The sequence below is a fragment of the Triticum urartu genome, chromosome 6A (genome assembly GCF_056163025.1).
Source record: "Triticum urartu cultivar PI428250 chromosome 6A, HENAU_Tu73, whole genome shotgun sequence".
In the NCBI taxonomy this organism is placed as follows: domain Eukaryota; kingdom Viridiplantae; phylum Streptophyta; class Magnoliopsida; order Poales; family Poaceae; genus Triticum; species Triticum urartu.
The window spans coordinates 519,337,125-519,405,729 of record NC_141878.1 but is presented as its reverse complement, the minus strand read 5'-3'; the positions used below and the strand labels follow the sequence as shown (position 1 = coordinate 519,405,729).

The window sequence follows — 68,605 nt, the reverse complement described above, 5'->3', positions numbered from 1 at the left end:
ATGCACCATGCTGGTATGAGATAGTCCTTGGTTGATTTATAGAATGCTCTTTGCACTTCACTTCTTTTGAGTATGGCTTTATAGAATGCTTCATGTGCTTCGCTTATATCATTTGAAGTTTGGATTGCCTGTTTCTCTTCACATAGAAAACCAACATTTGTAGAATGCTATTTTTCTTCACTTATATTTGTTAGAGCGTGGGCATATCTTTTGTAGAAAGAATTAAACTCTCTTGCTTCACTTATATCTATTTAGAGAGATGACAGGAATTGGTCATTCACATGGTTAGTCATAAAATCCTACATAAAACTTTTAGATCACTGAATATGATATGTTTGATTCCTTGCAATAGTTTTGCGATATAAAGATGGTGATATTAGAGTCATGCTAGTGGGTAGTTGTGGATTGTAGAAATACTTGTGTTGAAGTTTGTGATTCATGTAGCATGCACGTATGGTGAACCGTTATGTGATGAAGTCGGAGCATGATTTATTTATTGATTGTCTTCCTTATGAGTGGCGGTCGGGGACGAGCGATGGTCTTTTCCTACCAATCTATCCCCCTAGGAGCATGCGCGTAGTACTTTGTTTCAATGACTAATAGATTTTTGCAATAAGTATGTGAGTTCTTTATGACTAATGTTGAGTCCATGGATTATACGCACTCTCACCCTTCCATCATTGCTAGCCTCTCTAGTATCGCGCAACTTTCGCCGGTACCATAAACCCACCATATACCTTACTCAAAACAGCCACCATACCTACCTATCATGGTATTTCCATAGCCATTCCGAGATATATTGCCATGCAACTTCCATCATCATCATATACATGACTTGGGCATTCATTGTCATATTTCTTTGCATGATCGTAAGATAGCTAGCATGATGTTTTCATGGCTTGTCCATTTTTTTATGTCATTGCGATGCTAGATCATTGCACGTCCCGGTGCACCGCCGGAGGCATTCATATAGAGTCATATCTTTGTTCTAGATATCGAGTTGTAATATTGAGTTGTAAGTAAATAAAAGTGTGATGATCATCATTATTAGAGCATTGCCCCAGTGAGGAAAGGATGATGGAGACTATGATTCCCCCACAAGTCGGGATGAGACTCCGGACTTTAAAAATAAATAAAAGAGGCCAAAGAATCCTAAATAAAAAAAGGCGAAAGAAGCCCACCAAAAAAATGAGAGAAAAAGAGAGAAGGGGCAATGTTACTATCCTTTTACCACACTTGTGCTTCAGAGTAGCACCATGTTTTTCATATAAAGAGACTCTTGAGTTATCACTTTCATATACTAGTGGGAATTTTCATTATAGAACTTGGCTTGTATATTCCAATGATGGGCTTCCTCAAACGCCCGAGGTCTTCATGAGCAAGCAAGTTGGATGCACAGTCACCTAGTTTCCAGTTTGAGCTTTCATACACTTATAGCTCTTAGTGCATCCGTTGCATGGCAATCCCTACTCACTCACATTGATATCTATTGATGGGCATCTCCATAGCCCATTGATACGCCTAGTTGATGTGAGACTATCTTCTCCTTTTTGTCTTCTCCACAACCACCATTCTATTCCACCTATAGTGCTATGTCCATGGCTCACGCTCATGTATTGCGTGAAAGTTGAAAAGGTTTGAGAACGTCAAAAGTATGAAACAATTGCTTGGCTTGTCATCAGGGTTGTGCATGATGTGAATATTTTGTGTGGTGAAGATGGAGCATAGCCAGACTATATGATTTTGTAGGGATAACTTTCTTTGGCCATCTTATTTTGAAAAGACATGATTGCTTTATTAGTAGGCTTCAAGTATTATTGTTTTTATGTCAAATGATAGACTATTGCTTTGAATCACTCGTGTCTTAATATCCATGCCATGATTAGATATGTGATCAAGATTATGCTAGGTAGCATTCCACATCAAAAATTATATTTTTGTATCATTTACCTACTCGAGGACGAGCAGGAATTAAGCTTAGGGATGCTGATACGTCTCCGTCATATCTACAATTTTTGATTGTTCCATGCCAATATTCTACAACTTTCATATACTTTTGGCAACTTTTTATACTATTTTTGGGGACTAACATATTGATCCAGTGCCCAGTGTCAGTTCCTGTTTGTTGCAGATTTTTTGTTTCGCAGAAAATCCATATCAAACGGAGTCCAAACGGGATAAAAACTGACGGAGATTTTTTTCGGAATATATGTGATTTTTGGGAAGAAAAATCCACGCGAGACGATGCCCGAGGGGGCCACGAGGCAGGGGCGCGCCCTAGGGGGTCAGGCGCGCTCTGGGCCCTCATGGCCACCCCGTAAGGCGGTTGATGCCCTTATTTCGCCGCAAGAAAGCTAATATCCGGATAGAGATCGTGTTAAAATTTCAGCCCAATCGGAGTTATGGATCTCCGGGAATATAAGAAACGGTGAAAGGGCAGAATCTGAGAACGCAGAAACAGAGAGAGACAGAGAGACATATCCAATCTCGGAGGGGCTCTCGCCCCTCCCATGCCATGGAGACCAAGGACCAGAGGGGAAACCCTTCTCCCATCTAGGGAGGAGGTCAAGGAAGAAGAAGAAGGATGGGGGGCTCTCTCCCCCTCGCTTCCGGTGGCGTCGGAGTGCCACCGGGGGCCATCATCATCACCGCAATCTTCACCAACAACTTCACCGCCATCATCACCAACTCTTCCCCCCTCTATGCAGCGGTGTAACTCCTCTTTTACCCGATCTAATATCTACTTAAACATGGTGCTCAACGCTATATATTATTTCCCAATGATGTATGGCTATCCTATGATGTTTGAGTAGATCCGTTTTGTCCTATGGGTTATTTGATGATCATGATTGGTTTGAGTTGCATGTTTTATTATTGGTGCTCTCTGTGTCGCGCAAGCGTGAGGGATTCCCGTTGTAGGGTTTGCAATATGTCCATGATTTGCTTATGGTGGGTGGCGTGAGTGATAGAAGCACAGACTGAGTAAGTAGGTTGTTTGCGTATGGGATAAAGAGGACTTGATACTTTAATGCTATAGTTGGGTTTTACCTTAATGATCTTTAGTAGTTGTAGATGCTTGCTAGAGTTCCAATCATAAGTGCATATGATCCAAGTAGAGAAAGTATGTTAGCTTATGCCTCTCCCTCAAATAAAATTGCAATAATGATTACCGGTCTAGTTATCGATTGCTTAGAGACAAATAACTTTCTCGTAACAAAAAGCTCTATACTAAAACTAACTTAGTTGTGTCTTTATCTAAAAATCCCCTACTTTCTATTTACATGCTCTTTATTATCTTGCAAACCTATCCAAAAACACCTACAAAGTACTTCTAGTTTCATACTTGTTCTAGGTAAAGCGAACGTTAAGCGTGCGTAGAGTTGTTATTGGTGGTCGATAGAACTTGAGGGAATATTTGTTCTGCCTTTAGCTCCTCGTTGGTTTCAACACTCTTACAAAGAGGCTACAATTGATCCCCTATACTTGTGGGTTATCAGCCATCTCGAGGCGGAACTTGGGCAGGAGCACTTTTGCCCTCCGCGCGAAGCGATTCCGCCAGGGGAACTTCCCTCCCTGAGGGGGAAATCATCGTCGTCATCATCACCAACAACTCTCCCATCTTTGGGAGGGCAATCTCCATCAACATCTTCAACAACACCATCTCATCTCTAACCCTAGTTCATCTCTTGTGTTCAATCTTTCTATTGGAACTATAGATTGGTGCTTGTGGGTGACTAGTAGTGTTGATTACATCTTGTAGTTGATTACTGTATGGTTTATTTGGTGGAAGATTATATGTCCAGATCCAATATGCTATTTAATACCCCTCTGATCTTGAGCATGATTATCATTTCTGAGTAGTTACTTTTTTTCTTGGGGTCACGGGAGAAATCTTGTTGCAAGTAATCATGTGAACTTGATATGTGTTCGATATTTTGATAGTATGTATGTTGTGATTCCCTTAGTGGTGTCATGTGAATGTTGACTACATGACACTTCACCATATTTGGGCCTAAGAGAATGCATTGTGGAGTAGTTATTAGATGATGGGCTGCGAGAGTGACAGAAGCTTAAACCCTAGTTTATGCACTATTCTATAAGGGACCGATTGGATCCAAAAGCTTAATGCTATGGTTAGAATTTATTCTTAATACTTTCTCGTAGTTGCGGATGCTTGCGAGGGGGTTAATCATAAGTAGGAGGTTTGGTCAAGTAAGAACAGCACCTAAGCACCAGTCCACCCACAAATCAAATTATCAAAGTAGCGAACACGAATCGAATCAACATGATGAAAGTGACTAGATGAAATTCCCGTGTACCCTCGAACGCTTTGCTTATTATAAGAAACCGTTTTGGCCTGTCCTTTGCCTCAAAAGGATTGGGCTACCTTGCTGCACTTTTGTTACTATTATCGTTACTTGCTCGTTACAAATTATCTTGCTATCAAACTACTCTGCTACTTACAATTTCAGTACTTGTAGACATTACCTTGCTGAAAACCACTTGTCATTTCCTTCTGCTCCTCGTTGGTTCGACACTCTTACTTATCGAAAAGGCTACAATTGATCCCATATACTTGTGGTTCATCACATGCCCACAAAGACCCCTGGTTTGCATCCGATTTGCGGAAAAACGGACAACCGGATCGGTTCATGGACCAATGGGGTATTGTTTGGATGACAAACTACATTCGAACCGCTCGGTTCGGAAGGTTTGAGGGTTTATGTTCGAGGTGCCCTTGAAGGAAATATGCCCTAGAGGCAATAATAATGTTATTATTTTATTTCCTTATATCATGATAAATGTTTATTATTCATGCTAGAATTGTATTATCCGGAAACATAATACTTGTGTGAATACATAGACAAACTAAACGTCACTAGTATGCCTCTACTTGACTAGCTCGTTAATCAAAGATGGTTATGTTTCCTAACCATAGACATGTGTTGTCGTCTAATCAACGGGATCACATTATTAGAAGAATGATGTGATTGACATGACCCATTCCATTAGCTTAGCACCCGATCGTTTAGTATGTTGCTATTGCTTTCTTCATGACTTATACATATTCCTATGACTATGAGATTATGCAACTCCCGTTTGCCGGAGGAACACTTTGTGTGCTACCAAACGTCACAACGTAACTGGGTGATTATAAAGGAGCTCTACAGGTGTCTCCAAAGGTAAATGTTGGGTTGGCGTATTTTGAGATTAGGATTTGTCACTCCGATTGTCGGAGAGGTATCTCTGGGTCCTCTCGGTAATGCACATCACATAAGCCTTGCAAGCATTGAAACTAATGAGTTGGTTGCGAGATGATGTATTACGAAACGAGTAAAGAGACTTGCCGGTAACGAGATTGAACTAGGTATTGAGATACCGACGATCGAATCTCGGGCAAGTAACATACCGATGACAAAGGGAACAACGTATGTTGTTATGCGGTCTGACCAATAAAGATCTTCGTAGAATATGTGGGAGCCAATATGAGCATCCAGGTTCCGCTATTGGTTATTGACCGGAGACATGTCTCGGTCATGTCTACATTGTTCTCGAACCCGTAGGGTCCGCACGCTTAAGGTTTCGATGACAGTTATATTATGAATTTATGAGTTTTGATGTACCGAAGTTAGTTCGGAGTCCCGGATGTGATCACGGACATAACGAGGAGTCTCGAAATGGTCGAGACATAAAGATTGATATATTGGACAGCTATATTCAGACACCGGAAGTGTTCCGGGTGATTTCGGAGAAAACCGGAGAGACGGAGGGTTACCGGAACCCTACCGGGAGTATTAATGGGCCATATGGGCCTTAGTGGAGAGAGAGAAGGGCGCCAAGGTGGGCCGCGTGCCTCCTCCCCCCTTGGTCCTAATTGGACTAGGAGAGGGGGGGCGGCGCCCCCCTTTCCTTCTCCCTCCCCACTTCTTTCCCCCTCCTAGTAGGAGTCCTACTCCTACTAGGAGGAGGACTCCTCCTGGCGCGCCTATAGGGGCCGGCCGGCCTCCTCCCCTTGCTCCTTTATATACGGGGGCAGGGGGCACCCCTAGACACACAAGTTGATCCACGTGATCGTTTTCTTAGCCGTGTGCGGTGCCCCCTTCCAACATAATCCTCGATAATATTGTAGCGGTGCTCAGGCGAAGCCCTGCGACGATAGAACATCAAGATCGTCACCACGCCGTCGTGCTGACGGAACTCTCCCCCGACGCTTTGCTGGATCGGAGTCCGGGGATCATCATCGAGCTGAACGTGTGCTAAAACTCGGAGGTGCCGTAGTTTCGGTGCTTGATCGGTCGGGCCGTGAAGACGTACGACTACATCAACCGCGTTGTGCTAACGCTTCCGCTGTCGGTCTACAAGGGTACGTAGATCACACTCTCCCCTCGTTGCTATGCATTACCATGATCTTGCGTGTGCTTAGGAAATTTTTGAAATTACTACGTTCCCCAACAGTGGCATCCGAGCCAGGTTTTATGTGTTGATGTTATATGCACGAGTAGAACACAAGTGAGTTGTGGGCGATATAAGTCATACTGCTTACCAGCATGTCATACTTTGGTTCGGCGGTATTGTTGGACGAAGCGGCCCGGACCGACATTACGCGTACGCTTACGCGAGACCGGTTCTCCCGACGTGCTTTGCACAAAGGTGGCTAGCGGGTGTCAGTTTCTCCAACTTTAGTTGAACCGAGTGTGGCTACGCCCGGTCCTTGCGAAGGTTAAAACAACACCAACTTGACAAACTATCATTGTGGTTTTGATGCGTAGGTAAGATTGGTTCTTGCTTAAGCCCGTAGCAGCCACATAAAACTTGCAACAACAAAGTAGAGGACGTCTAACTTGTTTTTGCAGGGCATGTTGTGATGTCATATGGTCAAGACATGATGCTAAATTTTATTGTATGAGATGATCATGTTTTGTAACCAAGTTATCGGCAACTGGCAGGAGCCATATGGTTGTCGCTTTATTGTATGCAATGCAACTGCGCTGTAATGCTTTACTTTATCACTAAACGGTAGCGATAGACGTGGAAGCATAAGATTGGCGAGACGACAACGATGCTACGATGATGATCAAGGTGTCGCGCCGGTGACGATGGTGATCATGACAGTACTTCGGAGATGAAGATCACAAGTACAAGAAGATGATGGCCATATCATATCCCTTATATTGATTGCATGTGATGTTTATCTTTTATGCATCTTATCTTGCTTTGATTGACGGTAGCATTATAAGATGATCTCTCACTAATTATCAATAAGTGTTCTCCCTGAGTATGCACCGTTGCGAAAGTTCTTCGTGCTGAGACACCACGTGATGATCGGGTGTGATAGGCTCTACGTTCAAATACAACGGGTGCAAAACAGTTGCACACGCGGAATACTCAGGTTATACTTGACGAGCCAAGCATATACGGATATGGCCTCGGAACACGGAGACCGAAAGGTCGAGCGTGAATCATATAGTAGATATGATCAACATAGTGATGTTCACCAATGAAACTACTCCATCTCACGTGATGATCGGACATGGTTTAGTTGATTTGGTTCACGTAATCACTTAGAGGATTAGAGGGATGTCTATCTAAGTGGGAGTTCTTTAATAATATGATTAATTGAACCTAAATTTATCATGAACTTAGTACCTGATAGTATCTTGCTTATTTATGTTTGATTGTAGATAGATGGCCCGTGCTATTGTTCCGTTGAATTTTAATGCGTTCCTTGAGAAAGCAAAGTTGAAAGATGATGGTAGCAATTACATGGACTGGGTTCGTAACTTGAGGATTATCCTCATTGCTGCACAGAAGAATTACATCCTGGAAGCACCGCTGGGTGCCAGGCCTGCTGCTGGAGCAACACCAGATGTTATGAATGTCTGGCAGAGCAAAGCTGATGACTACTCGATAGTTCAGTGTGCCATGCTTTGCGGCTTAGAATCGGGACTTCAACGACGTTTTGAACGTCATGGAGCATATGAGATGTTCCAGGAGTTGAAGTTAATATTTCAAGCAAATGCCCGAATTGAGAGATATGAAGTCTCAAGATGGAGGAGAACAGTTCTGTCAGTGAGCATATACTCAAAATGTCTGGGTATAATAATCACTTGATTTAATTGGGAGTTAATCTTCCAGATGATTGCGTCATTGACAGAATTCTCCAATCACTGCCACCAAGCTACAAGAGCTTCGTGATGAACTATAATATGCAAGGGATGAATAAGACTATTCCCGAGCTCTTCGCAATGCTGAAAGCTGCGGAGGTAGAAATCAAGAAGGAGCATCAAGTGTTGATGGTCAACAAGACCACTAGTTTCAAGAAAAAGGGCAAAGGAAAGAAGATGGGGAACTTCAAAAAGAACAGCAAGCAAGTTGCTACTCAAGAGAAGAAACCCAAACCTGGACCTAAGCCTGAAACTGAGTGCTTCTACTACAAGCAGACTGGTCACTGGAAGCGGAACTGCCCCAAGTATTTGGCGGATAAGAAGGATGGCAAGGTGAACAAAGGTATATGTGATATACATGTTATTGATGTGTACCTTACTAATGTTCGCAGTAGCACCTGGGTATTTGATACTGGTTCTGTTGCTAATATTTACAACTCGAAACAGGGACTACGGATTAAGCGAAGATTGGCTAAGGACGAGGTGACGATGCGCGTGGGAAATGGTTCCAAAGTCGATGTGATCGCGATCGGCACGCTACCTCTACATCTACCTTCGGGATTAGTATTAGACCCAAATAATTGTTATTTGGTGCCAGCGTTAAGCATGAACATTATATCTGGATCTTGTTTGATGCAAAACGGTTATTCATTTAAATTAGAGAATAATGGTTGTTCTATTTATATGAGTAATATCTTTTATGGTCATGCACCCTTAAAAAGTGGTCTATTCTTATTGAATCTCGATAGTAGTGACACACATATTCATAATGTTGAAGCCAAAAGATGCAGAGTTGATAATGATAGTGCAACTTATTTGTGGCACTGCCGTTTGGGTCATATCGGTGTAAAGCGCATGAAGAAACTCCATACTGATGGGCTTTTGGAACCACTTGATTATGAATCACTTGGTACTTGAGAACCGTGCCTTATGGGTAAGATGACAAAAACACCGTTCTCCGGTACTATGGAGAGAGCAACAGATTTGTTAGAAATCATACATACAGATGTATGTGGTCCGATGAATGTTGAGGCTCGTGGCGGATATCGTTATTTTCTCACCTTCACAGATGACTTAAGCAGATATGGGTATATCTACTTAATGAAACATAAGTCTGAAACATTTGAAAAGTTCAAAGAATTTCAGAGTGAAGTTGAAAATCATCGTAACAAGAAAATAAAATTCCTACGATCTGATCGTGGAGGAGAATATTTGAGTTACGAGTTTGGTGTACATTTGAAACAATGCGGAATAGTTTCGCAACTCACGCCACCCGGAACACCACAGCGTAATGGTGTGTCCGAACGTCGTAATCGTACTTTACTAGATATGGTGCGATCTATGATGTCTCTTACTGATTTACCGCTATCGTTTTGGGGTTATGCTCTAGAGACGGCCGCATTCACGTTAAATAGGGCACCATCAAAATCTGTTGAGACGACGCCATATGAATTGTGGTTTGGCAAGAAACCAAAGTTGTCGTTTCTAAAAGTTTGGGGTTGCGATGCTTATGTGAAAAAGCTTCAACCTGATAAGCTCAAACCCAAATCGGAGAAATGTGTCTTCATAGGATATCCAAAGGAAACTATTGGATACACCTTCTATCACAGATCCGAAGGAAAAACCTTTATTGCTAAATTTGGAAACTTTCTAGAGAAGGAGTTTCTCTTGAAAGAAGTGAGTGGGAGGAAAGTAGAACTTGATGAGGTAACTGTACCTGCTCTCTTATTGGAAAGTAGTACATCACAGAAACCAGTTTCTGTGAGACCTACACCAATAAGTGAGGAAGCTAATGATGATGATCATGAAGCTTCAGAACAAGATACTACTGAACCTCGTAGATCAACCAGAGTAAGATCCGCACCAGAATGGTACGGTAATCCTGTTCTGGAAGTCATGCTACTAGATCATGATGAACCTACAAACTATGGAGAAGCGATGATGAGCCCAGATTCTGCAAAATGGCTTGAAGCCATAAAATCTGAGATGGGATCCATGTATGAGAACAAAGTATGGACTTTGGTCGACTTGCCCAATGATCGGCAAGCAATTGAGAATAAATGGATCTTTAAGAAGAAGACTGACGCTAACGGTAATGTTACTGTCTACAAAGCTCGACTTGTCACAAAAGGTTTTCGACAAGTTCAAGGCATTGACTACGATGAGACCTTCTCACCCGTAGCGATGCTTAAGTCTGTCCGAATCATGTTAGCAATTGCCGCATTTTATGATTATGAAATTTGGCAGATGGATGTCAAAACTGCATTCCTGAATGGATTTCTCCAAGAAGAGTTGTATATGATGCAACCGGAAGGTTTTGTCGATCCAAAGGGAGCTAACAAAGTGTGCAAGCTCCAGCGATCCATTTATGGACTGGTGCAAGCCTCTCGGAGTTGGAATAAACGCTTTGATAGTGTGATCAAAGCATTTGGTTTTGTACAGACTTTTGGAGAAGCCTGTATTTACAAGAAAGTGAGTGGGAGCTCTATAGCATTTCTGATATTATATGTAGATGACATATTGCTAATCGGAAATGATATAGAATTTCTGGATAGCATAAAGGGATACTTGAATAAGAGTTTTTCAATGAAAGACCTCGGTGAAGCTGCTTACATATTGGGCATTAAGATCTATAGAGATAGATCAAGACGCTTAATTGGACTTTCACAAAGCACATACCTTGACAAAGTTTTGAAGAAATTCAAAATGGATCAAGCAAAGAAAGGATTCTTGCCTGTGTTACAAGGTGTGAAATTGAGTAAGACTCAATCCCCGACCAATGCAGAAGATGGAGAGAAAATGAAATATGTTCCCTATGCTTCAGCCATAGGCTCTATCATGTATGCAATGCTGTGTACCAGACCGGATGTGTGTCTTGCTATAAGTCTAGCAGGGAGGTACCAAAGTAATCCAAGATTGGATCACTGGACAGGGTCAAGAACATCCTGAAATACCTGAAAAGGACTAAGGATATGTTTCTCATATATGGAGGTGACAAAGAGCTCATCGTAAATGGTTACGTTGATGCAAGCTTTGACACTGATCCAGACGATTCTAAATCGCAAACCGGATACGTGTTTACATTAAACGGTGGAGCTGTCAGTTGGTGCAGTTCTAAACAAAGCGTTGTGGCGGGATCTACATGTGAAGCAGAGTACATAGCTGCTTCGGAAGCAGCAAACGAAGAAGTCTGGATGAAGGAGTTCATATCTGATCTAGGTGTCATACCTAGTGCATTGGGTCCAATGAAAACCTTTTGTGACAATACTGGTGCAATTGCCTTGGCAAAGGAATCCAGATTTCACAAGAGAACCAAGCACATCAAGAGACGCTTCAATTCCATCCGGGATCTAGTCCAGGTGGGAGACATAGAGATTTGCAAGATACATACGGATCTGAATGTAGCAGACCCGTTGACTAAGCCTCTTCCACGAGCAAAACATGATCAGCACCAAAGCTCCATGGGTGTTAGAATCATTACAGTGTAATCTAGATTATTGACTCTAGTGCAAGTGGGAGACTGAAGGAAATATGCCCTAGAGGCAATAATAATGTTATTATTTTATTTCCTTATATCATGATAAATGTTTATTATTCATGCTAGAATTGTATTATCTGGAAACATAATACTTGTGTGAATACATAGACAAACTAAACGTCACTAGTATGCCTCTACTTGACTAGCTCGTTAATCAAAGATGGTTATGTTTCCTAACCATAGACATGTGTTGTCGTCTGATCAATGGGATCACATTATTAGAAGAATGATGTGATTGACATGACCCATTCCATTAGCTTAGCACCCGATCGTTTAGTATGTTGCTATTGCTTTCTTCATGACTTATACATATTCCTATGACTATGAGATTATGCAACTCCCGTTTGCCGGAGGAACACTTTGTGTGCTACCAAACGTCACAACGTAACTGGGTGATTATAAAGGAGCTCTACATGTGTCTCCAAAGGTAAATGTTGGGTTGGCGTATTTCGAGATTAGGATTTGTCACTCCGATTGTCGGAGAGGTATCTCTGGGCCCTCTCGGTAATGCACATCACATAAGCCTTGCAAGCATTGCAACTAATGAGTTGGTTGCGAGATGATGTATTACGAAACGAGTAAAGAGACTTGCTGGTAACGAGATTGAACTAGGTATTGAGATACCGACGATCGAATCTCGGGCAAGTAACATACTGATGATAAAGGGAACAACGTATGCTGTTATGCGGTCTGACCGATAAAGATCTTCGTAGAATATGTGGGAGCCAATATGAGCATCCAGGTTCCGCTATTGGTTATTGATCGGAGACATATCTCGGTCATGTCTACATTGTTCTCGAACCCGTAGGGTCCGCACGCTTAAGGTTTCGATGACAGTTATATTATGAATTTATGAGTTTTGATGTACCGAAGTTAGTTCGGAGTCCCGGATGTGATCACGGACATAACGAGGAGTCTCGAAATGGTTGAGACATAAAGATTGATATATTGGACGGCTATATTCGGACACCGGAAGTGTTCCGGGTGATTTCGGAGAAAACCGGAGAGCCGGAGGGTTACCGGAACCCTACCGGGAGTAGTAATGGGCCATATGGGCCTTAGTGGAGAGAGAGAAGGGAGCCAGGGTGGGCCGCGCGCCTCCTCCCCCCCTTGGTCCGAATTGGACTAGGAGAGGGGGGGGGGGCGGCGCCCCCCTTTCCTTCTCCCTCCCCACTTCTTTCCCCCCTCCTAGTAGGAGTCTCCTACTAGGAGGAGGACTCCTCCTGGCGCGCCTATAGGGGCCGGCCGGCCTCCTCCCCTTGCTCCTTTATATACGGGGGCAGGGGGCACCCCTAGACACACAAGTTGATCCACGTGATCGTTTTCTTAGCCGTGTGCGGTGCCCCCTTCCACCATAATCCTCGATAATATTGTAGCGGTGCTCAGGCGAAGCCCTGCGACGATAGAACATCAAGATCGTCACCACGCCATCGTGCTGACGGAACTCTTCCCCGACGCTTTGCTGGATCGGAGTCCGGGGATCGTCATCGAGCTGAACGTGTGCTAAAACTCGGAGGTGCCGTAGTTTCGGTGCTTGATCGGTCGGGCCGTGAAGACGTACGACTACATCAACCGCGTTGTGCTAACGCTTCCGCTGTCGGTCTACAAGGGTACGTAGATCACACTCTCCCCTCGTTGCTATGCATTACCATGATCTTGCGTGTGCGTAGGAAATTTTTGAAATTACTACGTTCCCCAACAGCCCTAATCCCCTTCACCCCGTGTCCGAAAGTTCCTACTTTGCGCAAGCTGTGCGTCTCAGTGCTCAAATGTCTTCTCTTCACACAACTTTTTCGAGTGCTTCCTTCCCTATCATATTCTTTTTCACTATGGTTCCTTTTTCGTCGCTCCATGGCGGGGAGATGCTCCTCCTGGGTAGTTTCTCCTCCTATGAAATCCCCCCTTCGTCATTCCTCCTCTACCAGTCTTCCACTCCTCCTCTTCCACTATTTGTATGGGAAATGTTTGCCATCATAGACCTCGAGTTGGAGCGGTCTAAAGACCTTCATGCCTCTAAGCTCAGGGATGCTAGGGGAGCAGGGGAATGCGCCCCTGCCTCACCGTATCTGGCGAGGGAGGGGCTCGGGTTCGCCGAACACGTTGAGCTTCAGGTAACAAGGTCAACGGCCCAAATTTTGGTTGTAAAGTGATAACTATTCTGACATTCTAAGGTTGTGTTTGGTTTGAGAACTAGGTGGAATGGAATGTCATGGTTCCGTTCCACTAGAATGGGTTGGTTCCGTTACCGTGTTTGGTAGATGCAATTAGGTGGGACGAAACGGTTTCGTTTTACTGTTTGGTTGGACAGATGAAATCAAATAAATTTGGGCCGCCTCGCCTCATGTACAAGAATGATGAAATCAAATTGATTGGGTTCATCTCACGGTTCCATTTGTATATCACCATCATAGAGGACACTGCAATACTATGATTCAATTTGTGTAGAGGGCAAAAAAATCATCCTTACAGGAAGAACAAGAACTACACTATGCATTCATAGTTTCATACAACAACAATTTTTCAGCAGTTGTTGTTGCTTGTCTCACATCCAACAAATTGCAATGCTACTTGCCGTTGTTGATCCTCCTCTTTGTTGCTAGCCATCTTCTTGTGCTGCAAGCGCCATTGCTATGTTTGTAGCCAACCTGCTCGTTCGAGGGCATTGAGGAAGGGATGCTGACAGAGGGCGGGAGTAATGTGTCGCTCCATGCCCACCGCTACCGCCCAGCCTCCCTGCTCATTGTCGCTCGACTTCCCTGCACATCGTGCGCCCCAACAACCATGAAATTCCTCTTTCCTCCAACGCCCTGGCTCACCTCACTGCCGCCATGTTGCTCCAGATCGAGAGAGAGAGAGAGAGGGAGAGAGAGAGGGAGAGAGAGGGAGAGGGAGAGAGGGAGAGAGAGAGAGAGGTATGTTTCCCTGTTGTGCTGCAGATCGAGAGAGGAACAAGTCAGGCGACTTCAAGGGAAGGAATTGGGGAGGAACGATGAGATGCAGATCGAGGGATAGAGATGGACCAGGTGGTGGAGGCGCAACAGGGAGGAGATGCGATGGGGCTGGGAGTGTGAAGAGAAAGCCGGTTTCACGCCGTCCGCTCATTTTGGAGGTCTCACCCCGTTTCGAATTGGACCGAATATTCGGTCTATGGGAACGTGACCGTTCCATATATGTACTAAACATGAGAACGAGGCCCAGGAATGGGTTGGACCCGTGACATTCCAGTTCGTAACTGCAACCACACACACCCTAAATGTGGAATTTGATGTTTTCATATGTTGCAAGTTTTGTATGTATTTTGTTGCATACATGTGGGTGACATGTTGCAATGTCCCAAACCTCCGTTGTGAAGGTTGTGTTCCTGCTGCAAAGTTGTTTCACGGTGCTACATACATTGGCTACTATGTTGCATACATTAGTGATTTTCTCAATGATTTGCAGCGACCATTAAGATTTATTGTTATACATAAAAAATGTTGCATGTATCAGTATTTTGGGCACTCTGTGAAAGAAAATCTTACGACAATGTTGCACGCACGGAATATATGTTATATCACATGGGATTTTATTGTGGGCAATATAATCAATGTTTAGGCGGTCTGACTAGGGGATCCTCCGCGTGTCCGACATCCGAGCACGGGCCATAAAATACATTGCCATGGACGAAATTTGCATACACAAAACATTTGGGATATACCACACGGCAGGCGTGATGAGCAATCCTCAAATCGTTTGAATTAAAAATGACATTTAGGATATCCCAAACAAAAAAGAAGGCATTTGCTCGCAGGCTGCGAAAAGATGTACGGCTGGGGACGGTCTGTCGTCACCTCTACGATTCTACAGCCGTCCATGGCACGACCCTCTCCAGACACCACGCCCCACACCAACCCCGCCAGTCTGACGTGGCACCCCACGGTAGGTGGGTCATCTCCCTACTAAATCCACCGCTCGATCCCCCCACATGTTTCCCTGACCAAAATGCCCCTGACCTATGACACAGCCGAAGAGAGCAAGAGGGGGGCAGGCTGGGAAGGAAGGTGGGCATGCCGGGTCAAAGCCCGATGGGCAGCGCGGTAATTTCAGCCCAGATTACGCAACTACTCGGCAGCGTCTGGGCGTCCTGCGCTGCGCTGCCGGCAGACGCGCACGCGCACCCCCGCTATTTCAAGCCCGCACATTTCCGCTGCGATTCCACCACTCGCCGCCCCCCCAGCAGCCACCGGACAGAGAGCCGTAGCCGATCGCATCGCCGCGTAGTGGTGGCCGCGGAGCAACCGGCGAGCAATGGAGGCGGGCGTGGGGTTGGCGCTGCAGTCGAGGGCCGCGGGGTTCGGCTCCGGCCGCCGCCGGAGCGCGACGTACGGCGGCGAGAGCGGGGCTCGGACGGTGAGCTTGCGTGCCAGTGATCAGGTGGGGTCGCCGGCCGCCGTGCGGGCGCGCGTGGCCAAGCCCGTCGTCCCGCTCCGCGCCAAGAAATCGTCCGGGGGAGGTACATACATCCTCCTCCTTTTATCCCCTTCCGTGTTGCTTGTTAGATTAGTACGATTTGGCTGAAAGTTTGACGCCATCTTGGCCCAATTTTTGCGCTTTTTTCTCTCTGTGTGTGTTGGGAGTTGTTGAGTTCGGGAGGAAGGAAAGAATGGGATGTCAAATCGATTGGGATTACTAGAGAGTAGGAAAGGGGAAGAGAGAAGGTGTACGATATGATTTACCCTTATGAGAGAGCAGTAAAAATAAACTTGGCGTGTGATCTATGCGTTGACGAGATTCAGTGGAATTGACGTTTTCTCCGTTAATCTTGTGCCTCTGCAGGTCATGAGAACTTGCATAACTCCGTTGACGATGCCCTCTTGTTGAAGGTATTTAATAATATTCTGAATTTCCTGAGAAAACACAAAACAGAACCAGATTCGATGCTGGAGTGTGCATATATTGTGCCGCCATTCTAATACGCTTCCAATTTGATTTCAGAGAAAATCAGAAGAGGTTCTTTTCCAGTTGAATGGTCGGTGCATCTACCTAGTTGGTTAGTTCTTGATCCTCCTAAATTATCAATACTGAAAATGAAATGACCAAGTTACTGATGAAAGTTCTGTATTTATGACTGATAAGTGAATACATATGTGCAGGAATGATGGGTTCGGGGAAAAGCACGGTCGGCAAGATCTTGGCTGAAGTTTTGGGTTATTCATTCTTTGACAGGTTTGTGTTTTCTCACGAATCTACCAATAGCAGTTCGCAAAAGGAAAGTCAATCTTGATGCTTGGTACTGATGCATAGATACTAATGGCAAGGTTTGTTTTACTCTGCAACTTTTACAGTGATAAATTGGTCGAACAAGCTGTTGGCATGCCTTCAGTTGCTCAAATTTTCAAGGTTCACAGTGAAGCCTTCTTCAGGGATAATGAGGTAACGGTTGCTGAATTCATCTGTTAATAACTTGATCCTTCTGATTTGTAGCTTTCATTTGTTACTAGTGATCTGAATTGGAAGCTTCGACATATGAGTTTGTTTTCTTTTACTTCCGAGACTTAAGTGCTGATTTTATCTTCTTTTATGTTTTCCAGAGTAGTGTCTTGAGGGATTTGTCCTCAATGCGGCGATTAGTTGTTGCTACTGGAGGTGGTGCTGTTATCCGACCAGTTAACTGGTATTTTGAGTTGACCCTATTTCTCCTTGTGGAATAGTTTGTGCCTTCTCTTTTGCTGATAGATAACGGTGTGGTCTCTTGTTGTATTATCAGGAAAAATATGAAGAAAGGACTATCTGTTTGGTTGGATGTGCCCTTGGAGGCTCTTGCAAGGCGTATTGCTAAAGTGGGGACTGCCTCGCGTCCTCTTCTAGATCAACCATCCGGCGATCCATACACAATGGTAGCTACTTGATCTTTCAATTTTTGCCGTGTGAGAATATGGATATGAATAAGGTAGATTAATTTGGGCTAGTAGTGAATTTTTTTCAAGGCACTGTGTTTTTCTTCTATTCTGTTTCGAAACAGAGAACTTCAATAACGATCCATATACACAAGCTGTATCACAGGAGTCCAAGTTTTTATTTGTTGTATTACTGTACATTTGTCTGCATTCTCTGTTAGTGTTGGTATGACTGACCGACTGAATTCCTTCTATCTTTAGGCTTTCTCGAAACTCAGCACGCTCGCGGAGCAAAGGGGCGACGCTTATGCAAATGCTGATGTCAGAGTTTCTCTCGAAGGTATGATCTCCATAATAAACTCCGGTCTTGTGCAAACCCATGCCTTTCAATCTATCGAATATCAGAACATGTGATCATCATCGTTTGGGACAACAAATCTGCATTTACCATTTGCAGAGATCGCATCGAAGCTGGGCCATGACGACGTCTCTAAGCTGACGCCGATTGATATTGCTCTGGAGGTATTAAGAAACGAAACCCTTTCTATCACCATCTAATCGTTTGGGTGCCACCCGTATTTTCCATTTCCATTACACAAGTGCCTGAACATGACATCTCTGTCGCTCTGCAGTCGCTCCACAAGATCGAGAGCTTTGTCGTCGAAGACACCGCCGTCGCCGACCCACAAACGGAATCGCAAGCTCAAAGGATACATACCTTGTAGGATATGAATCCTTTTTGTACCATGTAGAGCGCGGCGCGGCCCAGCGCAGCTGAGTTATTCGTTCGTTGTGTCGACAAGGAGAAAGCTGGAGTATCCCTTTTCTTTGTAAGCTGTAAAATGGCGGAATGATGGAGCTAATATGAAGATCCTTGTGGGTTGAAAGAACACTGTCCTGGTCTGGTTTTTTGTTGTGAGATGCTGTTATGCTCCGGAGTCCGGTGAAGATCTCAACAAATGCAGAATGTGCGTGATCAGGTTCCAGAAAACAATATGTCACCTACCTTTGCTTCCTTGGGCTGGAAAAGCCAGGATCATTGGGGTTGGTTTTTCTCCGGTCAGCATCACGGGTTGGTAACGCCAATTCTTCCTCCGACCGACCGGCAGGACCGCCCAATTTAGGGGAAGCATCATCGTCCATATAGGACCGCAACACTGGGGCCTGTCTAGGGGCGAACGGAGACACTGTTCACCGTGCCTGATTGCTAAATAGATCTGGAGGCGCCCATACGCAGTGGCCAATGTCTCGTCCTGAATCTGTTTCGGGCCAACTCCATCGCGCGACCCTATCTTGTCCGGCCTCGTTCGTTTGGGGTAAAACGGACAAAGGAGGCGGCCCAGCGCGCGACGGCCCGGACCTGTCCGTTTTGTGTCCGGACCGACCCATTTCGAGCGCAAACTTGCGCCGGGTTTGGGTCGCGGCGGACACCTCGAAACCCGACAGCGCCGAAACCCTAGCCGAAGCCCTCGAGCTCGCCGGCCGCCCACCTCGCCATGGGGTTCTGGAACGGCAAGGGCAAGCACGACCGTGAGGCCGGCTCCTCCTCGGGGCGCCGCCGCGGCTCCGTGAAGAAAGAGGAGCTCGCGTCACCGCCGCGCTTCTCCCGTCGAGCCCCCGTCCCGGCCCCCTTCACCATCAACCCTAGGCCCGCCGGCGAGCGCGACCGGCAGTACCTCGCGGCGGACGTGTGCCGGAGGTACTGGGAGACGAGGACGCCGGTCCCGTGGAGTGACGTCCACCTCCCCAACGGATGGCACCTCAGCGGCGACCGGGTCCCGATCCCTCCTGTGCCGGCGAGCGGCCGCGCGCGCCGCGATGAGATCGAGCGCCGCCGCCGCCTCCTCCCGGACGACCTGTTCTACGACGACAGGTACGGCCCGGATTCCGACCTCTGGGACACGTGGCTCCAGGACGAACACGACACGCGCCGCGCGTCATACTTCGCCGGCACGGTGTCGGGGCCGCAGCGGCCACGTCGAGAGGTGCGTGGGCATACGCGCGTGCGCGGCGTCACGCCCACGCCGCCGCCTTCTCCATCGCCCCCTCCACCTCCTCGCATGTCAGCGTAGGAGGAGGCCCGTCTCCTCAAGCGTGTCATGGACGACTCCATGTACACGCACGACGAACGGCAGTGGGACGGCCTGGAGGAGGCCATGGCCCTCTCTGCAGCCGGGGACGTCGCCTTCCCGGAGCTGCAAATGGTGGCCGTGGAGGAGGAGAGGAGGAAGGACCCGCCGGCCGCGTTCCAGCAGCTGCTGGGCAAGGGGTGGGGCTGGTCCTGCACTGCTCCGGAGATGGCCGCCGGCGTGGGCGTGAACTGGTGCCCCACTCCGCCGCGGTCACCGGAGCAGGAGGCGTCGCCACGGGAGGAGGTGGTGCAGGCACCTCCGGCCGTCCAGCCCGACCCCGTCCACCACGCACCTCCGGCCCACCTGTGGACGCCGCCGGCCTACGTCGACCTCGTCAGCGACGACGACGACACCGGCGGCCAGTGAAGACGGCGACGGCCACGGCACCGACGGGCACGGCAGGAGCGCGCGGGAGGCGGAGGCGTTTTTTTATTTTGTTTTATATGTTAATTATGAAAACTGGGCCTTTTAAGTGGCCGTGGAAACTGAGCCGTTTTGTGGCTGTTCCCTATATATGTTTTATGTTTTTTTAAAATGCTTTTATTTAGTTTTTTAGTTATTTCATTCTAGTTTTTATTTTTTTTATTCACGTCCATTCCGGACACGATTTGAGGTGCGGTCGCGCGGTACGCGCACGCACGACCCATCTGACAAAGGCGGACACGGGCGAACCCATCGGCGCCCCAAAGGGATAAAATCCGGCCAATCCGGACATTCGTTTGGAGTCGTGCGGTGGAATTGGCCTCATAACTGGATTGCAAGATCATTTTTTACATAAGAAAGGACAAGAGGATAGGGCAGCTGATGGCTCATCCGGTGCAGGACACCTACGGCCATAGCAAGCTGTTTCAGTGGTACAACCTGCGTCGGTGCAGGAAGTGATCAATTATTATTATTCAGTGTAGGGCAGCTACGGATATAAGATGTTTTAACTTTTTTTTAAATCGGATGTAGGAGTACATAGACACGCTTTAGTGTTTTTGTTCCCTCATTTCAATCAGTATATAGTTCATATTGAAATAACCAAAACATCTTACATTTGTGAATGGAGGGAGTAGTTAGCACTCAGGATGGGAATGGGCCGACCCGGCCCTCATGGCCCCAAGGCCAATTTGAGAAGGCACGGGTCGACCCATATAAAAAATAGTCAGTGGCCTTGTTGGCCCGATGGGCATTCCGGGTCGACCCAAATTCTTGATTTACATTGTCTTGTGCACAAATGATGTTAAAATTAGACACGCTTTAATGGGATCTAACTAGTGTAAGAATTAATAAAATATTTAATACATGGTAATAGGAAAAAAATTAAGCCGTCTATTTGTGATTTTGTACATGCGCATTTTGATGAAACATATCAAGACAATTTTGTTGTTCATATACATGAGCGTTCGCCGAAAATTATACAACTGACTGCATTGTAAAATTAGCTCTTACGACAAAGTCGGCAGGATGAAGACTGCGGTTGTTGTGAGCTATAAGACTATAAGGCGGGCCGGCCCCGCTGAGCCAACGGCGGTCACTCGGTGCCGGCCCTGTTGACCCAAATCTTTTTTGAGGCCAACCCACATGACCCATTGGCCGTGAATTTTTGGGTCGGGTCAGTGACCCGGTGGGCCGACCCGGCCCATTCCCATCATGAGTTAGCACTGCGAAGTCCTAGTGACCAGGGATTTTTGTTGCACAATGACATCACTAAACAAGGGGAAAGAATGTGGATCGACTACATTCTCTGGAATTCAATCTACATATCAGACTCGATCTTTATCTATTCCTAAGGGTGCTTGGAAAGATGTCACCATGCACTTCGTTGAGGTGTTGCCAACTTCCTCACAGTTATTCTGGTGGTACTTGACAGATATACAATGTATGCACATTATGCTACTCAAGCATATTTGACAGCTCGAATTGTTGCCAAACTTTTCCTGGATAACGTAGAGCAACTCCATGGCATGGTAGCTGAGTTCTCCATTTCAAAATATTTGAAGTTTAGGTCTGTCCTAAGTCTAACATCTTTTGGTCTGACCAATTCTATAGAAAAATGTACTCAAAACTTCTTCTCATCCTCGGCACCAATTCTATAGAAAAATGTATTCAAAACTTCTCATCCTCGGCTGCGCACCTTATAAGGCATTGTACAACACCGAAGCCGTCTAAGGGTTTTACCTCCCTTATCTGACACTCGATCTACTGAAGTGATGAAGTGATTCAGGGCAGGGAAGGGAATTCTGAATTTCTGAAGCACCAATTGGCTAAAGCACAACTTCGTGGCTTCGAGGTAAGAAGGCGAAAGCGCGAAGCACAGAGGCATAGTCTCCTCTGCAAGTGGGTCCTTATTGTCCAACTATAAGTCAAAGTATGTAACGGAAGAATGTTACCATTGGAGAATGAAATCTGCAACCCTCCCCCAATCTCTGTTCCTAACACTCATCGCCATCTATTCTACAATCAGGGGCACGTCTATCTCGCGCACAGAGAGAACACCAAAGCAGAGATACCATGTTGATCGTAAAAGGAAAAAAAATAGCTTTGAAACATCATGCCCAGATACTTGGGAGTTTGGATGATAATGCACAGCTGATGTCACTCAACAACTCAACAATATACATCACTAGACATTTTATTCAAGGGCAATGAAAATAATAAGGGGTTTGGGGTTCCATCTTTACACAAAAATTCCCTGCTGCTAACCAAATAGAAACAATACATTCTAGAACTTCTCATGCTTCGCAGACAAACGCCAATAGGCCTAAAAGATGAACAAAAGAATGAGCAAAATAGAAAACAAATCCGTCTTTGTGGGTGCATTTACTATGTTCAGTACTAGCATGTTCTCACTGTCCAAGCTTCCCCCATATGCCTTTCTTTACTGTTAGGCACTTCAATTTACCAAACACGAACCCTGACTTTGGCGGATTGCCATCTATGAGGGAGTTCTCGTATATCTCCTTGCATTCTTGTACGACCTAACAAGCGAGTAGGATACAAGAATATGTAAGCCATTTTTTCAGCAAACCAGGAAAAGTTTTTTTTAAAGAAAACCTGAACTTATGTATAAATGGCGTCATAATTGTCAAAATTTCTCCTGAAAACCTAATTTGACTATCAACAAATTGCACACCAGATACTTATGATGTGAGAAACTTTGTTCCTACCTCCTTGGCTTCTTTCCGTGGAATGCCTTCCCGCAGTGCAACGAGCTTCTCAACAACCTCCGACTACATAACAGACAAGTCAAATTGCAGAGCATCAAAACAAATGAATGGGACGACAGAGTTTATGAACTGTAATAGTATGTGATCAAACAAGGGCAATTATAATGCTTGGAAGAAATTACCGGGCAGTCTGGTTGATGTTCCAGAATATTTGTGTAAATCAGAGTGAAACTATCCAGACTCTCAGCTGAAGCAAGCTCCCTCAGATCAGCCAGAATTCGTACTCTGTTTTCAACTTTCTGAACCACATTGCAAAGAAAGCATGTCAGAGAACTGGTCCACAATATAGAAGAATCAAACCAGAATGTGGGACTAGAATTCTAGGATAGGTGTTTGAACGCAAAAATACATTAACCTAAAAGATGTATTGTACCACAAAATGAATGCACCCTACTCTTGCAGAAAATGCTTTTCAATATTCATACTGCCACATAATGTTGTTGAACAAAGGAGTTGTCGCTGTGAATAGTATGAAACTTCCAGCAGTAATTATACTTACAGTCACACTAGTGTACTCTCTGAAGAAATCCATAAGCACTTCTTCATCTAGCCTCATCCTCTCAACCGTTTCTTCTTTTATATAATTTTTCTAAAGGTGCAAGCAATTGCAAGAGATAAGATGAAATGAAGTGTGAAATGATCAGTGAAATTGGTAAAAAATACTGTCTGAACCAAGAACACAAAAGAAAAAGCTCATTTCAGAATGATTCTAGAGAACATGGAAGGGTCCTCCCTTTGTGATGACTTTACATCATATATATGTTCCCACCATCCCTCCAAATCACAAGTATACAGATAATCTGAATAGTACCAAGGGGAGTTCTGCAAACCTGACTGAGAAGATGGTCAACATATACAACAATTGTTTCCTCTAGGCAAGACTCCACAAATCTTCGGAACGATCTATCTTCAATATATCTAGACAAATAAACCCATTTACAATTATAAGCAGAAAGATAAGATGAACCACATTTATCAGTGATAGCAAGCATTTGCATGCCATAACCCCCAGTATGGCTTATAGGAATATTACTAAATAGGATGGCATCTATTATAAAATAAATAGATAAAAATGATTAGTACACCCTCTGTAAAGAAATATAAGAGCATTTAGATCACTACTTTAGTGATCTAAACGCTCTTATATTTCTTTACGGAGGGACTACGTACTATTTTTGGAACTGATCAATTTGCACTGGAGTTCCCAAATTTGATGAACATGTATGAATATGATTTATGTTGAGATTTCAGGATCTAGTGATATAGTTCAGGTCATGGCACAAATTTTGGTAGATGTGCAATTTTTCAAAATTTTATGTCTTCAAACCAATTTGAAAAGTTCTCTGCATTCATAGCCATGGTATAGGTCAATAACACTTATTGTGTAAACTTACAGTTTCACATCGCCAAAATAATCAGCAAACGTGGCGACCAGATATTCGGTCACCATTCCATCCATCCAGTCTGATAAAAATGAACCACTGTTAGAAAACAACAATCTATCTCTTCAAGGAACACTTGAAAATACCCTTAGAAAAGCACTATGCCAGAGAATTCCTAAAGTATGTTAACCACAAGTAGAAGAGGTAAACAACTACTTGCATACAGCTGCCAACTACAGATGGTGATTGAATAGAAGCAACAGCGATAGCCAAAAAATCAATACCAGTCGATAAAATATGAATATCACCATTGTTACTGTGTAAGCATAAAAACATAAGAAATGTCCCGGCGCTTTTCTGGGTTTCTAAGTAAGACTCTCACAGATGTAGAGGAACTGCGTGTGCTTTAAATTCCAAATGATCAAGAAAATGACTCAAACAAAGGGCAAAGGGGAAAGGATAAATTTGTTACCCAAACAATACCAAGGAATTACCTTTTTGGTAAACCTTCGCAAGAAGATCCTGCACACCTGGGTCTTCGAAAATAACACTGACAGTTTGAAGGACCGCCTCCTGTTGGAAGAATCGGTAACTTTAGTTACAGCAGCAATGACCTTTTGTTGTCTATAGACGCAGTTGTATCAAATAATATTGCTTGGAAGATGAACCAGACAAGCTTGGCCAGTTCTCAGCACATGGGGCAAGACAGCTGAGTCGCCCACCACTCTTACCACCTGTCTCTTGGGCAGTACTGGACAGGGATTGGCCAGAAACCAGTGTCAATAACCAAGAGTTAACCAGTTCAGTGCTTGCTTTTAGTACTCGTATAAATATTTAAGCAGCTTTTCCAGAATTGTGGCAAAGTAATGTGGAAGCCCTTGGACCATAACTAGGTGACTCGGCAAGGGTTCTTTTCATTACCTCCCCACTCCTGTCCGACTGTTTCAGTTTCTACAGGGTAGCATGTATAGGCAAGAATCTCGGTTTCAGGACCACAACAGCGAAATCTCAACTAGCCGATAGCAGGTTTTGCAAACTTCTACACCAAACATTATTACGAACTTCCTTGGTTATACGCTGTAGCAATGTGTGCAATTAAGACATCCGTGCATGGTTTTAAATAGCGCGTTATAGGTACTTTGGTCCAAACACATGAACACATGTTTTAAATTGCGCGCTATAGCACGCTATACCGTTTAGAAGAGGTCCACCGCTAAGAGGCATAGCCCGCTATCTATAACTATGCATCCGTGTAGAAGTAAACATCAGACACCTAAAGAATCAATTTCACATTGATTAGCAGGTTGAGTTTCATTTCTCAAACCTAACACTAATGTTACATATACATATGTAATGTATCTTATGCATGCAGATTGTAGAACAAACCTTGGCAACCTCAAGAAATCCTTTGCAAGTGTCTTCAAAATTAACCTGCAAAACAGAATTTTACTCACATGTAGAGTCTAAAAAAAATGCTTAAGGTGTGCTAAAAGAAACACAGAAAAACTGCAATAATAACACATATTTTCAACTCTATGCTGTCATCAACTTCTGAATTTGCTTCACATTCCCAGTTTTCCAGTCTTAGCGCCTCACAGAAAATACCATGAAGTCTTACCTGTTAGTCAGTTTGCTCTCCCAGCAATGCATATATTTAGTCTGCATGTACAAACTATATCTAAAATACTAGAGTATATGTCCTACTCCCTCCGGTCCTTTTTAGTTCGCATATAAGATTTGACTGAAGTCAAGCCTCGTAAAGTTTGACCAACTTTATAGAAAAAAGTACCAACATTCACAATCTGAAATCAATATCAATAGATGTGTCATGACTTAAAGTTTCATATTGTATAACTTTAGCATGACAGATGTTTATATTTTTTCATATAAATACGGTCAAACTTTGTGAAGTTTGACTTTAGAGAATTCTAATATGCAGAGTAAAAAGGACCGGAGGGAGTACTTCACAAGTTGTGGTCCATGAGAATATTCTACCTCCAGGCTGAAAATATACTACCTCCAGGCTGAAAACGTGTTGCTTTAATTCCATGCACATAGAACAAGAAACTAAGCAAGGACTTTATACTCCCAACTTTTGATATAGTTGGGCCCTGTTGATTGTGCAATCGTCTCTTTGACATCAATAAGGTGGTAATTGCTACGAAGACCCAACAAGACTTCAGTTTGTAACACATAACCAACTTCCTAAACATCATGTATTTCAGACTAGAGAAAATTACTTTGATGTGCTATATAAACTATACCATATAACATACACAAATCATCTACCTCGATTTTTAAATTAAAATAGTCAGAATGGTTATTCATGTCCTTGATCCTTGCCATGGAGACTAGTTCTTACCAGGAAACTGAACCTTATGGTATGCAGGTACAGATACTACGGATACTTGGGTAGTATTTTCAGTAAAAAGAAACAGGGAGAATTCAATGATGTAATGATTGAAAACACATGAGGTCATCTCCAGAGCAAGTTCAAAAATGTGAAAGAATCTAAGGACCAGGCTTGATGACTCATTAGTACCTGTTCAGCATAGTTCGGAGGAAGCGCTTCCAATGTGCTGCTACTTAGCTCTGATGAAAGTTCGTAGCAACGCAGGTTGTTGTTAATCTGGTCAAATAATACAAGGACCATATAATAAGAAACAAGAGTAGCAAGAACTGACATGGAACAGCTAAATGTACATACTAGTGAAAGAAAACTACGGACCAATGCGCACAGAGTTTCCAGACCGACATCAGAAGCTGGCTCCTCAAGGCTTTGCCTCTCAGCTGCTTGAAAATCAAGCATAACCTGTGAAGGTACCAAAAGAAGATTGAGTTGCAACATTTCAGTAATTTATTTCAGATTGCACAGAGCAAAGCAAAGCAAAAAATAGTTAAGACTAAAATAATGTTGAGGGCAACTTGATAAGTACCTGAATAACTGCGAGAGCAATACGATATAGCATGACATCTGTGCTATTTTCTCTTACTATCTGCACTTGCTCTGTCAATATTCTGAATAGATCTACAGCTGCAGGTGTATATAGTTTTCCATCCTCTGTACTCTTTGGTGGTTGTGTTTTATCAGCCTCCAAAATGTTAGTGTACCATTTCTACAGAAGCAAAAAGGAGTATGAATAATCATGATTAAGGTCAATATGAATTCAAGAGATAAAGTTAGTACCTTAGTTGTTGCCTGCATACGCTCTACATACATATTCATGAGGGGATCCAATGCACCACTTTCTGAACAAACTTGGGCAAGAGACTCGTCCACACCAAGGCCAATAAGATTATCTTGATATTGCACAACCCAACCTGTTACCTACAGTGAGCAGTCAATTAATGTGCTTGCATTACAAGCGAAATAAAAGCAAACAGAAAAATATATACTGACAAGTGGTCATCACATGGAGAAAAAATATAGCAGAAACACAATGAATTTAAATATCACATACCTTCAGTATGTTTATATTTTGAATATCATTTGCTCTTTCACTGAGCAGTCTTAGCATATGAATGAACCTTTCGGTATATAGATTTACCAGGAGCTGGAAAATTTCATATCTTGTAGAAATAAGAAAATCAAAGCAGTTAGTGGATGATATGGAAAATATTAGCAGTTACATGTCAAAATGGCGAAGTAGAAAACCCCAGCCATCGACATTTCATAGAAGAAGAAAAATCATGTTTCTCACCAAAGGGATGTACTTTTAAGCAAATGGTATATTGAGAAGTTAGAATACAACACAGAGCATCCCCATATACTGAATTAAGAAGGCATATAGTATGGCCCATGATAGGAGCCCTCAACATATTTTTGTCTTCTTAATTGTTATGACAGAATATTAATTTCTTGTGCATATAGAACAAATAGTATTGGACATATCTTCCAAGGATAACTATCGTTTGTAATACCATCAACATACCTAGGAGGAAAACATGGTGCAACATAGTCATAGATATCGCCAAGCTCTTCTCCAATCTGTATTGCATTGAGAGCAGAATTTCATGTCAGTCAGATCACTAGGTAAATCCAGACAAGCGTACTTTCTTCTAGAGAAACACCAGACATTCTTTGTCAGGTCACAATTTAAATTTATAGAACAAGTAGGATTAAGATATATTTGTAGACAAGGTAAGTAACAAAATTTGAGGTCATCTACATCAAACGAGCGGTAAATTATGGAGCCAAAAAGCGTACACAGTAATACATGATTCATGATTACTAATGAACTGAGATATTTTGTGTTAAATTTCTTAACAGCCACGCCAGTCTTCTTTCAACATAACATACAATGGAAATGAGTAGGATACTTGAGAGCTGAGGTTCTTAGGTCCTTGAGTCGAGTAGCTGCCCCACTGGCTAGGAGACAAGTCGTACCAAATTGACCCATGTTGAGCCGACTACCTGGGGGGTGATTCTAGCTCGCTCAACTCAGGTGATCAATTACACGGAGTTGAGAAGTCCGGTTTGTACTCTCAGGAGGGGACCATTTAAACTTTTCTTCTCTTTGTGCTATGATTTACTATAACATGTGTAAAAGTCAAGAGTACTTACTGCCTTAGCTTCCTCCAGAGCTTCCATCATATCTTCTGAGAAAACAAGCTGCGTGATCAAAACATTAGTAACTGCTACAAATGCATGGACTGTGATAAGCACACAATGAAGCCTTGAATCCAAGATCATAGTGTGCTACCTCAGTGAGCAATTTGTCAAAGCGAGCCTCAACAGCCTTCCCTATGCACTCATAGCATTTATCCTTGTAGCCCTTTCCCTGGGTCTTTGATTTCTCTTGGGTGCTATTTCTTGGGGTAGATGCTGCCCCTGCACCTTTTCTGCCAGAGTGAACCAAAATCGTCATCAATCCATAGGAGATAACCTCACAAAAGAAGTACTACTTTGCAAGGTTCTCACATATGTTCTGGTTAGTGGTTTATCAATATTCAATAGACATCTAACAAACAATAGACTGAAAAGGCACAGTTGTATAAGACCATTAGACCAAGTGGTGGGACACGACGGAAAAGCAATACAATATAGGCGATTCAGCAAGCTTGTAGAAAGCAAGCAAGTCGACTACACCCACACAATGGCTCCAGAAGATAACCATTACAAGAAAGAAGAAAATAGGCAAGGTTGTGCAAAAGATAATATGATAGCTAGAGTTAATTGATCTGTCAACCCAAATCTAGCCAGTCTGCAGTTTTAACTAGTATATGTATATGTGAAACAGTACATCATACAATGACCATATGGACAATATACTACAACAGCTGACATGTTTCCTGCCCCCTTTGCAGATCGTGAATTCATTTACTGGATCCAGGCACAAGTTCATGGATGAGCGATTTCTTATCTGAACACGCAGTGCCTAAGTACTACTCCTATCTTATGTGCATTTAAGCTAGCACAAAAGTAAAGGGCATGATGACTAATAAAAGATGCAGTGTCCAAAAAGATGTTATAACTTTGCTACTCAAACATGAAACTGTATGAAATCATACTGCCTATTGGAACTGGAAGTGCAGAAAGATGTTCTATAGAAGAAGAAAAGTAGTGTACTTTGTCGTTCTACGTTGGTTTGCTATCGTCGCCATAGCACCTGCACCCTCAGCCTCAGCTGCTTCCTCTGCAACTTGTTGGTCTATGATCTCTTGCATTTCAACAACCCTGACATAAGAATTTGAGTTTGTACAATCATGTGCAGTAATATATGTGTGTGAACTAAAAGATAAACAGGAAACGAAGACAATACAACTCCTTTTCTGACCCCAAAAAATGTTATATTTCCAGTACTATTTCCCTGATCACAGATCAGAACTGATAAGAAGCGCAAATTGTCCCTCCTTAAAAGTAATGATGGGGAAACAGTATTCAACCACTCACTTCAACATTGACGTATTAAAAATAATTTAACTACATGGTAAGGATAAGCTATACCTTAGAGCTCGGACCAACGTCTGAGGGCTGCAAAAGGGAAAGAAAGAGAAAGTATAAATACTAGGGTGTGCTCCACATGTATGCCTTTAATAATAATTAGAGCATGTACATGCATCTTAGTTCACCTTTGGAATATTGATCACCCATATTTTGGAAAAAAATATACAATTAAAAATTGATAAAGTATGAACAGAACTTGTTTAAGAAAACTCTCATTCTATTGAAATGATGTGTTATAGTCTTGCAGAGCATAAGAAGATGTACCATGATACACCAGAGTTATATACTTATCATATTTGCAGCAAACCCCCGAGCGACAGCCCCATGCTTAACAGTAAAAGTTAAACAGGCAAGATAACAGCGCTTCAAACATAGAATTGCCTTGGTGTCTCCAACTCTACATTCTTTGCTTCATGTTAGACCAAGGATTTCAAGACTTACCTCATCCTTACTACAATTTGAATTTTGTCTTGCTTTAATCTTTCAAAAAATTAAAGCTATCATTTCATCAGGTCTTTGAAGTATTCTGCTTCTTGCAAGCTTCATTTAGTACATTCCACAAAGCATATATAAAGAATTCAAGATGGAACAAGAATACAAGGATGCCAACAAAACATCGCCTAGTTTTTATAACATGTGTACTTAAGACTATAAGACGATTCAGTCATTTACCATGTTAATAAAAAAGTCAAAGTTCATATAACAAAACTCAGTACCTCTCTTTTGAAAGTTTAAAGAAGTTAGCAATATGTCCCCATAATGTCTTTTCAAATGTTTCCCATGATCGATCAACATCTTCAAAGTATTCTCTGTGGGAAGAAAAAGAACCATCATGTGATTTACACATATGAATTTCATTGCAATACAGGCAACAGGCGAGATTTAAATAACATATATGGCTTATCCTAACAGCATTTACTATCATACTGCAGGCAATTTCAATTATACAAACTGTCTTAGAAAAGACCCATTGTGCCGATCTTATAAATCTAACATGCCATCCTAATGTGGATCCATAGAGGGTCATAAGTTTGCTTTCTTACACTAGTGTTTATTAGTCTTTACTAGGTCAGCGGTTATAGTACTTTGACTTCTGCAATGGTATCATACAAGATTGATGATAAATAAGCTACTCCCTCCGATCCATATTACTTGTCACTCAAACGGATGTATCTAGCACTAAAGTACGTCTAGATACGTCCATTTGAGCGACAAGTAGTATGGATCAGAGGGAGTACATGTTTTACAGATGGACGGAAATTCAAAAATAAACAGTGTTAGTTGATTACAGTTGCATGTGCAGTCAGTAGAAGTTTCTTTTAAACACTACTGCCATGTTTGATATTTGAGCTTAGGATGAACCAAATCTCGGTTAAAAATGCTTACCTCATTCTAACAAGAAAGGCAACGGTAAAAGGAAAACTAGGGATGATACGTCGCATAATTATCAATGGTACCTAGTTATACAGATTAAGAGAGGGGGTCCCACCTCAATCGGCCAACTTCTTCCTTATGAGATCCAGCAGCAGCTAAAGCAAAACGCCTCTTTCCATCAAGAGCTGTTAATCTCTAATTTCGTCACAGGCAAGATCATAGAGAAGTCAGATGACTAGAACTAACCATTATGGTTATCCAATTGTTGTGTTAATTGACAAGCCAAAGAAGAAGAAACAACCTCATAAGTGTGAATCAACTCTTTGTCATCGCTCAAGGAGTCACGTGCTGCAGCTGCTTCAACAGAAATAGACATCATACCTCCTACATCCTACCACACATTGACAATCAATATATCAATTTTTCGTGCTCAATAACTTGGTTAGCTCAACCTATTGGTAAGTTAGAAAGTATACTTAACACATAGCAAGTAGAGTCATAGTACAATGCTATTGTTAAATTAAGGTCAGCAATCAGCAAACCTTTAAAGTTGTGTTCAGGTTGTTTCTTGCATTGCTAAGGAGCTTGATCCTGTCGTGATTCTCGATTAATGTTTGACACTCCTGACACAACCTGCCGTCATTGATGATAAATAGAGCTGTAAGAAATTAAGGAAAACATAGATACAGACTCGAGAAGTGACAAGCATGTGGAAAGGTGAAAACCAAGATAACAAGCTTACTTGTCTATATCTATGAAGTTCTCACGTAGACTGTTTATTGTTTGTTGGGATATCGCAAGAGCGCTGATGCCAGCATGAGCTTGCTCAACCTGTCAATTTTGAAATATATTCACAAAAGGTATTTATCATCCAGCAGACAGACATGAAGGGTGCAAATGACTGGATCAGAAACTATAACTTAGGCAGACTCCAGCTGATCAATAATGGTATTCAAATGAGTAAGTTTGGCGATCATAGTAGATATCAAATTGTACCTGTTCTGCCACCATTGAACTGAGTTGAGTATCATTTGTCTGAAAGAATTTGTAACAAATAGCAGACAATCAGGAGTCGTATAAAATGATTCAACTAGTAAACATATTCATAATATCTCAATGGTAATCTTTGTATGTCAGTATCCTTTTGACACATGGCGTCTTATTTTTTTTACTTTCATGCAAAAAAAATAGCCATATTTATACCAAAAAATAAGAAATACTTTTGAATGAAATGTGAACTCAAATTCAGGCACTGACAGCTTGGTGCCCAAGCTATATTAACAGTTATGGCTTGCTTGCGTCTCAACTGGTGGTAGGAGCAGGAACGGCGCATCCGCACAGAAGATACAGATAACCCATGAAGAATTATTGTTTTTTGAGAGAGAAATAACCCATGAGGACTTGAAGCTACAGGTCACAGCCCCAGCTTCAGCTACCGAAAAAATTTGACTACCGAAAAGGACTAGCAGAAATCATGCGAGACTTGGTCAAAATCCAAAAAATGCAGGCTCAGATGAACCTGAAAGATCATATAAGCATTTCCTCAAGCATCATCAGTTCGCACGGACAGCTTGCTTGTGCTGAGACCCCTCGAACAATTCCCACACCTTAAGCAAGCGCAATTGTGCATAAATAGCTAGTCATCGACCGTAATTTAGTTATTTAAATCTAATCGTCACAATCTAAAAACAATATCCTTCCGCGATCCCAGCACGAAGTCAATCGCAGCAGAATCACGGGGCCAGAGGCAAACAGTTCCATTGTAAGGTCATCCGGAGCGAGTGATATTTTTCAGCGGAATGCAGGAGCCATTCGGGGCGAAATTCGGGGATGCATGCCTACCAGCGTCTACGGTTTCACCGAATCTACTCGCCCACCGCTACTTGAGATTCCGCCATAATTGGCCGCGCCCGCCAACGGAGGAGCGGACCCGCGGCGGGTCCGAGGGTGAGGGAGTGGGGAGGGAGGGAGGGATCGTGCGGCGTCACCTGCTGCCGCGAGAGGTAGTCGGCCTTGATGGAGGCGATGGAGGAGAGGAGGTCCTGGGACGGGAGCAGCTTGGCCACCTCGCGCACCGCGGCCTCCTTGGCCTCGATGCCCAGATCCTCCATGACCCGCTGGCACCGGCCGGCCGCCCGCGCGCCGCCGCCCTAGGCCTTGGCCTCCTCCGAATCGAGGCGGGCGCGGTGGGCGTGGGGGACGGGGGAACGGAGATCGCGACGAAGGCGTGGTCGGGTGTGGTGTGGTGTGTTTTAACCGGAAGGACGGGGGAGAGAGATCTGACACTTTCTTTCGACGAAACTCACTTCGCTCATAAACTCCACTGCCATCTCGTTGTTTTCTTCCCAAAAAAAATGTCTGCGTCTGGTCTTTGGACAGCATTATCGTTTCACAAATGACGGAAATTCAGGCGCAGACCGCGTGGTGTAGTTTCGGCCTGGCCGATGGCCAACGGGGAGAGGAGAGGGGTGCAATATCCACACTTTCTTTTCTGCGAAGCTCACTTTGTAACACTCCTGCTAGCGGTATTTATTTTATTTTATTTTGCGGAATAAACTTTTCATATATTCCTCAAACATCATGACAGTATAAAGAGCATCAGATATAACATAAAATGCATCTATATCCCTAGACCACCTAGCAACGACTACACACAGTAAAGCAAGCCGCAGTCGAGCCACCGTCATCGCCCCTTCTTTGCCGGAGCTAGACAGTCCTTATTGTAATAGACAGACAAAAAGTCATCGTGCTAAAACCCCAACGGATCAACACATCAGAAACAACAACCACCGTTGATGAAGATAAGCGTAGATCGGAAGGATCCAGCTTATAGACACATGAGCGCAGACAAACGAAAACCAGATCCACAGAGGTCCACCGAAGACAAACACCAACCGAATCCCGCGAGATGCCAGAGACACGTCTCCGTACATCCTTCGACGACACGAGATGCATCACCAGGACTAGGGCTAGATGGGGAGAACCATATTCCATCTTCAAGGAGCCGTCGCTGCTTCGCCTTCCTAAGCATGACACAAACCCTAAACGGATTCAGACAAACACCTAAAATGAAGCATGAGCACTTCCATTGACAAAGTCCGGGATCCTGGTCCTAAGGCCATAAAAGATGAAGCAGATTGCCTGCAGGCGCTGGCGAAAGGCGAGAAAATCTGAAATGCCTGTGAGCACTTCTTTCTTTCTCTAGGAGAAAGAAAACATTGGTACTTATTTTTTACGAGTTTTTACATGTCAAAACTCGACGACTTTTCTCTTTCTTTTATAAGCATCATTACCTTGTTGGTTCTCCAAATACTCTCCTATTTAGCTGTAGTTTAATACAAATCTCTTTGTAAAATCGGCAGCTAGTCCTTGAAAACGAGTTTTTACAAATGACCCGTGAACATAATGTTGTGAAATAGTATTCGCTCTTCTAGATGTTCTCTTGTTTTATTTCATTTTTACTTTAAAAATTTGTGCATTCAATTTTTAACACAGAGTTGTGCGCAAATGAAAAAAAAAAGCAAATCCCGTGCGGTTCTAGTTCAATAATGCAAACAAAATTACTTCATGAACTTTTCAGATGCTAGAATTTTGCATAAATATTCATTAATCAGCCTCCAGGCACTTTTTTGTGGCATTTATCTTTTCAAGCAACCTGGCGAGAACAAAAAGGGTGTGAAATCTTTGAACTTCTTTTGACTTGACTTTTCATAGAACTTACAAAATTGTTTATCTTAGTTGTTGGCTTGTTCTCATAACTAGGGGAATGAAAAATCCAACGCTTCTTTTTGAGAAAACGCACCATGTGATACTCTTTCACTCTTCTAGAAATTCTACTATCTTTAACATGGGCTTCTTTGATTCACATCTAGTCCTTGAAAACGAGTTTTTACAACCCATCGATTTTTTTTTTTACAAATGACCCGTGAAGATTATGTAGCTAAATAGTATTCACTCTTCTAGAAGTTCTGTTGTTTTATTGTTATTTCAAATTTGTGCATTTAGTTTTTGAACACAAAATTGTTTATAAATGGAAAAAAATCCCTTGTAGTTCTAGATTAATAGTGTTAACAAAATTACTTTATGAACTTTTCAGATGCTAGATTTTTTTAATAAAAATCCAGTAATTAGCATCTAGGCACTTTTCTGTGATATTTATATTTTCAAGCTACATGGCGAGAACAAAAAAGGGTGTGAAATCTTTGAACTTCTTTTGACTTGACTTTTCGTAGAACTTACAAAAATGTTTATCTTAGTTGCTGACTGGTTCTCATAACCAGGAGGATGGAAAATCCAATGCTTCTTTTTGAGAAAACGCACCATGTGATAATCTTTCATTCTTCTAGAAATTCTACTCTCTTTAACATGGGCCTCTTTGATTCGCAGGTTCCTCAAAACACATGAATGGGAAATATGGAATTGGACTATTGGAGTAGGATAACCTCTTAATTCTATTCGAATTAGAGAACCATAAATTCGGAAAGTGTTTGACAAGACAGAAAAAACAAAAGGATTTGTAGCAAGACATTTGAGTGGAAGGGAATTTTCCTCCAAAGCAGAGTGCAAAGAAATCCTTATGGAAATATCTCAACAATTCAAATTATGCATAGCGGACTACATAGAGAAAATTCCCAAGGATCTGAATCCTATGAATTCCTTTTGAATCAAAAGAGCCATATGAATATAACCAATGTGCATTTAGTCTACTATGGATCTCTGTGCCGCTGTTATATCTTATCAACAGATCGGAAGAATTATTCGCCAAAAAGAAAATCTCTTGAGTGTAGAAGATTGTCCAAGTTGTAACAAACCAACACATGTAAGCCTCGCCCTATCGCGCTGTCTTTAAGGTCAAATTGTGGTCTTGACAGCCAATATTTTTATATAAAAAGGTAATATATTAATATCAAAAGTTGATACAAATTAAATCTTACTTTTGCAACAACAGGATATCCAGAGCCACTCAAGCAATCAAGATTGCACACATATTAGAAGGAAAAAGAACAACCTGAAAAGGTCGAGGCGAGACAAACAACCTGTTGCAACATATCGGTGCATGAACACCATCGCCATCAGATCCAACCATATGAATCAGATCATGGATTTTTCACTCAGGGAAGAGAGTGCGAGCAGACTCAACGTTTGGTACAACCAATGAAGCCAGACCTAGGGTTTTCATCCTGAAAACTTGATGCTAGACCTAGGGTTCTCACTATAATTTTTTTTCGAAACGGAAGCAAAAGTTGCCTCATCTATTAATTAAGCAGAAAAGAATTGACCAATTAATTACGGAAAACCGGACAAAAACAGAACAACAAGAGCCGGGCCCACTCGCATAGACTGAAACACACAGGGCAAAGCGCACCCTTCTCGGCGACATGTCGACCTGCGGACAGACAACGCAGCTCCGATTCTGACGGAGAACTCAGAAGAATGAAACCAGGCACGGCTGGCGCCACGGAAGATCGCCGAAAGGACACCTGGAACCAGTCATCGTATACCACAGGGCCTCGCCGCCGCAGCTTCGACTCCACAACAACAAACAAAACGAGGCAATATCATGGACACGCCGGAGAAGAGCCGACTATCGCAACCATTGCCGCGTCGCTGACATCGCTCCCACCATCATCGTTGCCACAGAAGTCTGGACGCCACAGTGATTTTCTCGGAGCCGCCGCCCCGACATCCACCGCTCCGTCGCGCCCAGCGCAATCAACCGGCACCACCTTCCGGGGCCGCCGCCCCGACGTACCACCGCTCCGCTCGAGCAGCAACGCCGCGCGACCCAGCTGCCCGCAGCCCACGCTGCTCAGGGCAACCGCTCGTAGACCACGAACGTCGCACCACATCCGGGGCCGCTGCCCCGACGCAAAGTCAGACCGCCCCCTCTGGAACGCGTCGACCGGACCGACAAGCCTGCCACCCAAGTGGCCCAAGATTGCCACCCAAGTGAAGGCCGAGCCACCGCCCCGCCCCATGGAGCCGCACCGCGCATCACTTTCCGAGGCCGCCGCCTCGGCGTTCATCAGCCGTCCGGGGCCGCTGCCCCGGCATCCACCAAACCCGACGTAGGAGAAAACCAAACGCACCAAGCACAAGCTAACTCTCCCAAGCAACACCCCCAAGAGGGAAACGACGAAGACGCCGCCGTCGCCCGCTCCGGAAAATCTGGAGCTTAGGTTTTCACCCGGAGAGCCCGAGCCCCACATAGAAGAAGATGAGTTCCACAACGACGCCTCCAAGGAGGGAAACGACGCCCGAAAGCGCCGCCGTCGACGGCACCGATAAAGTCGGGTCAAGGCTTTTGCCCGGAACACACACATCCCTATGGAGGCCCGCAGATCTGATCCACCCAGAAGCGTGGAGATCATTGGAGCCATTCCTGTTGCGCCTTGCACTCTCCAACGCCGACCACCAAGCTTCACCGCGCACCACCCTCAGCAGCAGCACCTCAAGCTGCGAATGAGAAGCGAGCGCACATGACACCATGGCCAAAACGCCATGGCTTCCAGCACGGGGCCGTCGCCCCGGCTTCCTCCTCGCGTCACGCCCGCCTGACGAGCCCGCCTGACGAGCTTCCCTGCCCGACGCCTCCCGAGCCGAACCACCTCCCGCCCACGCGCCCGACTTGCGCCGCACACAACGCACGCACCGCGCGAGACGCCCGCCCGCGCGCATCCGCGCCCTCCCCTTGACGGCGCCCCTGCTAGAGCGCCAGATCCCGCGCCCTCTCGGACCGCCCGCGCCGGAGCGAGCCCCCCGCCGCGCCGCGACACCCCTCGGACCGCCGGAGCCTCACCAGCCCAAGCCAGAGCCGCGCCCGCGATCCCGCCCAAGCTCGCCGCGCCCGCGCGCCAGATGCGCCCTCGCGCCTCGCAGAGAGATGCCCCGCCGCCACCCTCCCTGGAGCCAGACCGGCTTCGCCGGCAAACTCCTCAGGCGGCGGCGAGGTGGGGGGGTGGAGGGAGGAGGGAAGGTGGCGACGCCGGAGTGGTTCCCCCCGTGCCGCCAGGGAGAGGCGATGCGGGGGTCAGGCATAGAATACGAGAGAAACCACCGATGCAGTTTCCACTACAAAATTTGATGCCGCCACCAACTTGCCACAAAGATGTAAATCGTTCAATGATGGAATGCATGTGAACCAGGTAAACATGGACACCCACGGGAAACAAAGCACAACAAAGGCAAACGATAACCGTTCTCGACTGTTAATACTCCAGAGCCGGACCTGCCGGTTTTCAATACAGTAACATGTTCCAAACAAAACAACAGGCGGCAAACTGAGTCATGATGAAAGCACAGTTAGTTCACGCACTCATGGTGCCACATCCAAGGCAGGCACCGTCCAAACAAAACAAACAGCTCCGTCCTGGACGAGTACTCGCAGCGCACCGGCACTGCTTTCCACAATTTATGGATACATCTACTACGGATTTGGACACGGTACAAGGGTAGAGTAACGGCAGCGAACAATATAAGGCGCGCCTTCGCTCTAGCTTACTTACTCCATGGATCGGTCAGGCTTATTAGCTGCTGGCGGCTGACGACTGTCATCCTTTTGGCCCCCTGAAGACGACGACGAGCCGACCTTCCTGAAAACCCTGCCACCAAACAGGTCCTTCCCGAGCCTCCCCTTGAAGGGGAACTGCTTCTTGAAACGGTTCCGGAACAGCGAGCCGCTGCGCGCTGGCGCGAGCGCAGACTGATTTCTCTTCAGCACATGGTCGTTGCGAGAAGGGTTTGCGCTGCTGCTGCTACCACCCGCATCACCAGAAGAAAAGCGAATGCCATGATTCCTGCGAGCGGATCTGAGGGCGGCGTGAAGAGGCTCCGAGAATGATACACATCCTTCACTATCGGGAGCTCGCGTGCACAGCGGGCAAGGTGGTTCATGGGCTTCACTCTTCGGAGTACTTTCCTCCAGGCAGTCTGCGTGGAAGACGTGTCGGCATGGGAGGACTGCTGCTACTGGCATATTGGTATTTCGAACTATCCGGTTTGAGCTCCATGGCGACTTCTGCCTGAGGAATCTCTCGCATAAGCCACATTTCAGGAAACTCGTTGAACTTGTTGGGGACCTTTGGGAGTCAATGCTGATATGGTCTGAAATGTCAATGGCATCACCATCATATCCAAAATCATAGCTGCTAGCACTGCTCCATCTGAATCCTTCCCTCCTAGAGCTTGTGTTCGGCTCAGGAGAAGCCTCCATCTTCCGAAGTTCACTCAGTGTGTCATGGAACTTGAGCTCAGGACTCGCCAAACTGCGCCTCCACACAGGAGAAGCCAGGCTGTCATCACTCGGTGTGGTACGCCCAGCATTACTAGCCTCAGCCACCCCCGAGGCTTCTGCTTCTGACACTGGATTGCGGAAGACTAGCGGGTAGACTGGTGTTGACATAAAGGATCGCCTTCCCAGATGATTGCGAGGTAGATGTGAAGCTGGTCGTTTACCAGAAGATGCCAGCTGACTTGTTTCTGAGAATGGGGATGCAGAACTGAAACTGCTCACAGCAGTTAAATGTCTCTGCAGCACACAATGAACAAAAAAAAATCAGCACTATGATACAGAGGACACGCCTATATGTTTATTTTGGTTAAAAGCATGCTAGCTGACAGAGAACTAGGGGGATTAAGTAAACAAAAATAAAATGGAGCTTGCCTCGCTGGATTGGAGATCGGAACTTTCAGGTTTCGGTCCTGGTCCCAAAGAGTAGAGAAATGGTTAATTAAACAGGAAGCTAACAAAGGAACACTAGCACTATAGTAATGACTGATCAGTAATCATGAACATGGATGAAAGAAAAATTCAGGTGTTGCAGGGGTAGCTGTTTCTAACGTGTACCACTGAGCGCTGATGCCCATGTATACGGTTAATTTTTTTTGCCAAAATTTCCAATGAAACCAATTGACAAAGTAAATGGTGCTGTATGAAAACTAATACAATTAGAAACCGAGTAACTAAATCTGCAAAACCAGCTCTCATAATGTGCCCCTGAATCACATCAAAATGTAATTCGTCAATGAACTTGTATTTCATCCAATTAGGGCATGTGTTTACCAAGTTCCTTACTATGCAATTCTTCAATAAACTTGTATTCATCCGAATATGGGTACAGATTTGCTTTCTTCATGCCATACTCATCTCACCTTGACATGGGAATAATATTCTTTGGGTTCAGATCTTGTTGAAGACTTATGCTAGACAAACCAGACATAATACTTACTTAGCACGTTTGATACAGAAGACTTTGTACTGTTTAATGAAGCATTCCATGTATGAACGGGACAAGACACAATATCAGACAAAAACGTTAAGAACTTGGGAAGACATCAAGAGTGTAGCAGGATCTTTTCAGAAATAATTAGACCATCCAAATGGCGCTACATATAGGCAAATTACCATATGAACAGGCAGATGAATCAAGCACTTATAGACTGTTGAGACAGTGATTCACAAGCCATGTTTCAAGTACTATTTGCAAGGAAAGCCAGTCAATTCAGCAAATTTCTTTCGTACTAACACCAAAACAAGCCTATGTTACAACATAATGCAATGCTTCCAAATGTGTTTACGATGCAGCTACTATCATGTTCATTTTTTCAGTGACAGACTCCATTCATTATACTGTGAAGAGATGTGCATATTACACAAATAGAAACATGGCAAAACAGCATCCACGGTATGTAATCAGGAACAAGTATATATATACCTCCTCCAGGTGTAGAGAACTCGCCAAGATCAAATCTTTGCAGAGAGGGTGTCCAGCGTGGAGCCTGAAGGCTGTCAACAGGACTACCAAAATAAGAAAGTGCTCCATCAGATACAGAGTGGTGGTGATTCAGGTACTGGTCACTGCCAAATGCACTTCTACTTCCTTTACTATGTGATGATAGTGATGACACATAAGGTGGATGATCGTGTGGAGCATCAGGAGTCCTATGAGGCAAACCGTCTGATGAGTACATGCAGTCCCATCCCCGCGACGGAGGAGAGAAGCTCGAATTCATCCGCCAACGTGGCTCTGTAGGATCCATGGAACAGTCTCTGCTAGCAGGATTGGACTTTGTCCCATGTGGCCTAGCGGCCACGCAGCAAAGAGCGCCCGTCTTGACTAATTTGCCCAATCACGTGCAAATACTACTAGCTTATTTTTGCTTGACAAATAAAGCTTACTCGCAGCGTCGATAACTTGTTATTTTCAAGTCAAGAGACAGAGGGCTTCAAACAGTGTCACCTGTGGCATTTACAGAACAAGTTAGCAACGACTGAAATAGTTTTTTGTTCTAAATTCAAAGGCTATTATCTTGATCTACAAAAGGTCACTGACTTAAATAACAAGGACCTCATCAAACCCACAACATGTCTCTCGCATACAAATCAGCATATTCTGCACCAAGCAAACATTTTATGCGTAGTAAAGTTTGAGGTTCACCAGGCTGACTAGTTCTTTCTTTTGTAATGTTCCAATGACGTTTTCCTCCCCCCACCTTAAATATGCTTATGTTTCAAAGCCACGAGATTCAACACTACCTGCAATAGCACATAACAGCATGGTGTGCGTGTGCGCAACACCAACCTAGTTCTGAAAGCGGGGGCAGACTCGAGGTTCAGTTAAACCCTCAATTTCTTCTGAAAATAAGAGGCTAGTTCAGGGTAACAGGCACCAAAATACGTATACTTGAATATGAGCTCGGACAGTCCAATGGCGAATCAATCCAAACCCGGACAGATCTTGGCTCCACGCCAGTCCACAGTCCAGAGGACAGCGGAGGAGGGTTACGCCTACGGGCTATGCGACACCAGTTCTGGTATACGCCCTATCTGACCTCACCAAACGCCGGCAGCCCCCCATCCGTCTTCCCCAACCTCTAACCTAATACCTCCTGCTCATCCTTCCCCGCAGCCCCGTCAGCACCCCCAGCGGCTTCTCCGCCTAGCCGACACCCCGGCACCGCCGCCCTCGGACTTTTAAACAGGAACTTCCCCTTTAGATTAGAATATTTCAGAACTTTTCTACTGTCTAATAGAAAAAAAGCATAAGACTTTCGACAGGAAACCCCGATTTTCAACGACGAACTGAAATGTTTCGATTCGATTCGTCTTTCAGCGGGACGCGTCGGGGGGTTCTCACCTGCATGCCACGAGTCTGAACTCCCGATCGAAGCGCCGGTCGGCGGCGACGCTTTAAGCCAGGGGGGAGACGAGGCGCGCGCGCGTGGAGGGGGTGGGGGTGGGGAGGCGCGCGGCGGGCCTAGGAGCAGCGCCCTCTCCGGCGGGGGGGGGGGGGGGGGGGGGGGGGGGCGCGGAGGCGGCGAGCAGGTCCGCGGCGCGTCGGGCGGCGGTGGGTGGCAGTGGGAGGAGGAGGAGGGCGAGGAAGCGGTCGGGATGGGAATGGGAAGCGTATCATCACCCTTTCCAGAACAGTAATGTGACTCCGTTGGAATGTAGTTTGGGCGCCTCGGGGCCGTGGGATCGGGCCACGGACGGCCCCGATCGGCCGGTGGCGAGATATTTCGGTGCAGGTGCTAGACTTACCAACGAAGGCACAACACCTGACGGGCTCGTGCCGTCGTGCAAGTGCGGTTTCAACGTAGCAACGCATGATTGGTAGAGCCCAACACCGTCACTGGCGAGAAAGAGGAGTAGGCAAGGGTTTTGATTGCTATGCCTTTTGTCATGGTCCACTGATTAGTTCTTGATGAGTATAGTATATCATACGATATTAGAGCAAGTATTGTTATATTTCTCTTATAGTGGCTTTAGAGCATCTACAGCGGCATATGATAAATATGACCCCTCAAATGTGCGCGGACTCCTCAAATTAGCACAACTATATCAGGACATCTCATACTAGATTCTCAAATCCAAACAAAAGCATGCAAACGAAATAACCTACGTACGACGTAGATGATCTAGCTACTCCTTGTCGGAGATGTTCACTATATTCGTGCCCGACTCCGACTACATGGGCGGTAGCTGCATCTTCGGCTGCTCCGCTCCGGCCTCCACCTCCTCTATCTCTGCGTCGAGTTCGATGAAGAGCGCGTCGGACGCTGCCTGCTCCTGCAGGAGGAACTGCCGGTTGGCCTCCACATAGACCTCATTCTGGATGGACTCCAGGATGGCCTGCTACCCTGCCATCTTCGTGGCTTGGGCGAGGGCGAACTTCGCCTCCGCCTCCGTCATGTTGAACCCCGGAGAAGGCTGCTCCGCCTCGTCCTCCTCCGGCAACGATGAGAAAAGTGTCGAGGAGCTGTGCGAGCGAGAGAGGTTAAAAATAGCTTGTGCAGTTTTGTTCTATTGATTTAAAGACTAAGAATCGGTTTTAGTGAAGAAAATATGTTGATAGTTCTTAGGGCATCTCCAATGTCGCCCCTCAAACCGTCTGCACACGTCCGGGTCGAGTTGTCCGGACATAGTTTGAAATCCAAAACGGGTCGGTATTTCCCCACAGACGTGGATGCTTGTACGTATTCCCGCAAACCATACACAAACTGGGGGAGAGGGGATGCGGGCGTCCGGACCTCACCACGTAGGACTTCGATACCCCTAGCCCCACTCAAATCCCCTCTTGGACCACATTTCTTCACTCCGCCCATGCTTCCCCCTTTCTCAGCATGTGCACCCTCCTCGCCCGCTGCCACCTTTGTACCTCTCCAGCCGCCGCCCAGGCATTGCCGAGCCCGTAACCCAATCCACGTGCATGCCCATGTTAGACTACGCCGCCGTGCACCTTGGATCCGTCTGCAGCCAAGTACCCTCCGCCCCTGCCGATGATGTCCATGGCGGACACTACGCCCAACAGGTCTTCGATCAAATGCCACTGAGCTTTCTTTTGACCTTCTCGTTGTTTCCTAGAGTAAGCACGATGGTGGGGTACTTGGTGATGGAGGATGAGCTGATGTGCGATGCGTGTTTAGTCCTATCTACGGACTTTGTAGGCATGAGACATGGGGCTCGACCTTTTGGCAAAACATGCATTCTTGGTTTCATGTGCAAAAGCACTTCGCGCTCCTACGACTTGGATGTGATCCATGAAACACAATGCAAAGTTCCTAGCCCATCGATGGTGCACCATCTTCAACTCCGTCATGAAGTATCACAATGCGATTACACAATCGGAGAGAAGACCACCGGGTGCGTCAATCATGGAGATAATAAGTTTTGCTTCTTGTTGCCCTACATGTTAGTCAATTCATTGATTCACTCAATGTTGCAACTTGGTAACCATCACATTATATAGCCCAGACGTGCTGCCATGTTGTATCACAAAACCGAGGGCAGGCCATTTACGTTAATACATTGTTGGATGAAACTCAAGGGGCATAGTGTTGTGGATCGGCATGTGTGAATTCCGACTAGAGTATCATTGATTTCGGAGTCGATGAGTTCGAAAAAAATTGTTGAACATCCTGTTATCTCTTTTTTTCTAAGAAACTTTCAATCTATTCAACTTCAATCATGATAGTACAAAGAACATTAGAGGTAATAAAAATACAACCAGGTTCGTGGACCACCTAGCGATGACTACAAGCATTGGGGCGAGTCAAAGGCGCGTCGCCGTCATCACCCATCCCTCGCCGAAGCCGGGCAAACCTTGTTGCACTAGACAGTTGGGGAAGTCAACGTGCTAAGGCCCCATAGGACCGGCGCACCAGAGTAGCAACCATCGCTGATGAAGAAAGTCGTAGATGGGAAGGATGAAATGTGTAAACATCCGAACGAAAACCAGTTCCAAGCAGACCCACCGAAGACCAGCACCTACCGGATCCCCTGAGATCCAGCGGAAACACACCTCCACACACCCTCCGATGAAGCTAGACACACCATCGAGACGGGGATAGAATGTGGGAGACATTATTCCTATTGAGGGACATCGCCGCCGTCACATAGCCCCAATCAAGACACTAAACCTAACAAGAACGAGAACAGGGTCCCTCCCGACACGCGGGGGGGGGGGGGGGGGCTCGGCACCTCCATGGCCCAGAGGCCATTGGAGATGAGGCGGACCGGCGGCGACGCCGCTGAAGGAGGAGGAAAGATTGAGATCTTTTCTTGTGAAGGAGGAAAGAGAAGGTGTAAGGAATATATTTGAACTATTGTTGTACTAGGGATATTTGCATGTTATTTATGGATGAATTTTGCTTTTTCTATAAGTATTTTGAGTGGTACGGATTAAAAAAACCAAGTGCAGACGTTTAGGGGATAAGTTCTTTTTTGGGGGGTGACAAGCTTTAGGGAAAAGGTGAGATAATTACACGATAGTACCACATTTGGGGCGATGGTGGCAAATTGGTACCAAGTTTGGTACTTTTTACATGTCAGTAACAAGTTTGGGGTGAACCGTTGCAAATCGGGCTAAAATTTGTATTTCTATATATTGACGTTGGAACTGACTGCCCGGACCCGCGCGTCAGCTGCCACGCTGGCGAATCGGCACCCGCCCACTCGCTCGATAGGTGCGGTCCGGCTCAAACCGGCCCGGCCCGTGCTCTGTCTCCTCCTTCTCCTCTCTTCCTTCGTTCATCGATGAACGACGAACCCTAGCTCCGCGCCTATACAGCGATGGCGGCGGCGACCCCAGGCGGTGGTGGCGGCAGCGACAGCGACGACTATGATGACGGCGCAAACATTCCCCTCTTCGGCAGCGGCGCGGCAGGAGCATTCGAGGGCGGCGACGACTACTCGAGCTCTAAGTATTCGAGCGACGACGACGAGTTCATGGAGCCAGCACTGTCGATGGAGCAGCGGGTACGGCTGACACAACTTTGGGTGGCGAACCCTAGCAATAGCCACGAGCTGACCCACGGGCCCGGCGGCGTCCTGTAAGTTTTTGTCTTTTTTTCTTCTCTTTTATTTTCTAATTAGGGTTATAGTGTACTGATTAGGTAAAATGCATGTGAATTGTAGTTTATATGAAGACATATGGGACGGTAGGATCCATTTTGACAATAACGATCTGTTAGAGAGGAAGCTTAGCAGTTCAGATGTGACATATCTGAATATGGTTGCATTGATGGAAACACAAGGCTTTAGTATTGATGATTCACTAATGTTTTACATGGAGACCCCAGGAGAGCAGGGCTTGGAATTGGTTGATAGTAATGTTAAACTACAGTTGATCAAGAGGCAGAATGAGGAGAGTTTGGTGCTTAATTTGCTATTTAGGGCTTGTCCACCAGCTGTCAGTGTAGCACAGAAGGGTTTTGTAGAGAAGCAAAATTTAGATCCAATTGTTTATTCTAAGCCCGTTGTTTATGATCTGGCTGATCCACCTGTTTATGATGTTGATCAGCAAGGTGTTGCTTATGAAGGTCAGAGTAGCTTCTCTATTGCAGTTGTAGGTCTTGTTGTTTTAACACAAGGGGGCAGGAGTGTTCTAAATCCAAAGTTAAAAGAAGTTGTGGAGGAAGAACAAGATGGCTATGATGGCAGTTATGCATCTTCATCTGAAGGGCAATATTATAGTGACAATAACCCTTATTATGTGGGGGATTTAAGGCCTAACTACAATGAGGAAATGATTGATGTTGAAGACATGGAGATGGAAGAGGGAAACGGACAGAGAGAGGAAGAAGTACAAAAACTAGATGAGAAAGAAACATAGGAGGAAGAATCAGAAGAAGAGACAGAGGAGGAAGAACAAGTGCATTATGACGGTGACACAGAGGTAGATGAATTATTTGATTTGGAGGATGATGACCCTATTGTTCCAGAAGAGGAAGAAAAAATATCTGTGCCAGCAAAGAAGAAGCAAAAGGTGCAAGTAAGGAGGGGACCAACAATAAGGTCACATTCCAGTGTTTTAGAAGAAGTGCAACCTGATTGGAAACCATCATCAGATGAAGAAGATAATAGTTTACTGAAGGACAATGAAGATGATGGATTTCAGCCACTAGCATTTGTGCTACCTCAAAGAAGGAGGAGCGGGGCAAAAAAGAGGCCACCTAGAGTATGGTACAATGAGGATTTGGAGCAACCACACCAACTACTACAACTTCATATGTGTTTCAAAGATCAACATCAATTCAGAGATGCTCCATTGAGCTTGCACATCACTCGGTGCAGAGACTTCAAGTATCACAGGAACTCAGATCAGAGGATCATTGTGCATTGCAAGAATTCACAATGCAAGTTCTGCATTGTGGTAGTTGTTATAAAAGGGGAAAACACTTTTGCAATCAAGAAGATGAGAATACAACACACTTGCCCTAGTTCTACTGAAACAACCAGGGTAAGTGCCAAGTGGCTTGCAAAGCAATATGAGCCACTATTCAGATCTGATGTCACTTGATAAAGGCGAAGGTGTCCCGATGTTTCGATGAGATAGATATCGTTTTCTGTGGGAGTCGACTTTGACAATCCGACTACAAACGTGCGAAGACGTCGCGCCTTAGCAATCGCTAAACCATCTTCCGAGGGTTATTGACCACGCCAGAGCACGATCAACCTGACCACGAGGGTCTATTTCCTGTGAGCAAATGAAGAACAAGCAAGAAACTGAGATTGCAATATGGATATTGCGAATAAAAGAGGAAAGCTTTATTAATGAAGGTGGGGTTCTGTGACGTCTTGGTCTAGTCGTTGGACACAAACGAAGTACGCGAAGTTGCAACTATGGCGAACTTTTAATCTAAACAAAACCCAAAGTCTAAACGACGCCCTAAGGACTGTATATATGGAGGAAGAGGGTGGAATTTCGTGGCCCTTGGAGGAGGGGTCCGGAACCAACCCTAACTCTTGTTTTCCCACACATACGGACTCTAAAAACAGCCTATACTTAAGTATTTCGAAAATACATGGGCCTGGCCCAATAATAAGGTGATGCAGCACCTAGAATAGCCTCTGGACGAAATTTATGAAGTGGCATCTTGTATATTTCATCCAAGGCTTCATGCACTCCTTATGGTGGCTTCAAAGTTCTGAAATCATCACTTGTAACTCCGTTCTTGATCCCCTTGCGCATGCCATCATCTCCATGCTTGAACTTGCTCCAAGGTTCATCTTTCTTGTCCAAGCTAGGCCCTTCATTTGTAAGCAAAACAAATGTATCCAATTTAGGCAACATCATATTCTCATGAACATTAGAATCGTTACCAAGAAATGAAAGTACCTGATAATTCAATTGGCGTGCGTGAGCTCTAGTAATTGGTCCAGTATGTATAGCCGTAGGGGCTGTGGGTGTAACAATGGTATTGATGTCCTCATCATCCTCCCCTTCTTGAAATGAAGTCGTCCTTGACGAAAGTTCATCATCCTCACCCAAATAAGGCTTCAAATCTGCAATGTTAAAAGTGGGACTAACCCCAAAATCTGCAGGCAGCTCAAGTTTATATGCATTATCATTTATTTTGTCTAACACCTTAAAAGGACCATCATCACGTGGAATTAGCTTTGATTTGCGCAAATTAGGAAATCTATCCTTATGCAAATGTAACCAAACAAGATCTCCAGGTGCAAACACAACATGTTTTCTACCCTTATCTCCAGCAAGTTTATATTTAGCATTCATACGCTCAATGTTTTCCTTAGTTAACTCATGCATTTTTAAAATCAATTTAGCACGTTCTTTAGCATCAAAATTAACCTTCTCCGAAGATGGAATATGCAACAAATCAATAGGTGCACGAGGTAGGAAACCATACACAATTTCAAAAGGGCACATCTTAGTAGTAGAATGCAATGAACGATTATAAGCAAATTCAATATGAGGCAAGCATTCTTCCCACATTTTCTTGTTATTCTTCAAAACAACCCTAAGCATAGTAGACAATGTTCTATTGACTACTTCAGTTTGTCCATCAGTTTGAGGGTGACAAGTAGTACCTAAAAGCAGTTTAGTCCCCAACTTAGCCCATAAACATCTCCAAAAGTGGCTAAGAAATTTAGTATCACGATCTGAAACAATAGTATTTGGCACACCATGCAAACGAATAATTTCACGAAAGAACAAATCAGCAACATTAACAACATCATCACTTTTATGCCATGGTATAAAGTGTGCCATTTTAGAGAACCTATCCACGACAACAAATATGCTATCCCTCCCCTTCTTTGTTCGAGGTAAACCTAAAACAAAGTCCATAGATATATCCTCCCAAGGAACACTAGGTACAGGCAAATGCATATATAAACCATGAGGATTGAGCCGTGACTTAGCTTTTTGACATGTAGTGCAGCGAGCAACAAAACGCTCAACATCCTGTCTCATCTTTGGCCAAAAGAAATGTGTAGCAAGTATATCCTCCGTCTTCTTGACGCCAAAGTGTCCCATTAATCCTCCTCCATGCGCCTCCTGCAACAACAAAAGACGAACGAAGCTAGCTGGAATGCATAGCTTGTTAGCACGAAACACAAATCCATCGTTAAGAACGAACTTGTTCCAAGTTCTCCCTTCCTTACAATTCTGCAATACATCTTTAAATTCAGCATCATGCACATATTGATCTTTGATGGTCTCCAAACCAAATATTTTAAAGTCAAGTTGTGAAAGCATAGTATAACGACGAGACAATGCATCAAGAATAACATTTTCTTTACCCTTCTTGTGTTTAATGACATAAGGGAAAGTCTCAATGAATTCAACCCATTTAGCATGTCTACGGTTCAGTTTTGCTTGACTTTTAATGTGTTTCAAAGATTCATGATCAGAATGTATAACAAATTCCTTGGGCCATAAATAATGTTGCCATGTTTCTAAGGTCCGAACAAGAGCATATAATTCTTTATCATGAGTAGAATAGTTCAGACTAGGCCCACTCAATTTTTCAGAAAAGTATGCAACAGGTTTGCCATCTTGTAATAACACACCTCCTAATCCAATTCCACTAGCATCACATTCAAGCTCAAAAGTCTTATTAAAATCAAGAAGTTGGAGTAAAGGAGCATGTGTCAACTTATCTTTCAATAACGTGAAGGCTTCTTCCTGTGCAATACCCCAAACAAAAGGCACATCCTTCTTTGTAAGCTCGTTGAGAGGTGCAACAATGGTGCTGAAATCTCTCACAAAACGCTTATAGAATCCAGCGAGGCCAAGGAAACTCCTCACTTGTGTGACCGTTTTGGGTTGTGGCCAACTCTCAATAGCTTCAATCTTGGCTTTATCAACTTCAATTCCCTATGGAGTAACAACATAGCCAAGAAAAGATACTCGGTCGGTGCAAAAGGTGCACTTTCCAAGGTTACCAAACAAACGTGCATCACGTAGAGCAATAAAAACAACACGTAAATGTTCCAAATGTTCCTCCAAAGATTTGCTATAAATCAACATGTCATCAAAGTAAACTACCACAAATCATCCAATGAAAGCACGTAAAACTTCGTTCATTAATCTCATGAAAGTACTAGGTGCATTAGTTAACCCAAAAGGCATGACTAACCACTCATATAATCCAAACTTAGTTTTAAATGTTGTTTTCCATTCATCTCCCAATTTCATATGAATTTGATGGTATCCACTACGCAAATCAACTTTGGAGAATATTGTAGAGCCACTCAATTCATCAATCATATCATCTAGCCTAGGAATAAGATGACGATAACGAATAGCAATATTATTAATGCCTCTACAATCAACGCACATACGCGACGTACCATCCTTTTTCGGCACTAAAATGATAGGAACAGCACAAGGACTAAGGGATTCGCGTATATAACCTTTGTCGTGCAGTTCTTGTACTTGACGCATAATCTCCTTCGTCTCCTCTGGATTGGTAGGTATCGTGCACGGTTGGGTAATGATGCACCGGGAATTAAATCAATTTGATGCTCAATCCCTCTAATAGGTGGTAATCCCGGTGGCACATCTTGTGGAAAGACGTCAGCGAACTCCTGCAAAATGTTAGTGACAGCAGGAGGCAAAGAGGAAGGCACGTCATCGAATGAAAATAATGCCTCTTTGCACACAAAAGCATAGCAAACAGATTTGCTAAAATCTAGATCATCTATATCAGATTTGGTGGCAAGTAAACATGCACTTTTCAATTTAATTTCAAAAACAACACTAGATGGTTTATTATTAGGCTTCATTTGTTGCTCAATTTCTTTTGCCACAATCTGATTTTCACTCTTATTTTTCTCCTGTTTTGCTTTATTAGCTCTATTAATATCGCCTTTCAAAATGGAATCAGGAGTCATAGGAAGCAAAGTAATATTTTTATCCTTATGAACGTATACTGATTGTTCCTACCATGGTGTACAGAATTTTTATCAAATTGCTATGGTCTGCCAAGTAATAAGGAACATGCTTGCATAGGTACCACATCACAATCAACATAATCAGCATATGTAGAGATACTAAAATGCAAACGAACAATACATGTTACCTTAACCTTGCCGTTGTTGTTGTACCATTGGATGTAGTAAGGATGTGGTCTTGTGGTGAGAGATAGCTTCTCCACCATCTCCATGCTAGCCAAATTATTGCAGCTCCCTCCATCTATGATGACGCGAACAGAACGTTCCTTCACAACTCCCTTTGTATGAAACAAATTATGCCTCTGATTTTGCTCAGCTTGTGTAACCTGCACACTCAAAACACATTGAGCAACTAAACATTCACACCTGTCAGCATCTTCAGCAGCCATGTATTGCGTCTCATGATCAGAATCCTCTCCACCGTGTTCTTCATGTGTAATAAGAGCCAAAGTCTCCTCATCATAGTCACTAGCGGACCCATACCCACCATCCTCAGTAACAATCATCACACGCTGAGATTTGCATTCTCTCACAAAATGTCCTCTTCCCTTACAATGACGACAAATAATATCACTTGTGCGCCCTGTTGATGCCATGGAAGAAGAAGAACTCTGTGCAGGCCCAATAGGTGTGCTCTTGGCAGATAGTGATGGTTGTGCTTGCTTTCTTGTATCACGGCTGGAGATGGAACCTGATGGAGGTGCTGGTGCAGTGGAAATAGAGGAGGCACGTGGTGTCCATGATGAAGATCGACTTGCAGAAAAGTTAGTTCGCGCCAATGCCTGTCAATCTTGCACTTCACGTTCAGCTTTACAAGCAAGATGGAATAAACGAGTGATATTAGTATACTCCTTATACTCTAGAATGGTCTGAATCTTTCTATTTAATCCACCCATAAAACGTGCAAGCATAGCTTCATTCTCCTCAACAATACCACATCTAATCATGCTAGTTTTGTAATTCCTGATAATATTCTTCTACAAAAAAAATTCCTTGTGTTAAACGCTGCAATGTTTGAAGTAATTCACGCTGATAATATGGTGGGACCCAACAAGTACGCATAGCAGTTTTCAAAGCAGCCCAAGTAGCTGGAATAGGATATAATCTACAATGTTCGGACCACCAAACACATGCAAAACTAGTGAAAGCACAAACAGCAACAGGAACATGTCTCTCCTCAGGATATTGTAAACATGTAAAATGTTGTTCAGTTTCTAACTCCCAAGTAAGATATATATCAGGAATATATCTACCTTCAAATGGTGGAATATTCAATTTCAGTTTAGGAAGATGGTCATGATCTCGTACCTCATATGGTTGTGCTGCCCTACCTTTGCGATGATATACCTGAGGACGACCTGGTGGTGGTGGTGTTGGTGATTGCACATAGTTCTGATTTTGATCAACCTCATCCTTGTAATGGTCCTCCACGTCGGCAGTAGCAGCAGGAGCTACACAAGCATCAACAGCGGCACCAGAATTTTGCCCAGGGTCAATGGGAACGTGCTGTGCTCGTCCCACTTGATTTGGAAGGCGATGTTGTTGTTGTTATTGTAGAGGTGCGTTAGGTGCAGCCGGTGGTGGTGGTGGAAAACGTGCGAGCAATTCATTAAACTTGTTATCGAGCTTTTTTTCGAATGTCTTCTCCATGCCATCTATCTTCTCCATGTCCTCTTTAAATCTGTTTAGCACATCTTGCACCTGTCCACTCATCATTTGCTGAAATTTATCATGCAACTCCTTATTCGTCATGTTCTCCCAGTTAGTCTCGTCGGCTTGTGATCCTGCCATGGTTAGCAGCAATAGAAACACACAAGAATATGATCCTACAGACTACTAACAAGAGGTGGTGGTGGGTGTCACAAATCCGTCAAGCAAATCTCAAATTCTTACCAGTTCTTACCCAGCAGCAGGCGGTGATCGGCAACCGTCGTAGTCAAAACTCTCAAAACTTGGATAGAGCAATTACCAGGGAGAGTCAAACGCACGACGTAGATGTATGTGGAGCTAGGAAGGCTTATAATATGGTAGAAAAAAGGGTTAGCAATAATCAATTCAGAGATGCAAAGTTGAATAAACGCTCAACGATGGTACTGTGCTGGTCCTAGGCTAGACCGTGCTAGAGACGCGAGCCTAGAACACTAACAAAATCATGGCGCTGCACGTAAACAAGGGAGGAGCACACTCTGAATTTTTTTCTTTTTCTTTTCACTTTTTTTGCACTTTTTTCCTCTTTTTTTTGCGCCGCAACATTTTTTTTGAAAAAGTCTACAAATGGTCTAAAAACTGCCTAGCCAGAATTTTCCAGACTTAGTTTTTTTAAGTTTGGAACTATTTTTCTTCTACGGGTAGCACGAAAGTTCGAGAGTCCTACTCTATCATGACTCGGAGTATCGCATGATCTGGAAAGCCAAAACAGAGTAAGAAAATACTGGACTCAGACTGGTGGCGGAGATGAATCTGGTGGAACTCGGACTGGTGGTGGCGATGAATCTGGTGGAACTCGGACTGGTGGTTGTATATGGCGATGGTATATCTGGGCTCGGATTGGTGGTTGTATATGGCAGCGGCGATGTATATGGTGGGGTGGTGGTATAAGGCAATGATGATGATGATGGTGCGGCGGCGGCGTGACAACCTGTGAACAGAACTCGAAACTCTAAGGGACTAGACGCTAAGACCAGCAACTCAACACGACAATGCAACCGCAAATCCAACAAAGCAAAACTCTAAAAATACTATGCAAAGGCTCAGATTGGTTCGGATATGATGAACTAACCCTATTTTTTTGGCTTTTTGTGGACTGTAGGTATGAAGAACAGACTCGATCTAAACTACAAAAAACTGTAAAATCTCACCGAGCAACCTGGAAATCTGATACCACTTGATAGAGGCGAAGGTGTCCCGATGTTTCGATGAGATAGATATCGTTTTCTGTGGGAGTCGACTTTGACAACCCGACTACGAACGTGCGAAGACGTCGCGCCTTAGAAATCGCTAAACCATCTTCCGAGGGTTATTGACCATGCCGGAGCACGATCAACCTGACCACGAGGGTCTATTTCCTGCGAGCAAACGAAGAACAAGCAAGAAACTGAGATTGCAATCTGGATATTGTGAATAAAAGAGGAAAGCTTTATTAATGAAGGTGGGGTTCTGTGACGTCTTGGTCTGGTCGTTGGACACAAACGAAGTACGCGAAGTTGCAACTATGGCGAACTTTTAATCTAAACAAAACCCAAAGTCTAAACGACGCCCTAAGGACTGTATATATGGAGGAAGAGGGGGGAATTTCGTGGCCCTTGGAGGAGGGGTCTGAAACCAACCCTAACTCTTGTTTTCCTACACATATAGACTCTAAAAACAGCCTATACTTAAGTATTTCGAAAATACATGGGCCTGGCCCAATAATAAGGTGACGCAGCACCTAGAATAGCCTCTGGACGAAATTTATGAAGTGGCATCTTGTATATTTCGTCCAAGGCTTCATGCACTCCTTATGGTGGCTTCAAAGTTCTGAAATCATCACTTGTAACTCCGTTCTTGATCCCCTTGCGCATGCCATCATCTCCATGCTTGAACTTGCTCCAAGGTTCATCTTTCTTGTCCAAGCTAGGCCCTTCATTTGTAAGCAAAACAAATGTATCCAATTTAGGCAGCATCATATTCTCATGAACATTAGAATCGTTACCAAGAAACGAAAGTACCTGATAATTCAATTGGCGTGTGCGAGCTCTAGTAATTGGTCCAGTATGTATAGCCGCAGGGGTTGTGGGTGTAACAATGGTATTGATGTCCTCATCATCACTACTGGCATAGATACACTTATTGATGCTTGCATGGAAGAGTATGGTATGGATGTGCCCAAGGCTATGGCATACAAGGCAAAAAACCTAGCTGATGAGGTTGTGTTGGGAGATCATAAGAAGCAATACCCAAGGCTGAGAGACTATGCTCAGACTGTCATGGATACAAACCCTGGGAATAGAGTTGTAGTCACTACTGTAACTCCAAGAGCCACCGAGAAAATTCCACATCCAGGACCAAGATTCCATGTTATGTTTTACTACATCAATGGAGCAAGGGAGGGATTTCTACAGGGGTGTAGACCATTCATTGGTTAGTTTATTTGAGCTTGTACACTACTTTGATGTTGTTAGTTTCAACAGCTTGCAAATATAAATGCATTTAACATGTCATGTTTACTTCCTATTTTAGGTATTGATGGATGTTTTATCAAGCTGACCACTGGTGCACAAATCCTTGCTGCCACTGGTAGAGAAGGCAATAAAGACATATACCCACTTGCATTTGGCATTTTTGGACAAGAGGACAAACCAAACTGTTGCTGGTTTCTACACCAACTGAGAATTTGTCTTGGAGGAGAAGTTGGACAGTACAGTCCATATACTATAATGTCTGACAGGCAGAAGGTATGTGTATCCACCTTGCATTGCTTGGTAAATATGTGTTTACATGTGTATTAGATAGTAGCTTAGCTATTTAAATTGTGTGCACCAGGGGCTATGATACGTCTCCGTCGTATCTACTTTTCCAAACACTTTTGCCCTTGTTTTGGACTCTAACTTGTATGCTTTGAATGGAACTAACCCGGACTGACGCTGTTTTCAGCAAAATTGCCATGCTGTTGTTTTATGTGTAGAAAACAAATATTCTCGGAATGACCTGAAACTCTACGGAACATCTTAGAAAAAATAATAAAAAATCCTCGCCAAAGATGAAGACCAGGGGGCCCACACCCTTCTCACGAGGGTGGGGGGTGCGCCCGTACCTCGTGAGCCCCCTGGATGCCCTCCGACGCCAACTCCAACTCTATATATTTGCTTTCAGAGAGAAAAAAAATCAGAGAGAAGAAATCATTGCGTTTTACGATACGGAGCCGCCGCCAAGCCCTAAAACCTCTCGGGAGGGCTGATCTGGAGTCCGTTCGGGGCTCCGGAGAGGAGGATTCGTCGCCGTCGTCATCATCAACCATCCTCCATCACCAATTTCATGATGATCACCGCCGTGCGTGAGTAATTCCATCATAGGCTTGCTGGACGGTGATGGGTTGGATGAGATTCACCATGTAATCGAGTTAGTTTTGTTAGGGTTTGATCCCTAGTATCCATTATGTTCTGAGATTGATGTTGCTATGACTTTGCTATGCTTAATGCTTGTCACTAGGGCCCGAGTGCCATGATTTTAGATCTGAACCTATTATGTTTTCATGAATATATGGGAGTTATTGATCCTATCTTGCAAGTATATAGTCACCTACTATGTGTTATGATCCGGCAACCCCGAAGTGACAATAATCGGGACCACTCCCGGTGATGACCATAGTTTGAGGAGTTCATGTATTCACTATGTGCTAATGCTTTGTTCCGGTTCTCTATTAAAAGGAGGCCTTAATATCCCTTAGTTTCCAATAGGACCCCGCTGCCACGGGAGGGTAGGACAAAAGATGGCATGCAAGTTCTTTTCCATAAGCACGTATGACTATATACGGAATACATGCCTACATTACATTGACGAATTGGAGCTAGTTCTGTGTCACCCTATGTTATGATTGTTACATGATGAACCGCATCCGGCATAATTATCCATCATTGATCTGGTGCCTACGAGTTTTCCATATAATGGTTTACGCTTATTTACTTTCCCGCTGCTACTATTACAATCACTACAAAATACCAGAAAAATACTTTTGCTGTCTTTACTTTTGTTGCCGCTACCACCACTATCATATTACTTTGCTACTAAACACTTTGCTGCAGATACTAAGTTTCCAGGTGTGGTTGAATTGACAACTCAACTGCTAATACTTGAGAATATTCTTTGGCTCCCCCTGTGTCGAATCAATAAATTTGGGTTGAATACTCTACCCTCGAAAGCTGTTGTGATCCCCTATACTTGTGGGTTATCAAGACTAATTTCTGGCGCCGTTGCCGGGGAGCATAGCTCTATTCTTTGAGTCACTTGGGATTTATATCTGCTGGACACTATGAAGAACTTGAGAGATCCAAAAACCAAGATCTATCCCTCAACTATGAGGGGAGGTAAGGAACTGCCATCTAGCTCTGCACTTGATTCACCTTCTGTTATGAGTAAGTTTGCGACACCTACACCTGCTTCTGCTATTCGTTCTGATATGTCGCATGTTATTGATGATGCCACTTCTGCTATGCATGATACTTATGATGAAACCGCTTCTATGCCTGATACTACTGTGCCCCTTGGTGAATTTCTTGATGAACAAATTGCTAGGGCTAGAGAAAAAGAAATTATTGAATCCGAATACGATGATGATAGTGATGATGAAAATATGCCTGTTATTCCTGAGGGTTATCTTTTTGATATGGAATCTTCTGCCGCTATTTTAGCTTGCAAAGATAGATATGAGCTTAAGAGGCTATTAGTTAAATGGAACAAAGAATCGCTTAGAGATAAAATGAAACCTGGCCCTGATTTTGCTACTTCACCTATATGTGTTCCTGATAAGGATTATGAATTTCTGTTGATCCTGATATAATTACTTTGGTTGAATCTGATCCGTTTTATGGCTATGAATCTGAAACTGTTGTGGCACATCTTACTAAGTTAAATGATATAGCTGCCCTGTTCACTAATGATGAGAGATCACGTTACTTTTATATACTCAAAATATTTCCGTTCTCATTAAAGGGTGATGCTAAGATATGCTTTAATTCTCTTGATCCTGGTTGTGTGCGTAGTCCCCGGGATGTGATTTATTACTTCTCTGCTAAATATTCCCCTGCTCATAAGAAACAAGCTGCTTTGAGGGAAATATACAACTTCGTGCAAATTAAAGAAGAGAGTCTCCCACAAGCTTGGGGGAGGCTTCTCAAGTTACTTAATGCTTTGCCTGATCATCCTCTTAAGAAACCAGAAATACTTGATATCTTTTATAATGGACTAACCGATGCTTCCAGAGATTACCTGGATAGTTGTGCTGGTTCTCTTTTCAGGGAAAGAACACCGGATGAAGCTGAAATTCTATTGAATAACATGTTGACAAGTGAAAATAATTGGGCACCTCCTGAGCCAGCTCCTTCTCCAATTACTGAGCCTATTCTTAAACCAACTCCGAGGAAGAGAGGTGTTCTATTCCTCAGTCCCGAAGATATGCAAGAGGCAAAGAAATCTATGAAAGAAAAAGGTATTAAAGCTGAAGATGTTAAGAATTTACCTCCTATTGAAGAAATACATGGTCTTAATTCACCGCCTGTTGCAGAAACATATAATCTCAATTCTTTATTTACTGAAGAACCTCCTGATCCCGATATCCCAACACAGGTAGTGAAGGTAAATTCTCTCTATAGATATGATAAAGCTGAAGTCCCTCCTACTAAAATTGGTAGTCAGTGCTTGGATGAGTTTGATAACTTTATGTTTAAGCAAGACGACTTCAATGTTTATTTTGGTAGACAATTAAAAGAAAATGCTTATATGATTAGACGCTTGGGTGATTATATGGCTAATATTAAAGGTGAACTTAAACTTGTTAGCAAACATGCTTCTATGGTTACCACTCAAGTAGAACAAGTACTTAAGGCTCAAAAAGAAGTGCTTGATGAAATGAATAGTAAGAAAAATGATTATGCTGTTAGAGTGGCTACTAGAATTGGTAGAATGACTCAGGAACCTTTGTATCCTGAAGGCCACCCTAAGAGAATCGAGCAAGATTCTCAAAGAAATAATATTGATGTTCCTAGTTCTTTTAAAAAGAAGAAGACGAAAAATGATAGAACTGTGCAAACTTCTAGTGAACCTATTGCTGAACCACCTGATAATCCAAATGATATATCTATGTCTGATGCTAAAACACAATCTGGTAATGAACATGAACCTAATGAAAATATTAATGATGATGTTCATGATGATGCTCAACCTAGTAATGATAATGATGTAGAAATTGAACCTGCTGTTGATCTTGATAACCCACAATCAAAGAATCAATGTTATGATAAAACAGACTTTGTTGCTAGGAAACATGGTAAAGAAAGGGAACCTTGGGTTCGGAAACCCATGCCTTTTCCTCCGAAACCATCCAAGAAAAAGGATGATGAGGATTTTGAGCGCTTTGCTGAAATGATTAGGCCTATCTTTTTGCATATGCGATTAACTGATGTGCTCAAAACAAATCCTTATACTAATAAAAGAAAGATACCGGAAGATGAGATTTCCACCATGCTTGCTAATTATACTTTTAAGGGTGGAATACCAAAGAAACTTGGAGACCCCGGAGTACCTACTATTCCTTGCTCCATTAAAAGAAATTATATTAAAACTGCTTTATGTGATCTTGGAGCCGGTGTTAGTGTTATGCCTCTCTCTTTATATCGTAGACTTGACTTCAATAAGTTGACACCTACCGAAATATCTTTGCAAATGGATGATAAATCAACTGCTATACCTGTCGGTATCTGTGAGGATGTGCCTGTTGTGGTTGCAAACGTTACTATTTTAACAGACTTTGTTATTCTTGATATTCCCGAGGATGATAGTATGTCTATTATTCTTGGAAGACCTTTTCTTAATACTGCAGGGGCTGTTATTGATTGCAACAAAGGCAATGTCACTTTTCATGTTAATGGTAATGAGCATACGATACACTTTCCGAGGAAACAACCTCAAGTTCATAGTATCAACTCCATTGGAAAAATTCCGTCGGTTATAATTGGAGGTTTTGAATTTCCTCTTCCTACTATCAAAAAGAAATATGATATACTTATTATAGGGGATGTGCATATCCCCGTTGAGGTAACTTAGTGTTATTCGAAATTTCTCCGGTTTCATGATTATCGGAATGAGTTTGTTAACAAGACTTGATCAACCTTGTTAGTGGATCCTTTTTGATGAGCATGAGATGGATGAAACTAGAAGCACAACCTTCTGTACCCCACTTTTACTTTCCGTTATTTATATTAAATAAAGTAAAAATAGTTTTTTCTGTCTATTTCCTGACTTATCCGTGCAATATAAAAATATCCCGAAAATAAAAGTCCTCAGAATGCCATGCCAATTTAATATGATTTTTTCGGGAATATTTAAGGATTTACTATGCAAAAATTACCACGGGAGGAGCTGCCACCTGGCCACGAGGGTGGTGGGCGCCCTCCCCTCTAGGGCGCGCCCCCTGCCTCGTGGGCCCACAGTGGCCCTCCTCTACTTATCCCAGCACCCATCTTCTTCCTTTGCCTCACACAAACCCGAAAAACCAACTCAAGCACGAGTTCCAGCCAGTTTTGCTGTGATTTTCGATCTCCTTGCTCAAAGCACCTCTCGCAAAACTGCTTGCGGAGATTGTTCCTTGGTATGTGACTCCTCCATTGGTCCAATTAGTTTTTGTTCTAGTGCTTTATTCTTTGCAAATTTGTGCTACATAGGTGACCATGTTCTTGAGCTTGCATGTCAAATTTATATGGTCAAAGGTAGTTTTGATGCATGATATAGGCCCTAGGCACTTGTAGGAGTAGTTGCTATCAATATTATTGAGTTCTATTTACTTTTATTTTGAAGTTACTAAAAATTTCAGAATTTTTCAGAGAAAAACATTATGCTTAGGAAGATGTTCCAAGGTGGTTCCTCTAAGAAGCAAGGACCCAGGATTGCTATGCGCAATGCTAACGAGGATCCACCAAGAGACACTCCAGTACGGCCTTGCGAATGGCCATCGGAAAATTTTATGGACCATGCAGGAATTAAAGAAGAATTCAAAGCATATTTGCGCAATGCCGGTCTTGAGGATTTTGAGGCTAACAAATTCCCCCAGTATCATGATCTCACAAGTTCATTTGTGAGGAGGTTTGAGTATTCATCTTCGCACAAAAAGAAGATATGTTATTACCAGAGAGGAGGCAGAAGAGTACGAGAGGAGAGCGGAGGCAGCTCGACTCCACGCTGCAGCTCAGCAGGCGATAACCGCTGCACATCAGTATGATCCCAACTATTCTTCGTCGCAGTACGACCCATGCTACACTTACGGGTATCCACCAGGCTATCCCTGGCAATAGACCAACTTAGGCCAAAAGCCTAAGCTTGGGGGAGTACGTATTTCTCACCGACATTACATTTATGTTCACACACACTCATTGCTAGATGTCGGTGCTCATACTTTTTCACTGTGATATCCATGCTAGTTTATTTTCTTTTTCCTACTTTCTTCTTGTGTGTCTGTTAAACCTTAAGAAAAACCAAAAAAAAATTAATAGTAGTTTATTTTTCTGCTGTAGTAGTAATAATTAAAAAGAAAACCCAAAAATATTTCCCGATCTTCTTTTGCTTGTTGGGAGTTTTCCCGTGTAAATAGTTTTAATTCTTTTCTTTTCTTTGGGGGTCAGTAGGAGAAGACCATAATTAAATTGTTGAAGTGGATCTTATATGCATTATTGTTTATTTAACCAAGAGCCCATATTGCCTTGTCTTCTCCTGTTTATTGAATGCTTGCAGATTCCAGCTTAGTCCATTGGACGTACACTCTTATTATTATTCACACCGTTCGGTCGTGCAAGTGAAAGGCAATTATGATGATATATGATGGACTGACTGAGATGAGAAAAGCTGGTATGAACTTGACCTCTTTTGTTTTTGTAAATATGATGAGTCCCTCGTTCTTGATTCAGCTTATTATGAATAAATATGTTTGCAATGACAATTAGAGATCGTAGTTGCGTGTGCCATGCTTGATTAGCTATGAGTTATAATGGTTTACCTTGTGTGCCAACATGCTATTGAGATGGTTATGATATGATGGGGTGGTATCCTCCTTTGAATGATTTAAGTGACTTGACTTGGCACATGTTCACGCATGTAGTTGAAACAAAATCAACATAGCCTTCACGATATTTATGTTCATGGTGGATTATATCCTACTCATGCTTGCATCCAATGTTTATTAATTTTAATGCATGTACATGGCTGTTGTCGCTCTCTAGTTGGTCGCTTCCCAGTCTTTTGCTAGCCTTCACTTGTACTAAGTGGGAATACTGCTTGTGCATCCAATCCCTTAAACCCCAAAGTTATTCCAGATGAGTCCACTATACCTTCCTATATGCGGTATCTACCTGCCGTTCCAAGTAAATTTGTATGTGCCAAACTCTAAACCTTCAAATAAACATTCTGTTTTGTATGCTCGAATAGCTCATGTATCAACCAAGGCTGTCCTTATCTTCCGTGTTAGGCGGGTTATTCTCAAGAGGAGTGAACTCCGCTCCTCACTCACGAGAAAATGGCTGGTCACCGGGATGCCCAGTCCCATGCTTTATGCAAACTAAATCAAAATTAATTGCAAACAAAACTCCCCCTGGGACCTGATGTATGTTGGAGGCACTCGTTGTTTCGAGCAAGCCATGGATTGATGCTTGTTGGTGGAGGGGGAGTATAAACTTTACCATTCTGTTTGGGAACCACCTATAATGTGTTTAGCATGGAAGATATCGCCATCTCTTAGTTGTTACGTTGACAATGAAAGTATACCGCTCAAAATACAATTTATCTCTATTTAAAAACTAAGCTCTGGCACCTCTACAAATCCCTACTTCCCTCTGCGAAGGGCCTATCCATTTACTTTTATGTCGAGTCATCACCCTCTTATTAAAAAGCACTAGCTGGAGAGCACAACCGTCATTTGCATTCATCACTGTTAATTTATATTGGGTATGACTATGATTGGATCTCTTTTACCATGAATTACAATGTCTAGTCAGTCCTTGATCTTTAAAGATGCTCTGCATTTATGTTTTGCAGTCTCAGAAAGGGCTAGCGAGATACCATCTTGTTATATCATATTATGATTGTTTTGAGAAAGTGTTGTCATCCGAGATTTATTATTATGACTTGCTAGTTGATTATGCTATTGATATGAGTAATTGTGAGACCTGAGAATTATTGCAAATGTGGTTATTCATGATCTATGCTGAAAACTTGAATGCTAGCTTGACATATTTACAACAACAAGAGCAAACAGAGTTTGTAAAAGTTTTTTTCTTTCTTTCTTTCAGTTTGTCAACTGAATTGCTTGAGGACAAGCAAGGGTTTAAGCTTGGGGGAGTTGATACGTCTCCGTCGTATCTACTTTTCCAAACACTTTTGCCCTTGTTTTGGACTCTAACTTGTATGATTTGAATGGAACTAACCCGGACTGACGCTGTTTTCAGCAGAATTGCCATAGTGTTGTTTTATGTGCAAAAAACAAATATTCTCGGAATGACCTGAAACTCTACGGAACATCTTAGAAAAAATAATAAAAAATCATCGCCAAAGATGAAGACCAGGGGGCCCACACCCTTCTCACGAGGGTGGGGGGCGCCCCCCCTAGGGTGCGCCCCCTACCTCGTGGGCCCCCTGGATGCCCTCCGACGCCAACTCCAACTCTATATATTTGCTTTCGGAGAGAAAAAAAATCAGAGAGAAGAAATCATCATGTTTTACGATACAGAGCCACCGCCAAGCCCTAAAACCTCTCGGGAGGGCTGATCTGGAGTCCGTTCGGGGCTCCGGAGAGGGGGATTCGTCGCCATCGTCATCATCACCATCCTCCATCACCAATTTCATGATGCTAACCGCCGTGCATGAGTAATTCCATCGTAGGCTTGCTGGACGGTGATGGGTTGGATGAGATTCACCATGTAATCGAGTTAGTTTTGTTAGGGTTTGATCCCTAGTATCCATTATGTTCTGAGATTGATGTTGCTATGACTTTGCTATGCTTAATGCTTGTCACTAGGGCCCGAGTGCCATGATTTCAGATCTGAACCTATTATGTTTTCATGAATATATGTGAGTTCTTGATCCTATCTTGCAAGTCTATAGTCACCTACTATGTGTTATGATCCGGCAACCCCGAAGTGACAATAATCAGGACCACTCCCGGTGATGACCATAGTTTGAGGAGTTCATGTATTCACTATGTGCTAATGCTTTGTTCTGATTCTCTATTAAAAGGAGGCCTTAATATCCCTTAGTTTCCAATAGGACCCCGCTGCCACGGGAGGGTAGGACAAAAGATGTCATGCAAGTTCTTTTCCATAAGCACGTATGACTATATACGGAATACATGCCTACATTACATTGACGAATTGGAGCTAGTTCTATGTCACCCTATGTTATGACTGTTACATGATGAACCGCATCCGGCATAATTATCCATCACTGATCCGATGCCTACGAGTTTTCCATATACTGGTTTACGCTTATTTACTTTCCCGCTGCCACTGTTACAATCACTACAAAATACCAAAAACATTACTTTTGCTGTCTTTACTTTTGTTGCCGCTACCACCACTATCATATTACTTTGCTACTAAACACTTTGCTGCAGATACTAAGTTTCCAGGTGTGGTTGAATTGACAACTCAGCTGCTAATACTTGAGAATATTCTTTGGCTCGCCTTGTGTCGAATCAATAAATTTGGGTTGAATACTCTACCCTCGAAAGCTGTTGCGATCCCCTATACTTGTGGGTTATCAGGCTACTGTATGCAGTGAATAGAGTTTTTCCTAATAGTCATCAAAGATTCTACTTAAGACACATATATGCAAACTTCCAAAATGCTGGCTTTAGGGGGGGGGTCTTAAGAAGTGCATAGATAATGCGAGTTATGCCTATAATGAACACAAATTTAATAAAGCAATGGATGATCTCAAAGCTAAGAGTGAGGAAGCTTGGCAGTGGCTTAGTGCAATACCCAAGAAAACATGGACTAGGCATGCATTTGACACAAACTGCAAGACTGACTTGGTTGTCAACAATTTGTCTGAGGTGTTTAACAAGTACATCCTAGATCATAGGAAAAAACCAATAAGAACTATGTATGATGGCATAAAGGATAAGCAGATGGTTAGATGGCACAGGAATAAAGAGAGTGGAAAGGAAGCTAGATGGGAGATCACACCACATTACAGTGAGAAGTTGGATATTAAAAAGGAAAGGGCCAGGTACTGCAAACTGATGTCTCAACCTTCTTCTTGTAGACATTGTTGGGCCTCCAAGTGTAGAGGTTTGTAGGACACTAGCAAATTTCCCTCAAGTGGATGACCTAAGGTTTATCAATCCGTGGGAGGCGTAGGATGAAGATAGTCTCTCTTAAGCAACCCTGCAACCAAATAACAAAGAGTCTCTTGTGTCCCCAACACACCCAATACAATGGTAAATTGCATAGGTGCACTAGTTCGGCGAAGAGATGGTGATACAAGTGCAATATGGATGGTAGATAAAGGTATTTGTAATCTGAAATTATAAAAACAGCAAGGTAACTGATGGTAAAAGTGAGCGTAAACGGTATTGCAATGCTAGGAAACAAGGCCTAGGGTTCATACTTTCACTAGTGCAAGTCCTCTCAACAATAATAACATAATGGGATCATATAACTATCCCTCAACATGCAACAAAGAGTCACTCCAAAGTCACTAATAGCGGAGAACAAACAAAGAGATTATGGTAGGGTACGAAACCACCTCAAAGTTATCCTTTCCGATCGATCTATTCAAGAGTCCGTAGTAAAATAACACAAAGCTATTCTTTCCGTTCGATCTATCGTAGAGTTAGTACTAGAATAACACCTTAAGACACAAATCAACCAAAACCCTAATGTCACCTAGATACTCCAATGTCACCTCAAGTATCCATGGGTATGATTATACGATATGCATCACACAATCTCAGATTCATCTATTCAACCAACACAAAGAACTTCAAAGAGTGCCCAAAGTTTCTACCGGAGAGTCAAGACGAAAACGTGTGCCAACCCCTATGCATAAGTTCACGAGGTCACAGAACTCACAAGTTGATCACCAAAACATACATCAAGTGGATCACGTCATATCCCATTGTCACCACAGATAAGCACATGCAAGACATACATCAAGTGTTCTCAAATCCTTAAAGACTCAATCTGATAAGATAACTTCAAAGGGAAAACTCAATCCATTACAAGAGAGTAGAGGGGGAGAAACATCATAAGATCCAAATATAACAGCAAAGCTCGCGATACATCAAGATCGTGCCGACTCAAGAACACGAGAGAGAGAGAGAGATCAAACACATAGCTACTGGTCATACCCTCAGCCCCGAGGGATAACTACTCCCTCCTTGTCATGGAGAGCACCGGGATGATGAAGATGGCCACCGGAGAGGGATTCCCCCTCCGGCAGGGTGCCAGAACGGGTCTAGATTGGTTTTCGGTGGCTACGGAGGCTTCTGTCGGTGGAACTCCTGATCTAGGTTTCTTTCTGGAAGTTTTTGGGTTATATAATAGGTGTTGGAGTCGGGAACAAGGTAGGGGGGTCTCCGGGCTGACCACAAGGCAGGGGCGTGCCCAGGGGGTGGGCGCGCCCCCACCCTCGTGGGCAGCCCGAGACTCTTCTGGCCCAATTCTTTTACTTCCCGGCCTTCTTCTGGTCCAAAAATAAGTTCCGTGAAGTTTCAGGTCAATTGGACTCCATTTGGTTTTCCTTTTCTGCGATACTCAAAAACAACGAAAAAACAGAAACTAGAACTGGGCTCTAGGTTAATAGGTTAGTCCCAAAAATCATATAAAATAGCATATAAATGCATATAAAACATCCAAGGTTGATAAAATAATAGCATAGAACAATAAAAAATTATAGATACGTTGGAGACGTATCACAAACCCATTCAAGCAGGTGTTAACTTGTGTCAAGTAACTAGTGGGGAGCAAACACATGTTGTCAATTTGGAACTTGAGACCTGTGGTTGCAGAAAGTGGGACCTGAGTGGCATCCCATGTAACCATGCCATATTAGCAATTAACAAGGCAAAAAGGTTTCTAGAGGACTTTGTAAGCAATTTTTTCCAGAAACCATACTACTTGGCAGCATATGACCCAATGATATATCCTATCCCTGGTGAGCATGACTGGACAAAGACCCCAGGTCCAGACATAGAACCACCTGCATTTAAAGTGAAGAAAGGAAGAAAGAAAGAAAGAAAGAGAAGAGGATAAATGGAAGATTTGAAGTTCCAAAGTGATAACAGTTGAGTTGTCAATTCAACCGCACCTGAAAGACTTAATATCTGCAGCAACGTATTTAGTAGCAAAGTAATATGATAGTAGTGGTAACGGTGGCAAAGGTAACAGTAGCAGTTTTGTAGTAATTGTAACAGTGGCAACGGAAAAGTAAATAAGCGAAGAACAATATGTGAAAAGCTTGTAGGCAATGGAACAGTGATGGATAATTATGTCGGATGCGATTCCTCATGCAATAGTTATAACATAGGGTGACACAGAACTAGCTCCAATTCATCAATGTAATGTAGGCATGTATTCCGAATATAGTCATACGTGCTTATGGAAAAGAACTTGCATGACATATTTTGTCCTACCCTCCCGTGGCAGTGGGGTCCTATTGGAAACTAAGGGATATTAAGGCCTCCTTTTAATAGAGTACCGGACCAAAGCATTAACACTTAGTGAATACATGAACTCCTCAAACTTCGGTCACCATCGGTAAGTATCCCGATTATTGTCACTTCGGGTTTAACGGATCATAACACATAATAGGTGACTATAGACATGCAAGATAGGATCAAAAACTCACATATATTCATGAAAACATAATAGGGTCAGATCTGAAATCATGGCACTCAGGTCCTAGTGACAAGCATTAAGCATAGCAAAGTCATAGCAACATCAATCTCAGAACATAATGGATACTATGAATCAAACCTAACAAAACTAACTTGATTACATGATAAATCTCATCCAACCCATCACCGTCCAGCAAGCCTACGAT

The 68,605-nt window shown here is 43.6% G+C and overlaps 3 protein-coding genes across 3 annotated transcripts; 1 reads left to right on the top strand and 2 right to left on the bottom strand.

Moving 5' to 3' along the window:
- Nucleotides 1-15,822: 15,822 nt before the first annotated feature.
- On the top strand, nt 15,823-18,469 carry LOC125514601 (shikimate kinase 1, chloroplastic). Its single transcript, XM_048679936.2, has 10 exons — nt 15,823-16,195; nt 16,519-16,565; nt 16,678-16,732; nt 16,836-16,908; nt 17,028-17,115; nt 17,274-17,356; nt 17,450-17,579; nt 17,841-17,919; nt 18,037-18,101; nt 18,212-18,469. Exons 1-10 carry the CDS (start codon nt 15,991-15,993, stop codon nt 18,302-18,304), a joined length of 918 nt encoding a protein of 305 aa, XP_048535893.1. The 5' UTR covers nt 15,823-15,990; the 3' UTR covers nt 18,305-18,469.
- Nucleotides 18,470-22,312: 3,843 nt separating this feature from the next.
- SEC6 lies at nt 22,313-33,959 on the bottom strand. Its single transcript, XM_048679935.2, has 25 exons — nt 33,615-33,959; nt 32,623-32,661; nt 32,369-32,457; nt 32,169-32,259; nt 31,928-32,017; nt 31,742-31,821; nt 30,969-31,061; nt 30,253-30,279; nt 29,875-29,982; nt 29,009-29,147; nt 28,870-28,917; nt 28,238-28,293; nt 27,767-27,875; nt 27,493-27,633; nt 27,242-27,421; nt 27,034-27,117; nt 26,848-26,934; nt 25,692-25,736; nt 24,800-24,878; nt 24,318-24,387; nt 23,754-23,841; nt 23,423-23,512; nt 23,046-23,162; nt 22,864-22,926; nt 22,313-22,674 (listed from the first exon to the last, which is right to left on the bottom strand). The coding sequence occupies exons 1-25, from the start codon at nt 33,735-33,737 to the stop codon at nt 22,543-22,545; spliced, it is 2,268 nt and encodes a 755-aa protein (XP_048535892.1). The 5' UTR covers nt 33,738-33,959; the 3' UTR covers nt 22,313-22,542.
- A 4,854-nt stretch (nt 33,960-38,813) lies between these two features.
- On the bottom strand, nt 38,814-42,918 carry LOC125514599 (uncharacterized). The gene is made up of 4 exons (XM_048679934.2): nt 42,762-42,918; nt 41,340-41,864; nt 40,289-40,326; nt 38,814-40,153 (listed from the first exon to the last, which is right to left on the bottom strand). The coding sequence occupies exons 2-4, from the start codon at nt 41,662-41,664 to the stop codon at nt 39,128-39,130; spliced, it is 1,389 nt and encodes a 462-aa protein (XP_048535891.1). The 5' UTR covers nt 41,665-41,864; nt 42,762-42,918; the 3' UTR covers nt 38,814-39,127.
- Between the last annotated feature and the right edge of the window lie 25,687 nt (nt 42,919-68,605).

Coding starts and splice junctions, on each gene's coding strand:
- SEC6 (XM_048679935.2), bottom strand. CDS start 33,737: ATGGAGGATCTGGGCATCGAGGCCAAGGAGGCCGCGGTGCGCGAGGTG. Junction 28,918..29,008: donor TTGACAAATTGCTCACTGAG/GTAGCACACTAT, acceptor TTGATCACGCAG/CTTGTTTTCTCAGAAGATAT. Junction 23,513..23,753: donor TTGACCATCTTCTCAGTCAG/GTTTGCAGAACT, acceptor TTGCACCTTTAG/AAAAATTATATAAAAGAAGA.
- LOC125514599 (XM_048679934.2), bottom strand. CDS start 41,664: ATGGATCCTACAGAGCCACGTTGGCGGATGAATTCGAGCTTCTCTCCT. Junction 40,327..41,339: donor GTTCTCTACACCTGGAGGAG/GTATATATATAC, acceptor CTTTGGGACCAG/GACCGAAACCTGAAAGTTCC. Junction 40,154..40,288: donor CCGATCTCCAATCCAGCGAG/GCAAGCTCCATT, acceptor TGTGTGCTGCAG/AGACATTTAACTGCTGTGAG.
- LOC125514601 (XM_048679936.2), top strand. CDS start 15,991: ATGGAGGCGGGCGTGGGGTTGGCGCTGCAGTCGAGGGCCGCGGGGTTC. Junction 16,566..16,677: donor ACGATGCCCTCTTGTTGAAG/GTATTTAATAAT, acceptor ATTTGATTTCAG/AGAAAATCAGAAGAGGTTCT. Junction 17,116..17,273: donor CCTTCTTCAGGGATAATGAG/GTAACGGTTGCT, acceptor TATGTTTTCCAG/AGTAGTGTCTTGAGGGATTT.